This window comes from Cryptomeria japonica, chromosome 9 (assembly GCF_030272615.1).
Source record: "Cryptomeria japonica chromosome 9, Sugi_1.0, whole genome shotgun sequence".
Taxonomy (NCBI): Eukaryota; Viridiplantae; Streptophyta; class Pinopsida; order Cupressales; family Cupressaceae; genus Cryptomeria; species Cryptomeria japonica.
This window is the reverse complement of record NC_081413.1, coordinates 604,015,726-604,087,814: the sequence shown is the minus strand read 5'-3', so window position 1 is coordinate 604,087,814 and position 72,089 is coordinate 604,015,726. Positions and strand designations below refer to the sequence as shown.

General features: G+C 33.9%; 1 protein-coding gene across 1 annotated transcript; it reads right to left on the bottom strand.

Annotated features, from left to right (window-relative positions):
- Positions 1-33,866: 33,866 nt before the first annotated feature.
- Positions 33,867-49,762, bottom strand: LOC131045575 (laccase-3). Its single transcript, XM_057979206.2, is given in 8 exon segments — positions 33,867-33,997; positions 34,109-34,511; positions 40,138-40,350; positions 45,829-46,178; positions 46,399-46,527; positions 49,177-49,421; positions 49,514-49,665; positions 49,742-49,762. Coding segments are annotated over 8 exon segments (1,644 nt in total).
- Between the last annotated feature and the right edge of the window lie 22,327 nt (positions 49,763-72,089).

The following is a 72,089-nucleotide window of genomic DNA, read 5'->3' as shown; positions in this document are numbered from 1 at the left end:
TCATGCATTATAAGGATAATTAAGTAGTTAATCAAATCAACCAGAAAAACATTCACCACATGACACAACTATTTTTTGATGTGGAAACCCAAATTAGGTAAAAATCATGGTGAGATGAGACTCACAAGATAATTATCTGAACTCTTTTAAAGTTCACCCTGTTCGGAGCCAAGCTTGTTAAAGCTTTTACAAAAGTCTTGTTAAGAATCACCCAGTTAAGGGATTGGCTACAAATGCCTTGTTAGAAGAAAGTACCCTGTTAGGAGTAACCTCAGTAGAGGATTTGAGAATCCAAGCTAATGGATCACCTTGTTAAAGGATTTAAGAAGTAACCAAGCTTGTTAGAGCTTACCTGGTTAGGGGATTTCAGTTCTATTGTAATTATTAGAAAACAATAAGGTTTTGCTTGATTTGTCTGCATAGCACTATACTTGCTTGATCAGATCCTTTTTAAGTTTCCATCTGCCTATACTCAAATTGTAGATTCATTCTCTGGTTCAACAACCACACACTCAACTGATTTCTGCCAACACTTTTTACGAAACAACTTCATCGACCTTATAAAAAATCAAATAGGTCAGTAACACAACAAAAACCTAATTCTCTCATAGAGATTACAAACAAATTGGTTCAAGTATGACCATTGGATTTACATAGCAATTTATACACATTAATCATTAAAACTCCATCCGCTCCTTGATCATTGCTTCCTCGGACTCAGTAACTCATCACAGACTTTACATTAGATGCAATACACTTTTCTCATTCCCTAGACAAAAATGCGTCAAAAAAATTTTGAACTTATCTTCATACAATGATCACATGTGTCTTCATCATTACCGCTCATCAACATAACCAATTCAACGATTTTTCATTTGTTAGGGTTCAACAACTGGTAGGGTTTAAACTTCTTATACCCTTTCAACTTTTTAACCAATTACCAATTACTGGTTCAACTCCCAAACTTACATATTAGTTTCAATATCTTCCACAAAGCTCTTCCTATCGGTTACAAGACAATTAAAATAATATCCGCAATATCAATACTAGTTAATTGACATCAATGACAACATAACATATCATTAATGCAATCTTCATGCAAATGCCAACAATCTCCCCCTTTGGCATTGATGGCAATACAAATATCAATGCCTAAGATTATTGTTGTGATTGTGAATAGGAATCCTAGTTTACATTACCAAGTATTCACAATGGTCTCCCTGTCTTTATCTTGTTACTGGTTATCTTCCTCATAATCACATAATACTTCTCCCCCTTTGACAACAATGCCAAATTGAAAGTAAATCATGTAGTTACAAATTTCACTGTACAACAACAATAATCTGCAACATAATACTCCCCCTGTGGAATAGTACATAAATCCTTTTGTAAAATTATGCAAGTGGTTCAGGGACTGATGCAATCAACATCATGCTCAGCTAAGCTCATGAAGGGGTACAAACCCTAGTTGACTTCTAAGATACTCAAATGCAGTCTTAGGTAGGTTTGGTAAAAATATATGAAAGCTTCTCCTTGGTAGAAACATGCTCTATGATAACATCTTTTCTTTGCACTTTTTCTCTGAAGAAATGATACTTCAATTCAATGTGCTTGGTTCGTGTGTACAAAATAGGTTTCTTTGAAATATTATGGCACTTGTATTATCACATAAAATCTTTATGGGTTCTGAAATCTTCATCTTAAAACCTTCCAATATGTGCCTCATCGACAAATATCCTGTACACAATTCCTATAAGCTGCAACATACTCAGCTTTAGCAGTAGATTGTGAAGTGCAACTCTGCTTCTTACTACTTCATGAAACAAGTCCTCCTCCAAGAAAGAATGCTCCACCAGTAGTGCCTTTTCGGTCATCAACATTTCCAGCCTAATCAGCATCTATGTACACCTTCAAATCAAAATTTCCTCCATATGGATACCGTAATCCATAGTCAATAGTACCTTTCAGATATCTAAATATTCTTTTTGTTTCTATTAGGTGTGTTTCCTTAGGATTCTTCTAGAATCTAGAAACTATGCCAACCGCATTGGTAATATCCGGTCTGCTGTGAACAACATAGTGCAATTTGCCAATCATTGACCTGTATTCCTTCTCATCAACAGACTTAGATTCATCTTCCTTAGATAATTTACAACCTGTAACCATTGGTGTCCCAACTGGTTTATAATCACTCATGCCAAATGTCTTCAAAACCCCTTTCACATACTTAGATTGTGTAATAAAAATACCATTCTTCATTTGTTGTATCTACAAGCCTATGAAATTTTTTATTTCCCCTACTAAAGACATTTCAAACTCATTTTTCATTTCATCTGCAAACTTGTTGTTCATGACATCATTACCTCCAAATATGATATCATCAACAAATACTTCATTGAATAGTATTTCATCTCCTTCAGACTTAAGATATATGTTACTATCATCATTGGTTCTCAGAAAACCTATCTTCATCATATGTGTATGAAGTCTTTCATACCATGCTCTGGATGCCTACTTTAATCCATATAAATCCTTATACAATCTGCATACCATGCTCTAGGTGCCTACTTTAATCCATATAAAGCCTTATACAATCTGCATACCATGTCTTTCTCATCAGTCAATTCATAACCATCTGGTTGCTCTATGTATACTTCTTCCAATATCCCATTCAAAAATGCAAAAATAACATCCATCTGGTATACCTTGAACTTCTCATGAGCTGCAAATTTAAGTAAACTTTTGACACCTTCTAATCTTGCTACTGGTGGAAAAGTTTCACATCTTCTCCTTCTTCTTGTGCATAGCTCTTGCAAACCAACCTAGCCTTGTTGCAAACTAAAACACCATCTTCATTCAACTTGTTTCTAAATACCCATTTAGTACCTATAACATTCTTATTTACCAGTTGGGGTACAAGGGTTCAAGTGTTTTCTTTCTTAATTTGATCCAATTCCTCCTCCATAGCTTTAACCTAATGATCATCACCAAATGCCTCCTTAGCAGTTCTTGGTTCAATGGTAGAGATCATGCAAGAGTTCTCTCTTATTCTCCTTCTTGTTAGTACTCCAACATCCTTATCGCCAATAATTTATTCAGGACTATGATTTAGTCTCACATATCTAGGAATAACATGATTATTATCTTCAGGTTTAGCTTCATCATTATTATCATCTTCAAGATTTATCTATTCTGGTTGAACAAGTGCATCATAATTTTCTTTACCGGTTTCAGATTTCATAGTTTCTGGTTCTAAAAACAAAATGCAAGGATCTTCATCATTCTTCTCCAAACTAATTTCCTTTGAAATTTCAGGACATTCATCCACTCAAACATCAACACTCTCAATAATTCTCTATGTCCGGTTGTTAAAATACTTGTAGGCCTTACTCTTGGTGAAATAACCAAGAAATATGCCTTCATCACTCTTAGCTTCAAATTTTCTAATGTATTCACCTCTCTTAATAAAACATTTTCTTCCAAATATCTTAAAATAGCTAACATCAGGTGATCTTCCATACCAATATTCATAAGGGGTCTTGTCCTTACCTCTTTTCACCCGAACTCGGTTCAGAGTGTAGACAGTTGTACTGACAACTTCTCTCCAAAATGTTTTCACTACACCTCCTTATATCAACATTTTCCTAGCAGCTTCAACCATTGACCAGTTGTAACTCTCTACGATACCATTCTATTGTGGTGTCCTTGGTGCAGAAAGTTGTCATTTGATTCTATTCTCATCACAGTACCTAGTGAATTCCTCAGAAGTAAATTCACCGTCTTGATCTGTTCTAAGACATTTTATCTTCTTTCCACTCTCTTTCTTAGCTAAGGCCCTAAATGCCTTGAATTGAACAAAAGTTTCAGTCTTATCCTTGAAGAATGTGACCCACATCATCCTTGACAATCATCAATGAGGATCATGAAATATCCATCTCCTTGAATTCTTTTTGTTCTTATTGGTCCACAAAGATCTGTATGAACCAAATCTAACAAATGTTCCACTGAGAAGGATTTGCTCTTGAAAGTTGAAGAAGTCATCTTTCCTAACTGACATTCTTTGCAAAGAGCATCAACCGGTTTGTCTAACTGAGGCAAATATCTCATTGTCTTGGACTTACTCACCTTAACAATGTTGTCAAAGTTTATATGAAAAAATCTCCTATGCCAAAGCCAACTATCATCTATTTTTGCAATCAAATAGTTGCTAACTTTAGGATTAAGGTGAAACAGGTTACTTTTAGTTTGTTTCCTGGTAGCAACCAATTCACCTTTGTTGTTGAAGGTTTTGCAGATACCATTTTTGAACTCTAGTGGGTATCCTCAGTCATTAAGTTGTGCCACACTCAAAAGATTGTGCTTTAGACCTTCAAGACAGTAGAAATCATCAGCACTGCTCTTCTCATTAAGAGAAATAACTCCCTTACCTTTAACCATGCATGGTGAGTCATTGCCAAATCTTACAACACCACCATCAAATTCCTTCAAGGAAATAAATTTGCTTCGATCAATGGTCATATGACGTGAACATCACTGTCAATGATCCAATCATTAGGATTATCCATCCTGGACACTAATGCCTTCTGGTCTGATATCTCTTCCTTAATAACTACAAACACAATATCTTCACTAGCGTCACCATCTGACTCTTCATCAATGATACCACTATCAATGGCAATAAAACAATCTCTCTTTCCTTTACCCTTATACTTCTTGAATTTCTCTCTCTTGTGTTCATTTTCACCATTAGGACAACTAGCAGCTATGTGGCCAATCTTGTTGCATGTAAAACATTTTAAAGGTAATTTACCTTTGTATTGGTCAGTGCCTCTAGGTAGTCGTTTTGCCAACAACGCTTCAATCTCCACTAAACTGTCTTCATCATAGCATCTCTACTGGATCTAGATTCATTACCATGACTAGTATCTCTACTTTTTCTCACAGATGGGTTAGAGACAAAAGCTCTAAATGCAAACTTTGATTTTTGTACTCTACCATAATAACCGTTTAATTCAAAAGCAATAAGTTTTCCAATGATGGAGTCAAGAGTTACCTTAGTTTTATCTATAGACTTCAGCTACTGAATAGCTGCAACTCAGATAGCGTAGACTGATAGTAGGGCTCTCAGTACCTTACTTATCACTGTGGCATCTTCCACTTTCCCTCCAACACTCTTAATTTCACCGACTATCTCTTTTATCCTTTGACCATACTACTGGATATTCTCACCTTCGGTCATCCATATGTCATCAAACTTTCCTCTCAGACTCTCCTCTTTAGCAATCTTAACATGTTCATCACCGTTATAAATCTCTTCAAGTTTTTTCCATACCTCATGTGCAATTTCTAGACCATGAACATCAACATATTCTGCATCATATAGGGAACTAATAATGGCATCTAATGCTTGATGATTTTCTTGTTGTTCTTTCTTCTGATCATTAGGAAAAATCCCAATGGATGCAACATATTTAGTATTGACTTGTTCCAAATACTAACTTCCTAGACTCTTGATGTAAATTTCATTCTGTCGCTCCATATCCTATAGTTCTCTTTGTTAAACTTTAGACCTTCCTTCTTCATCATGATCTGCAAGATCTTTACCTCAAGCTGTTAGGCTTAGATCTTAGAGGACCTCAGACTGCTCTAATACCAATTGATGGTATGATGAAAGAATAAGTATCTGGTAAATTACTAAGAGGGGGGTGAATCAGTAAATTGAAAAACTGATACAAACTTCCCAATCTCAATCTTAATCACACAAAGTAAACTTATCAATAAAATTTCTCTGCCAAGATATAATCTTCATAAGAAAAATCAATATCAACCAGTTTAACTGTTATACCAACTAAATAGTAAACAACATTAAATTTGTAAACATCCAAATGTTTTATCATATGTCAACTAACTTCATTCCTCAATGTTTTCGGTTATCATGCATTATCAAAATAATTAAGTAGTTAATCAAATCAACCATAAGATCATAACCACAAACTCATTCACCACATGACACAAATATTTTTGACATGGAAACAGAAATTAGGTAAAAATCACGGTGAGATGAGACTCACAAGATAACTATCTGAACTCTTCTGAAGTTTGCCCTGTTAGTAGCCAAGCCTGTTAAAGCTTTTACAAAAGTCATGTTAAGATCTGATCCTATTCAGAATCACCCGGTTAAGGGATTGACTACAAATCCCTTGTTAGAAGCAAGTACCCTATTAGGAGTAACCTCGATAGAGGATTTGAGAATCCAAGCTAATGGATCACCTTGTTAGAGGATTTAAGAAGTAACCAAGCTTGTTAGAGCTTACCTGGTTAGGGGATTTCAGTTCTGCTATAATTGTTAGAAAACAACAAGGTTTTGCTTGTTCTATCTGAATAGCACTATACTTGCTTGATCAAATCCTTTTTAAGTTTCCATCTATCTTTACTCAAACAGTAGAATCATTCTTCGGTTTCGAAACCACAAAGTCAACTAATTTATGCCAACACTTGTTACAAAATAGCTTCATTGACCTTATAACAAATCAATTGGGTTGGTGACACAACATAAACCTAATTCTCTCATAGAGGTTACAAACAAATCAGTTCAAGTATGACCATTGGATTTACATAACAATCTGTACACATTAATCAATAAAACTCCAACCGCTCCTTGACCACCACTTCCTCGGACTCAGTAACTCATCACACACTTTACATTAGATAAAATACACTTTGAACATTCCCTAGACAAAAATGTGTCAAAACAATTTTGAACTTATCTTCATACAATGATCACTCGTGTCTTCAACATTACCGCTCATCAACATAACCAATTCAACAACATTTCATCTATTAGGGTTCATCAACTGGTATGGCTTAAACTTCTTATACCCTTTCAAATTTTTAACCTATTACCAGTTACCGGTTCAACTCACAAACTTACATACTAGTTTCAATATCTTCCACAAAGCTCTTCCTACCAGTTACAAGACAATAGAAATAATATCAGTAATATCAATACTAGTTAATTGACATAAATGACAACATAATATATCATTAATGCAATCTTCATGCAAATGCCAATAGTTACAACCTAGTTTGGCATTTGTTCTTCATCTTGTTGCTTGTGCATCTAAGTTTAAAATTTTGGAGGAGTCATCTTAGGGGTGGGGGCCTAGATAGATCCTCTTTTTCTTGTTCTCCATGCTTCTTTGACTCCATATTTTAAGTTCCTTCTGACTTATATTACATTTCCATGAGTCAAATTATAGTTCTTAATTCAGTTATAGGCTATGTCTTGATTGTAACTCTTAGTTTGATAAGGTTTTGGGTGGATTTTAATCTCTAATTTTGAGGAAAAAGTTTCCCTATAAATTTAATTTCAAAATTCATTTTGAGGGTCTAAGAATTGATTATTTAAGGTCCAATTTTAGTAACACTACTTAGTTTGTTTTCTTTCAAAAGACATTTATCAAGAGGCTGTAGATTGAATAGTTATGCTTTGTTGGTATATTATGAAGAATTAATGGAAATGAAGTTCATAGTTTGCAATGGTATTGGTAGTCTTTTTTGATTTCTTGGTATTCTTCTATTTCTTTCATTTTTTTTAGTCCTGAATTAATATTTACATTTATGAAACATCTTCTTTGTTATAATCAATTTGTTCATCTTTTGTGGTGATTGAGGTTAATAATGAACATGTGAATGAATAGTACTAGTTGTTCTAGAGCTTTCCTTGGTCTCATTTTCATGTTAGAATTGGCAATTTTGGCATGATAAATTATTTACATACAAGGTTATTTCTAGATTTTGTTGATAATGTGGGTTTAGGTAATACTGATGATTCATTTTCTCATATCCTTGTTCTATTTTTTGCAATTTATTTTAACCTTTTGGCTTAGTCAAATTTAGAAATCGACATTTCAACTTGATTAGTGATATTTTCCCCTTGAACAAATTGGCCACATGAACACTTTCTTATCTTGTATCATTGTTACCTTGGGAGCTATTGCTTCCTAGGAAATGATAAAACTTAAAGCTAAGCTAACTTAACTCAAGGGGCTGAGATGGTATCCTCCCATGAAAGATGATAGTTCTAAGCAAAAGACTACCTAGTGATATGAAAGTTGATGCAAGATAGTAAGGACAACAAGGAAATTTATTTTCAAACTTTGACAAGATTGAATGTTTGGGTGGAAGTTTTAATGGATTGATAGAAAAAAGGCATGGTGATATTTCTCCCAACTCACCTATTCAATTAGGTGTCAACCCTTCACTGACTCACAAGACCCCTCACAAGGCCACAAGTTACTCAAAAGGATTCATTACCCCAAAACACACCCATACTCACCAACCCTCACCCAACCATTGAATCACACTCAAATAGGGAAAATAAACATGTCTAAGTCACAATCCAACTCTCCAACATTCAATCACCACCAACACCCTCAACCCTTATTCACACAAATCCTCCTTCAATTGGGTTTTCTAAACCCTTGGTGCTCAACTCACAAAATATATTAGATAGACAAAAAATAATGTACTTTTGGACACTCTTACAAGTACCATTCAACATATACCACCATGGATCTTTACCCTCCCAACCACCCAAAGTTCAAAGGAAGATTCATTGTTGCAACACTCACTTTTGGTGACAGTCTCAAGGACTTAGGACAGTCCCTCCTGTCATGGCCATTCTTCTTCACAAAAATATCTAACATTAATTATGATGATAGTGTACCTCCTTAAACCTTCCACCAAAACCAAACTCAATACTGAACTACTTCCCAAATTCGCTAATGGACTAACTCAACTCATTGTCAAATTGTGATAGTCAATGCAAGGTTTAGGACAGTCATACACGCTCACGGATTGATGGGATTTTTTGGTCACTAAACAATTGGATTATGTTTATAACTCCCTCAAAAATTCCCCAATCCCTTAACAAGACCATTCAAGGACCTTTGAGTCAATTACACCATTCAAACTCCATGCATACACTGTGTTCTCAGATTAAGACACAAAAATCAACACCTTCCACATATTTCCACATACCAAAATGCTCATGAGACCCTAAAATGATTAAGAAAACAAAATACATGATTTTATGGTTCATCCCAAGCCATTACATGGATTTATCAACATGGAAATGACCCCTAATGCATTTTAGTTTTCCTCGGGTTACCCTAGAGTAGGTTTTTGACAATTTTCACCAAGTTGGCTATAACTTTTGCAATACAGAACAAAACAAGATGAAACCAAAGGGATATTGAAGAGGATTGACCCCTATAACACATTAAATAGATTTTTTAATAAAAATAACATGCTAAGGAATTCCAAACTCCATTATAGCAGTTTGCAATGTTAAAGAACTCAGAAATTACAGGATAAAACTGAGATATTCATTAATTGTGCTTAGTTACAATGCTCAACCGATCCTTGGTAGTGGACAGTGACTTATTAAACAAATAAAAATCCTCCCTCAATTTTTAGAACAACCTTTTAAACTTGTCTCAACATACTAACACCTAATTGCTCATAAAATGCACAAAACATTGCTTTAACAATGTTGAAAATATTAGCAACTTTGTCAAAAATTGTTCCTAGACTCAAACCAAGACCACTTTGAATAAAAAATGATATAAATATGTGAAAATATTTCTATAAGACCTTTAAATATCATTAAACATCACATTTGACCCATTCAGACATATTTGCAACATAGTGACAATTTTGACAATATTGATCATCATGACCCCCACTAGGACTCAATACACCATCTAATGGTATTAATGAAATTTATTACATGAAATATGGTCTTCTAAGACCTTATTCATAACCAAACTCAAAAAACTTGACCTATTACTAAATTGTCTTCATGGTGGCCATCTTGTGCTAGGTGCTCTTGCCCAGAAGGAAGATATGATACAGTGGAGAGAAATATGAGTGGGGAGTGGTAGGAAATGTTAAGGGTATCTTCTACATGGAGAAAGAGGAGGGAATGGGATGTGTGGTGAAAGGGGGACATAAGGGATATAAATGATGGAAGAAGGATTTACGTGGTGGAGTAAAGAGGTTTAGGATGTGGGAGATAGAAGGGGTTGTAGTTAGGATATATTGGGGAATAAAGTGGAGTGGGAGGTATAAGGGGGTAATGAAAGGGTAAAGGGGATGTAGGTTATAATGGGAGTTATAAGGGGAAAGGAAAAAGGGTAAGTGGGTAGGGTGGTAGTTTATGATAGGGATAGGATATGGGTAGGCTAGGATGGGGGTAGGTGATAAGACAGAAAGGGTAGGTTAATAGGTGCGTGGTAGAGGTAAGCTTAGGGAAATAAAGGAAGTAAGACTTAGGGGATGTGGGTTAGAATAGGTGATTTTAGGGGAATAAAGGGGTAAAGTGGTAGGTATTATGGAGGGGAGTGTGAGATATAAGGTATGAGGGTAAGGGAGATGCTAGGATAGAATAGGGGTAGGGGTAAGGTGGAAAGGATGTTAGTGGAGGGAGGTGAGGGTGTAAGATGGAAGGGTAGGTTTAAGTTAAGATGTGAAGGAGGTTAAGGCATGAGGTATGAAAGGTGGATAAAGGGTAGAGGATAGGAAGGTACGTGAGTTAGAAGGTATGGTAAATGGAATTGAAGAGTGTTATGGGAGGTGGAAATGGGAGGAAATGGAAATGGGAGTGATTGGGTTTGGGCACCCACTGACAGGATGGACAGAACTGAAAGTTATTATGCCTTGGATGGGCAAAGGGAATGTTAAACCTCACATTATTTCAAAGAGAAATACTTGGCCAGCTCCTGAGCAACTACAAACAAAAGGTTAACAACAAAGACTTGACAACAAACAACTAAGCTAAGACAACTAACCTAGAAAGTGAAAAAGTGGGGGTCCCCATTTGCAATGGGGCGATGTGTGAATACATCACAATAGGATGTCACTCTTTCCACTTACCTTTCTTTTTGTGAATATGCATAACACTATTTTGGAAATATTAATATAGATCCTCATCCATTATAAAATAATTATAATGGTAAAATTAATAGACCTATTGTAGGGTCCTCCAAGCCTAGAGTAAGGAGTTTGGAGTGTAGATACATTGATTTGGCCTTATGGCCATCAATGAGTGTTGACCCAATAGGAGATGTCTTGAGACTGACAACTTTGGAAGTGTGGCATTGTTGTGAGCCAACACTTAGGTGTGAAACCTTTTTTCACAAATTTTGATCAGTTGCCATGAAACCTGACCATATCCTCATGGTGTTAGCTCAATTCATATTAGTTTTCCCAAGCCTAGAAGACAAGTTATGTATCCAACGGTGTCTAGAGGAATGGAGTGTATGATCATTGAATTTGTATGTTGAAACCATTATACATGCCCCTCCATTGAGGGTATTGAGGAAGATTGGGAATAGTGTGCTTTGGTGAAGAAACATGATGTGAGAAGTTTGATGTAGAGGCAAGGGTAGAATTTAGTATTTCATATTAGGATAGAAACCACATTGATTAGGGAAGTCAAATAAGGTCTCTCCAATGTTTAGGATACACAAGGGCAACATTAGTCATCTAAGTACGCATGAGCATGGGAATGGATAGTTACTTTCCTTTTAGACCAACATGGGTCTATGACTCTGTATAACTTGGGTCTATGACTAAATTGGATCTGTGAATCTCAATGGGCATATCACCTACTCTAAATCACCACAAAGCCATTACATATGTTTTGAGATGAAATAGAAAAGTTAAATGGTTTTTGTTCAATTTGCATAATTTATATGTTAAAGTAATTTAATTTGGTATATTATACTGAAACGTGATTTCATAACTAACATTTCAACTTCTATTTAACTAGTTCTATATCTCAATTTTTTTGCCTATGAAGAAAGACCATGTTAGACAATATCAGCGAATAACAAAATAAGGAGACAATTGCTAGATTGTGGTCTAAGTTGAAAAGAAAAGGTGATGGAAAATGTTATTGTCCTTGCCAAATTTGTAAGGGGTTAAAGACTAGAAGACTTCTAATCAAAACATCTAAGAAATATTGTATCCTGCATGGTCACATTGAAGGTGGACATGATTATCATCCATTGGTAATTTTTTCATTATATCATTTTAACAATTTATATACATAAGAAATCACTTGATGATGAGATCATGATTATGGTTTATTTATGTTTATCAATTTTATATAGGTCAAGCCCCCCATAGCACATGATATGGATCAACACAACCCATAGAATATGGTTTTTTAAGTGGAGGAAGATGGAGGTGTGAATATTAGAGCTGAAGATAATGATCAAATGGAAGATGACGATAATGAGACACAAAACATAATTGAAGATGATGGTACAAATACATTGATCCATGACATATTTAGTACTAGTGTAGCTGATCATGATGATGAAGATGACCTTGATGTTGTTCTTGATGTTCCTCTACTTGAGAAGGCATCTTAGGCCCTTTATGAAGGATCCCAGACAACTCTTCTCTCCACTATATTGTTGTTGGTGAAATTGAAGGTTATAAATGGTTTATCCAACATAACAATCTCACGTATGTTAAGGTATGTCATATATGTTATTATAGTTAATAAACAGTGAATCATGTTGTACCATTAATATTCTTTATATTAACAAATTATATTTTTTTGTTACCACCATCAAATATTCTACCTCCCTCATATCGATAATTATCTTCCATTATGAAAGATATTGGAATGGAGTATCAAGCAATAGATGCTTGTCCCAATGATCATATTATATATCACAAATGATATGAATTTCAAATTGAATGCCCTGAATGTCATATCAATAGATATCGAACAGATCAAATAACAAAAAGGGTTCCTCGCAAGGTTCTTCACTATATTCTCATTATTCCACGTATGCAACAATTAGTCAAGTGCACTAGCTTGGCACAATTTATGGATTATCATGCATGCAATAGGAGTCGAGATGATGTTATTCGAATGCTTGCAGATGGTTCAACATTTATGGACATAGAGGAAAAGTTTCCACACTTTAAAGAAGAACCTTGTAATCTCAATCTTTCATTAACAGCGGACGATGTCAACTCATTTGGAGAGTTGAGATCTGTTTACTCAGTGTGGCTGGTTTTTGCTATCAACAATAAAATTCCTCCATGGATGTCAATAAAGAGGGAACAACATAATGTTGGCAATGATTATTCCAGGTATTTTATCATTTAATAGTTGTCTACATTTAATTATAAATATTCCAGTAAAATGGTCGTAATAATTATGTAATGCTTTTGTTCATTCAATTAGGTAAGTACCAAGTTAAAGATATTAATGTATATATGGAGCCTCTTATTGATGAGTTGTTGGAGTTATAGAATGGTGTCACTATGTATGATGTCTTTAGACCAATATGACAAAGACAATTTCAATTCCATGCGATGCTTGTATGGACAATACATGATGTCCTAGGGCTATAACATTTTTGTGGTATGTTATAGTGTTCAAGTTGCACATGATAATTATAATTAAAAAAATTAACATATTTAATCCAATTATACATTATCTTGTAGGTCTTCAAACAAAGGGAAAAATTTCATGTCCAGTTTGTGGTCCAAAGATGAAATCTCATCATTCAAAAAGTTTAGGAAAGCAGGTGTTTGATGAGTATAGGCACTTTCTCCAAAAAAATCATAAGTATCTAAATACTAAAAAACATATTTTCAATGGGAAAGAAGAGAATACGTCAAAGCCATGAAGAATGACACCTCACCCTTGGAAGCTGGAATATAATAGAATTAGTCATCAAGGTAATGTCATTCCATCTAATGGTTTATGTCATAAAACATCTTTTCTATTATCTTTTGTTTACTGATGATGTGATTGATGATCATGAAGGTTGTCAAGGCATTAATGACCACCTTCCTAAGGGACTAAAAAGTTATCCCCGATAATTTAGTAGGTTACCCTACTACGAGCACTTACAAATTGTGCATTTTTTTGATACTATGCATATTGGAGAGAATATAATAGAGACATTATGGAAAATATTGGATGGAAAGCGTGACAAAAAAAAATTCTCAAACTTTGTAGTGACATTCAGGATTCCAATAATGCAATGAAAAACGTCATTCAATCAAATAGCCATGGAGACCAAATTAATATAAGTGACCTTCCTTGGTTATTAATGGACCAACAAAGCAATGCTATAAAAGAAGTCATACAAAAAATTTGATTTCTCATAGGATTTTTTGCGAACATAAACAATCTCATATCAAAGAAAAGTGGATTTGGGCAAGGGATGAAAACGCATGATTGGTAAACCTTCATTAAGGTTATTCATGTTCTTGTATTTTTACTATATATTTGTATATTGCACATAGAAAAAAATGAAAAGATAATTTTATAATTGTTGCAGTACGTTCTACCTCTATCTCTCCCAGACGACTTTGACAATAATGTCAAGCAAGTCATATATGATCTTGTAAAATACATGAGGTAAGTAATGGTATTTGTTCAGTTATTGTACATAAAGGAAAGTGAGAGGTAATTATAAGATGTTATTGTAGTTAATTAATTGTTAATCTTTAAAATAAATCGGTTGTAAGGCATCTATTTATTTTGTGTACAGTTCGTCGAGAGAGGGATGCACTACATTTGTATATTGCAAACAATTTTTGACTGGATGACGATATGGATTGAACATTATCAACATTCTTCTCGCACATTAACATGGGAAGGTGTGGCTTCATTGGTTAAAGAAGGTCATCATAATGGAGATTCCAATGTTTTGCAAAGGGAAATTGATTTAGCATATGGTTTAAGAGATAAATAGGTACGTATAAATTTATTAATCACCCATATGTTTATCAACTCACGATGCAATATTTTTTACATGTTTGACATATCACAGGTCAAACACCACAGTGCTATGTGTTGTAATGGTCATAAATTTCGCATCAAAAAGTTGGATGACACAAAAAAAACTTGTGATTCTGAGATAACTACAGTCTTTGAGGTGACAAATATTTCATTGAGAAACAACATACATCCTCAAGAGTCTCAAAATCAATACTATGGCATTTTAGATGATATACTTGAGTGTGACTTTAATTCCTTCAAATTAGTTTTTGTTCATCATCAAATGGTACAGGCTACGATTGAATAAAAATGATCCTGATAGAACTATTATTGAACATGATAATGGTTTTACAATAGTTAATACAAGGTCAGTTGAACTAGTTGGGGATGAGCCCTATGTTCTTCCAAGCCAATGTGAGCATGCATTTTACTTTGAGGTTCCACATAAACCGAGTTGGTCATTTGTTGTTAGACATGATCCAAGAGGAAGGCTGATAAAGTATAATGTGATGGAAGAAGAAGATACCAAAGATGTAGAAGATGATGTAGATGATCATCACAATTGATAGCTACTTGATGATGATGAAGAAGAAGAATTTGTTGATGATGATGATGATGGTGATGATGATGATGATGATGATGATGATGCTGATGATGATGGTGATGGTGATGGTGATGGTGATGGTGATGGTGATGGTGATGGTGATGGTGATGGTGATGGTGATGGTGATGATGAAGACGATGGTGGTGGTGGTGGTGATGATGATGATGATGATGATGATGATGATGATGATGATGATGATGATGATGATGATGAATGAAATGTATGAGGTATGTGATTAGTATATTATCTATTTAATATTGATTTCTTGATAGAAATTTTTTTGACTTATATGGTTAAACAATTAATTCATTATGTTTTGAATTATAATTCCATTACATAATTAATTCATGATACACCTTTTAATGTTTTTAATTTATGTTCCATGACCTCTAGCAGGTCCTTATAGTATAACTATGCCACCCCATGGAGATGGAGATAGGGAGAGTGACTATTTATGTGACATTTTTAAAACTTTGTTTTTATTTATGGAATTTGGATTGTTTATTAGCTATGTGATGGATGTTGATTTATGATACATATATGATGGATTACATGTTTATGATGACACATGTGACATTTTTTGAACTTTGTATTTATTTATAGAATGTGGATTGTTTATTACCTATGTGATGGATGGTGATTTATGATACATATGTGATGGATTACATGTTTTTGATGACACATATGTGATGCTAATTATGATTCTCAATTACATATATGATGATACATCATGTGATGCTTATGATACATATGTATTTATTGTTTATCAACTTACAAATGTAATACTTATGATGCTCAATTGATGGTGTTGATTTCATGTATAGTCCCTATGTGATGTTGTCACCTTTGGTGGGAATAGGTGATGGAGTACAGACATCGTCAACCCTTTAGTTGAGGATCCTACATAGTCTACATAAAGTAAAGGTAAGGAATTATAAAATTTACAATGATTATGATAACAACATCCTTTTTAATTTAATACTCTTTTTGTCTACAAATTTCATGTTGTTCATGTTGTGTACTATGTAAATTTTAGCTAACATAAGATAATTGAATTACATGTGCAAGAACTTGAACCCCTTTGACGAGGATCCTGCAAAATCTCATGGATCAACAGGTATAAGTCAATACACCCTATAGAAACAGTTTATTTTTTTAAAATTACTTGGAAAGAAAACTTCCTTAGTTTTTCAAACCTCGACATTAGCAGAAAATCTAATACAACTATCAATACTTGAGGCCCCAATTGGACTTATTCAAAATTTAATCTTAACATCAACTTTAGGGTCGACTTCTTCATGAACATTACCCTCATTTGCAAATTATCTCTCTCATTACCAACTAACTCTCTCATTTGATGGATTGGAGGTACCACCAAATAGTTATTTGTCAGATGTGTCTTCCTCAAGTGAGAGAAATGTAGGAATAGAAAATGAAAGTGAGACATGTAGTAGGTCTAGAATAGGGAGATCAACTAGAGGTCAAAATATTATAAAAAATTTCAATGAATGCATGAAATTTTTCCTTGCTCAAGGGGGGTCATGTTATTTTGATGATGAGACCAAAGGAGACATTGAGGTGCCCTTGAGGTACAAACATCTACAGAAACAATGGGTACCCAAGGAACTTCCTACAATAAAAACTAGTTTTTTTGTTAACGATAGGATATATCACATAGCACCTTCACCGTTACATGGTTTCAACCTATTTTCCATGGACAACATAAAGGTCTATTACAACAAAGTTGTTGAATTGATGGAGTTTTTCAGACCTTGTTACAATTATAATAATTGGATGTAGATTGTTCGATATAAAAAAGTATGCATAGGTATGCACTGTCAACAAATTACATACAATAGAAAGATAATGATCAAAGTAAACGAGTGGCTATATACATTTATTGAAGGCCAAAAGCAACAAGAAATATTTCAGGTTTTATAAATAGTACGCGACCTACATCAACTAATAAACAACCCAATTGCATATTTGAGGCACACGAGGGAAATCATGTATTCATATGTGTGATAAAATCAATAAGTGCAGGGGAAGAGCTAGTAATCGATTACAAATTGAATCATATAGATACAAACAAAGTTACTATCATGGGGGTGGTACGTACTATATAACATTTAAATTAACCAACATCCAATTAATGACTCCAATATACCATTTTATTATGAAGTTTTTTTGCTAAGTCTATTAGTTTAATTTCACTAACGTATTTATATTTTTTCTTTGTCACAGGGAGACATGGATCCATCACATAGTGCAAACAAAGATGTAGGTCTTGACACTTCTACCGAGTAGGTAAACCTCTTTGTAACTATACAAACTAGATGGAAGCAAATTGTTACATTATTATGTTCTTCTTTTGAGTGTTTTAGACTAATTTTGTAATTGTTAATGATATTCTTCTCACAGATGGATGTTCGGGGAAAGGGATAGGGAGCTATAGTACCCAAGCACCTCTCTAGGGATGTGGACTCAATAGGATTAAGCGATGATGACCCTGAAAATTCCACAAACCCTATGGAATTGATAAAAAGAGTCTATTAGAAAAATTAGTAGAGAGATTGTTTCTTTGGAATCCGTGGATCCTTAGACTGATGAGATACGAGAGAGGGTGAAAAAATTGATTCGGACATCAGACAACTTGCAAGTAAGTAGTAATAAATCTTTAATTATAACAAAAGTTCAATAATGGTTTATATTTTATACTGTTTTATGTGATTAACTAAAATATGTGTGTGTTGTTTTTACAACAATTTATGGGTCCTCATGAAACTGATGGCCATGATCAGGGTGTTGCAGGTAGTCCAGGTGATGACGATTTTCTTGGCTTATCACTTGTATGGCTTATCACTTTGAGTAACCAAAATACATCATACTTGATACTGTCAATGTTCATAATAAAGGTCATCCTTGTTTACAAATTTTTTTGTTTTCATATATTTAATATTTTATATATTTAATGTATTATTCTTCAAGTGTTGTCAATGTTCCTATGCAAATATCGTCGATGCCTCATCAGAGGTTAGCCCCACCTGTATTGCCAATTGTAATGTCGGCAACACATAGCATGAAGACATCCTCTACTGTATGTCATATTGGCCCACCCACTATTGGTAGATCCCTCTTTTCTCTATCTTTTGTTATGTGTTTATTTCCCTTCAAGCGTTCTTTCTTGGGGGCATTTCATAGTGGATTCATTTTCCACAGTAAGAGATGCACATGAGGATGTGCTAGAGGCGACTACTACTGATAACATGCCATCATTTCTTGGATCTTCTCGTATTGCTAGTATGGGAACGTTGCAGGCCATATTGGTTGTGAGCAATGAAGAATTAATTTCCTTAAAGATATAGAAGGTTCCAGGTACTTTAAAGTTATTATTATATATAGTCTAATTGTAATTTACTTTCTAATCAGTCATTTTGGACTAATGATTCCATGAATTTTTTTATAGGAAATGATATTTTTTATAAAAATCTTAGTGACATTGCATTGCAGATATTTGGGCCCACCATATGTAAAAGGTGGAACATCATATGTGAACTAACCCTAATCCACTATTTTGATTTCATATCATTGCTATAATAGTTTTCCTTTGATCCATTTCTTGAACTATAATAAATGTAGCTTCAGTTCATCTCAAATTCTAACAGTTTTGTTTTTGCTTTAAAAGGTGGAATGACCAAGAAAAAAGGTTAAAAGATGAATTGACAAACCATATGGTTGAGTGGTTTGGAACTGATACCTTTGACAAACCAAGCTCCTTGAAAATGATGGCACATATCTAAAGTATGTGAGGGACCAATACAGGACCCATTTAGAGAAGAAGGTAAAGTACGAGCGTCCCCCAATGATTCGAAAGAGGGAGTGGAAGGACCTGATTTTGGATGCCAAGGAGAGAATTGAAAGGAAAAAAGGAAATACGCCACTAGACGCCAAAAGAAGGTATGACATACTCTTAAGAATGTAATTATGTACTGATTAATTACTCTTTATATTTATATAATCAAACATATTTAAAAATTTTCATAGACCGAGTGACATGTCAAAGGCAACCAAGGAAAGACAAGAAAAGCACAGGAAACACAAACTTGGCTCTGGTGGTTATATGAAACTTGTCGCACGCATTGTAAGTATCTGTAAATGAAATATCGTATAAAAATATTTATAAATTGCAAATGATTTTTTTTTAATCAAATAATGCAAGAAAAATTCACAATACCAAGCAAAAATGCAGGACTCTGAATTCAATTTAATTACAATTGGTGTTCAGCATTAATGTAACCTTTAGTATTTCAACTAAAGAGGATCTAGAGGATGTTCAACATGTTGAGGTTAGACAAAATGATGTGGCCCCATCAGGTAAAGAGCACAATAGTTATGTTCTCTAAATTAATGAAATACTTTTAAAAATAATAAAAAATGTTTTGAATTTAACCCATTTCTTTGTTATTGCAGAGGACCCCCCTTGGCTTCAGTGTCCTCATCCTCAGTATAGGACTAGGCATACATCGAGATCACACGCATAGGGTGGAACAACTGAAGAAAACAATGTTCCACTTAGTCTTTTCATATCTTCAAAGAAGAAACAAAAAAATAAATGATTGTAATATACCTTATTTCATAATGATTGATTTTTATGTGTTAATGAATGTAATTATGTGCTAATGAATGGCTATGAATGATATGTGTTAATTAATATTGATGAATGTTGCATGTTAATTAATGTTAATCAATGTTATGTGTTAATGAACATTATGTGATATTAATGAATGAATGTTTTATTTAATTAATGGTAGAAATAATGAATGAATGAATGGTAGATGTTAATGGGGAATTTATAGTGATGTAAGGGGGCTGGGTGGGGGGGCCAAATGAGCTTCCACCTTCATGTGGTTGGCCCTGTTAAGTAGAGAATATTAAACTATTCTCAAAACCAAGTGAAGCTCAATAAGATAACACACTTTTCAATATTTCATTATGTTGCACAGTTAATCTTATTGAATAATGTATATTGAATCTTAATTGCAGGGTCCAACAAAGCCAACACAAACAACAACACCACAAGTTGTTGGGTATAATGAACTCTGATATTGTCTTGTATGTACACTAATAGTATGAGTTGCTTCTAGTGTTGATATCCATGGAGGGACTGCAAAAGTTATGAATATGCCTCATCCTTGTAAGTTTTTTTATTACTTGACATTTTCTTTAGCATTTTGTTACTTCATGAATGAGATGTTTTTAGATGTCTATTCCATGAATACCTCTCTCTTGTATGCTTCATGATCGATGTGTATTTAGCATGTCCACTCCATTAGAAAAATTCTCATATATGCTTGTACCTTATGTGTATTTATGTATTACTTCATGGCTTAAATGTATGATTCATGCCTTGCATGTATTCATATGTATGGTTTGTGTTTTACATAGCTCCTTCATGCCTTGTAGTCTTCTCAAAATATTACAAAATCATTCTCCAAGAAAAGGAGTAGTAGAGGCTACATACCAAAATAAATTAGATCTCCCTCTTTATTTCCTCACTTTCTTCCCTATTTTATTCCTCCCTTCTTTATCACTTCTCTTTATCTTTATTTTTCCTTGATATAACTAACAATTTATCCTTAATGTTGTTCATGAATCCAAAGACTCTTTTACACTCCCCACTTTACATCCATGGCAACTACCTCCATAATTATAACTTCACTTAGTGTGAAGTAAATATTCTCTTCTACCATGGCCTTCATATATCCTTCATATATCCTTTCAAATATTACCATATATATATATATATATATATATATATATATATCGACCTCATTCTAAGACTTTGAATTTTCTCTACCCAGTTCTTCATCACATTTCTCTTATGTGACAACAAAAATGTGAGGATTTAAGAGAAGCTTCAAATCATAATAGCCCTTAGCATTGGTTCAAAAAGAGTCTCATATTATGCCTCCTATATTGGATGGCTTTGATCCTCATCACACTATAAAGCTTTGTCCTCCTCACTGGATTGTTTGCACTCATGATGACAGAATTGTGAAGATTATATTTCAACAATTTTTTTTTTCTCACTTTTGATTCAACAAGAATCAGTTAAGATATAATTTCGGTGAAATATTTTTTTCTATGTTTGGTCAATGAAAAGAAATGTATTGTCATGTATAAAAGAGAGGATGGATTGGGGGAACATAGTCCCACAAAGAGACATTTAATACAATATATATTAAGATGTAGAGTCTAAAAAAGTCCACAATATATATTAAACTAACATATAAAATTGAAGAGTAGCAAGTCAATCTTTTCTATCCCTAGCATATTGTGCCTTGTTACACAATATGAATAGAACCTTAGCATCATTTATCATACTCACCACTTTTTATTTTAAAATTTAAAATCAACATCCACCTCATTTCTAATGTTGGTAAGGTTCACTATTTTTAAAAGAGTATTAGATAAAATATTTGATGGAACAAAATTGACAAAGGAAAAGAATAACAACATTATATTTTAGATGTTAAATGTTTTTGAATATATATTTTCTATATGATAATTAATATTTTGGGAGTAGTTAAGGATAAAGATATCATTCTTCTATTTTATAGTCTATCACCATCCTTATGTTATATTGTACTTTTGTTATAGGAAACCTTTTGATCTTTTGCAATTAGTGTCAGTTTTTTAAGGTGACTCTTTATATGTCCTAAAATTGTATGAGCCTAATAGCTTCTACTCTTCTTGATAGTTTCGTGGCTCTGAACAATGACTCCTTTGAAGATGCGTGATCCTTGTAATTTTGGCCTTCCAAGATGTGAAAAGAAGTTATGTTATGAATAATGGTCCAAATGATTTAGTTATTTCGTATTATATTGAGTATGAGTAAATTTGGGCTTCCTTGGATATCGTCACTATTTTCTACTAACTATTGTGATTTAGTGTGATTTGAGCATGAACTTCAAGTAATCAAGAGGCTGAAAACAATATTCAAGTGTTAAGAGGTACGCGACCTTGACCAAGGGATGAAAGTATCAGGAAAGTACAAGTGATTCATGTGTAGATCAATGTATCATTCACCTATTAATTCCTAGCAACATTCTCAAATAAACAAGCAAAGAGGTATGTTGAGTGCATATATACATTTTATGTTGCCATGATATAAGTAAGATATCAAACATGTAACTTAGATTAATTTGCAATTTCATTCATAAATATTAGATCTTCCTTGTGGATTTTGGAATGCATAATGTCTCGTTGATTTCAATATCTTTATTGCAAGTACTCTTTTCAACATGAAACTCCACTCATTGAGGTCTCTTACTTAATGCAAGTTAGTTATCCTATCAATGATGATACGTTTTGCATGCATTTTATGGGGAAATAATATTAATAGCTATGGTTGGCTTGTTCATTGTTTTGTGAAAATATATACAAGTAGATTGGGACATTAGAGTTATAATGATATTACATTATCTAGAAATTCAATAAATAGAGTAGCTTAAAGTTAGATAACCATAAACATCTAACTCATGTGGCTAAGTTATGTGATAATCTCTTCTTACTATAAAAGATTTGGCATCAAAACTAGATAGGCTCTATAGCCTATAAGTCCTCACTAGATAATTATTAATTATCTAGGATATTATTAGGAGGGCATGAAAAAATTATGAACAAATTAATAGAATGATCATGTAGTGATCTATCAAGTATAACACGATATATGACCTTGATTGTGCACTCAACTAATTGTTTCAATATTATAATTTATAAATGATTATATAGTATAAGTTCTATTATTCTAACACATATTTTTAGGGATATATAAGATATGACAAAATAAGAATACTATATATATATATATATATATATGAGGTAGAGTAAATATTTAAAGATGATGAAGATATAGAGTTGGTCAAATTTAGTGATGGGGCATAGAGCTATGACTCTTCTCAAGTAAATACTTTACGGATGTGTAAACATTACACCTTATCAGGTACAAGGGTGGAGCACACCAATGTGCCATTACATTTCAACTACTCATGGTCTTAGACAGGCCATAAATTTATTACAGTCCAACACCTACAGAGGTGATGATCTTGTCAAAATAAGTAAAGACTAAATCCTTGCTATGCATAGGTTGTTATGTTGACACACCATGGAGTAGATAAGGTTGAAATGAGGTTAATGTAAGAGCGATGGACAACTAAGAGAGAAGGAAATAATTAGGCATTTAAGGAAATCAATTTCCTCTATTCCACTAGGCAAACATAATGCATTTATGAGGCATGGAGTCCCATGATTGGGATAGGCCGAGTTTCCAGGCCAAGGACTAAGGAGACTGACAATGAGCATGTAGGGGATGGGTGCCCTATAACTCAGTATAGTCTACTTAACTCGAGGGTATATGAATAGAGAAGTGTAGGGGAAGGAGATTATGGCTGCTAGTGAATTGCAGGAGACGAATTTCCTCCAGGGGCATCGGCTTAATAGATCACATTGCCCTGCCTATGCTTCCATGTTTTGCATACATGTCTGCCAGGAAATAGGAATGGTGCTGGAAAGGGCTATTGAATCTGGTTTTATACCTACCAATCACATTTTATTGGAAAATTCTAAAGCCTCTTTAACAAACCCATCCTATGCTTATCTTGCAATCATAACTTTTCATGAGGTGACAACAACTATGAGTTTTAGGGGTGGGTACGTTGTGAGTGTCGTCTAGTGTTGGTGTAGCATTTAGGTCCATATTCAAAGATTTCAAACAAAAGAAAACTTTGGAGTCATCATCAGGTGAACCCTTCAAATTTATGAGGTAGGCTTTGTCTCGAAAACATTATTCTCTATCAATATCACAAGCTACTCATGTATAATTGAAAAAATTAAATTAAAAATAACTAATCTTTTAAGAAAATCAAATTATTAGTACCTATTTGTTAGGGTTTCAAGCAGATTCGAAGAAAATATGAACTAACAATTATATGCAGATTTAAATACAAAAGATAAAATAATAAAATAGGACACAGATAACATAGAAATTTAATGTTGTTCACCCAGAATGGGTTACGTCCACCATACACAGCCATCCAATCTTTCTTATTATCCAGCAAAAATAGTACATCAACATTGCAATGCCTTAAGCATCCCAGTCGCTTATAACATGCATTTTTAGGGCAAAAACAAAGTCGGCCTTTTTAGGGTTTTATTACAATGTTGATTTTCATCAAAAAAATACCCCAAAAAAAATCTCCCAGTACTTTGCTGATCAGTTGCCACATTTCAACAATCTCCCACTTGGAGACTGATCAGGCTCCACACCAAATTCCCACTTAGAGACTGATACTACATGAAACCACTGTACATGCAACATCCACTAGATAAAACACTAGGACTCAACTGGTATAAATTCCACAATTATCAATCAAGAAGACCAACAGAAACTGATGAAGAAATCAGCTTCTCCTATGGAACTGCCTTCGTGAACATATCAGCAGGATTCACACTTGTGTGAATCTTCTCAAGCCATAACTGACCCTCCTCCAAAATAGTTTGGATGAAGTGGTACCTGAGCTAAATGTGATTTGTCCTTGAATGAAAAATAGAGTTCTTCGCAAGATGAATGGCACTTTAGCTATCAGTATACAATGGGCGATCCTCTTGTGTCTGACCCAGTTCCTCTAGAAAACATTGTAACCAAATCATCTCCTTGCTGGCTTCTGTAGCAGCAACATACTCAGCTTTAGTGGTTGAAAGTGCAACAACCTTTTGCAGCCTAGAAATCCAACTGATTGCAGTTCCCCCTATAGTAAAAACATACCCTGTAGTGCTCCTCCGTGAATCAATATCACCTGCCAGATCAGAGTCAACAAATCCACTCAGAGGAGCATTAGATCCTTTAAAACATAATTCCTTCGTAGTAGTTCCTTTCAAATACCGAAGGATCCATTTCACAACATTCCAATGTTCCATACCCGGATTACTCATAAACCTGCTCACAACTTCCACTGCATGTGCAATATCTGGCCTTATGCATACCATTGCATACATCAGACTGCCAATAGCTGATGAATACGAGATGTTAGATATTTTCTTTACTTCTTCCTATGCCTTTGGGAACATCTCCTTAGTCAATTTGAAATGACTAGCCAAAGGTGTACTAACTGCTTTTGCATCCTACATGCTAAATCTTTTCAACACCTTCTTTATATATTCACTTTGAGACAAATTCAAGGTTCTATTTTTTCTGTCCCATGTAATCCTCACACCCAGAATTTGCTTAGCTGCACCCAAATCCTTCATAGAAAATGACCTGGCTAATTTCTGTTTAAGATCATTTATGTGTTCCATGTTAGAACCAGCAACAAGCATGTCATCAACATAAAGCAACAGGATAATATAACTGCCATTATCCAATCTCTTAAAATACACAATGATCAGAATGACATCTATGATAACTGTGTCCTACCATGAAACCATCAAATTTTAAATACCATTGTTGGGGTGCTTGCTTTAGGCCATACAAAATTTTCTTCAACCTGCACACCAAATTCTCCTTACCTTTGACCTCATATCCCTGTGGTTGCAACATGTAAATTTCCTCCTCCAAATCTCCATGGAGAAAAGTTGTTTTCACATCTAATTGTTCAAGATGTAAATCATCTGTAACCACAAGACTAAGTATAGTTCTAATTGAAGTCATTTTTACAACTGGAGAAAATATTTCATCATAATCTATACCCTTTTTATGTGCAAAACCTTTTACCACAAGTCTGGCCTTATATCTTTTCTGACCTCCTTCCTCCTCCTTTAGCTGATAAACCCATTTTTTAGGCAACGCTCTTTTTTCTACAGGTAAAGGGACTAAGTCCCAAGTCTTATTTTTCATCAAGGAGTCCATCTCCTCTTTCATGCCTAGCTCCCACTGTTGTTTGGCATCCACCTGCATTGCTTCTTCATATTCTTTTGGTTCACCAGAATCAGTTAATAATATAGAATACAAAGAAGGAGAAAATATTTCAGGGGGTCTACTTGACCTCATAGAACGTCTAACACTTGCAGGAGTTTGTGGGACATTCTGTTGTTGCTGAGCATCAGGTACCTGTGGCATTTCATTTTCAGGAATCTCATCCAACACCACATATTCTTGCTTGTCCTATTCATGCTTCTTTTGCTGCATCTGTTCTTTATACATAACCTTCTCATTGAATATAACATCTCAACTTCTAGTTATTTTCTTATTTTCAAAATCCCATAACTGATAGCCATATTCATCTATCCCATATCCAATGAAGGTACATTTCTGAGATTTAGCATCAAGCTTGGTTCTATTTTCTTTATCAACATGGACAAAAGCTTCACAACCAAAGGTTTTCAGAAAAGAATAATTTACCTTTTTACTAGTCCATGCCTCCTTTGGAATACCACCATCCAAAGGGGTTGAAGGTCTTCTATTTATCAAATAGATAGTAGTATGTACAACATCTGCCCAAAAATGTAAGGGCAATCCAGCATGCAATCTCATGCTCCTAGCGCGTTCCATGATAGTCCTATTCATTCTCTCTGACACACCATTTTCTTGTGGAGTTCCTAGAACTGTCTTCTTCTTTCTAATCCCATTTAAGGAGTAGTAATCTTCAAATGCTTTGCTGCAATACTCACCTCCATTATTCAATCTAAGACACTTCAACCTTTTTCTTGTCTCATTCTCAACCAAAGCTTTCCATTTCTTAGAAGTTTCAAAAACATCTGATTTTTGTTTTAGGAAATATACCCATGTTTTTATGGTTGAGTCATCAATAAAAATAACATAATAACAAGAGCCACCAAGAGATGATACCTGAGCCGGTCCCCATACATTTGAATGCACAAGCTCTAACTTCTCACTCTTCTTCTCTTTCCCAACCTTGAGAAATCTGACTCTTTTCTGTTTGCCATAAACATAGTTTTCACATAACTCTAAATAAATCTTCTTTAGTCCTAGCAATAGATTTTTGGAGTGAAGGATTTTCATCCTTTTCTCACTTATGTGCCCAAGCCTATGGTGCCACATTATCGAATCTGTTCTTGCAACATCTATTGTTGTTGTCCCTGCAGTAACTTTATTTATAGCAACTAAGGTAGAGTAAGTGTTACCAGTACACAGATATAATGTTCCTACCTTTGCACCTTTAGCTACTACTAATGATCCTTTACTGACCTTCCAGATACTGTCTGAAAAGGTAACTATGCAACCTTTACTACCTAGTTGCCCTACAAAAATTAAATTTCTTCTTAAGTTAGGAACATGTCTTACCTCCTGCAAAAACCAGTCATTTCCATTCTGCAACTTGATCTTTATCTTTCCTTTTCCAACAATTTGATAGGGCTCATCATCACCCAAATATACTTGTCCAAAATCACCTTGAACATAATCTAGAAAATATTTTCTATGGGGTGTAGCATGAAATGAAGCCCCAGGATCTATTACCCAGGAATCATTAACATTATCCAAACATAAGATTAAAGCATCTTGTATAGCATTACTTGCAATATTAGCTTCCTTACTATCATTTTCATTTTTGTCTCCTTCTTTATTTTTCCGAGACCAACAGTCTTTCTTTAGATGACCGGGCTTTCCATAGTACCAGCAATCTTTCTTTCCTCTAGATTGAGAGCGTCCTTTCTTTGACTTCCCTCGTGACTTGTCATTCCAAGGGCCTTTTCCTCTTTCCTTTGATCTTCCTCTGTTCTCCACATTCAAAACACTACTTGATGATGTTGGAGTCTCACCTGTGCTTTTCCTTTGCATTTCCTCACTTAGGATAACACCAACAATATCATCAAATACCAAAGTATTTTTATCAGAGACAGAGTTACTTACAGCCATAACCAAGCTATTCTAGCTTTCTGGCAAAGAACATAAAATCAAGAGAGCCCTAACCTCTTCTACAAAGGTAATTTTTACTGAAGACAATTGCCTGGTAATTGTATTAAATTCATTTAAGTGCTCCGCTACAAATCATCCCTCACTCATTTTCAAATTAAACAAACACTTCATAAGAAATACCTTATTCGAAGCCGAGGGTTTCTCATACAACTTAGCCAATGTTGCCATCAAATCTACAGCCATTTTTGCTTCTATTATATTGAATGCTACAGACGGTGCAAGGCACAATCAAATGGATCCCAGTGCCTTTCTATCTAAAATGTCCCACTCTTCATCTGACATTGTAGTCGCTTTCGTTGCCTTTCCTTCCAATGGCCGCCACAAATCCTTTTGATACAGGTAATCCTCCATCTGCATTTTCCATAACTAATAATTCTGGCCGTTAAACTTTTCAACCTTGAATTTGGAATCCTCCATTGCTCCCACTCAAATCTGAGAGTCCTACCAATTTACATAATACCTCGCTTTCATACCAATTGTTAGGGTTTCAAGCAGTTCCGAAGCAAATATGAACTAACAATTATATGTAGATTTAAATACAAAAGATAAAAGAATAAAATAGGACACAGATAACATAGATATTTAACGTGGTTCACCTAGATTGCGTTATGTCCACCATACACAGCCATCCAATCTTTCTTATTATCCAGCAAAAATAGTACATCAACATTGGAATGCCTTAAGCATCCCAGTCACTTATAACATGTGTTTTTAGGGCAAAAACAAAGTCGGCCTTTTTAGGGTTTTATTACAATGTCAGTTTTCATCAAAAAAGTACCCAAAAAAAAATACTTGCAAGGATAAATGCTAAGTGTACATTACTTTGCTGATCAGTCGCCACATTTCAACACTATTTTGGTTATTAATGGAAAGTGTGTTTATTACAACATTGGATCATATGGGTCCTGGCCCATAATTTATCAACAAAATGAGACTAAAATATTGTGTATTATCAGTTGGACATGAGTGGAAGAATGTTTGAAATGGTCATGGCTGGAAAACAAATTATATAGTGTGGAGTTAGACTAAATGTGTGGGTGAAACTAATTAATTCCCTAGTTGTCTAAAAAATATATAATGGGCTCTAAGAATTGAGAAGCATATCACACTACCATATATCTTGATATTGGTTAGTGCTGCTCGACGAGCATTTCTGGCAACCATTAAATATCAATTTGACCATAGACATGTACTATCTATGATAAGAATAAGGGCAATAGGGTGATCACTATTGTGCCTATGAAAAGAAATACTATGTTCGCTTTGAGGTTTGGTGAACGTAACAACAACCTTGTAAATATAGCTTATGAGGATTCAAGTTCGTTATGGCATCTCAAATATGGGCATTTAAATTTTCATAGTTTAAAGTTTCTAACCTCACATGCATTAGTTTCTGGTTTGCCAAAGGTTGAGGAACACAAACAGGTTTGTGAAGAATGTGCTTAAGGAAAGCATGCAAGGGAAAAATTTCCAAAGGGAAATGCATGGAGGGCCCATCACCCACTTCAACTTGTTCATTCAGACATATGTGGTCCTATGCAAACTAAGAGTTTGGGTAAGTCATCATATTTCATCACTTTTATTGATGATTACTCACGAAAGTGTTGGGTATATTTTTGAAGGCCAAAGATGAAGCCTTGGATACATTGAAGAAGTTCAAAGCCCTCGTAGAAAATCAAAAAGGGTGCAAGATCAAATGTTTAAGGACTGATCGTGGAGGGGAATTTTTCTCAAAGTCTTTCTAGAGTTATTGTGATCTTAATGGCATCAAGAGGCAACTCACAACTGCATACACACCTCAACAGAATGGGGTAGATGAAAGAAAGAACCATACTATGGTAGAAATGGTAAGGTGCATGTTACAAACCAAATGGTTGAGCAATACTTATTAGGGAGATGTAGTTGCTACATCAGTGTACATCCTCAACTGTAGCCCCACTAGTGCACTAGAAAACATGACTCCTTATGAAGCTTGGTATGGGAAAAGGCCTAATGTTAATCATTTCAAAGTTTTTGGTTGTTTGGATTATATGCATGTACTTGATTAGCATAGACAAAAGTTAGAGTCATGTAGTTTTATTGGGTATAGTGAGAAAAGAAAAGCTTATAGATTGTATAATCCCATCACTAATAGGCTTATTGTCAGAAGGGATGTAATTTTTTATGAAGGGAAAGTTTATGGTGACATCAAAAAGGCCATGTTGAGAAGACAAAATCTATTTTCAATGATGATATAATTCTTGATATTGATCATGAGCAACCAATTAATATTTATGTATCCAGTGGTTTAACTCCACCAAGCAGCCCTTCATCAATTTCTTTAGTACCAAGTTCAAGTCCAACTTCTTCTCCAAGTTCTACAAGGAAGCTAAGGAGATTGAGTGATATCTATCATAGGAGTGAAAATCAAGTACACAAAGAAAAACCAATAGGTGAGACATTGAATTTTTCTTTATTAGCCAAGGCTGATTTTGAACAATCATGTTGTGAAGATGCGTGTACTAATGAGGCTTGGGTGAAAGCCATGCAAGAAGAGATGGATTCTATTCACAAGAATGACACTTGGGAGTTAACAGAGCTTCTGCATGATAAGAAAAATATTGGCACGAAATGGGTCTACAAGACCAAGTTTAATAGTGAGGGGAATGTTGAAAGATGCAAGGCAAGATTAGTTGCTAAAGGATTCACACAAAAGTATGGAATTGATTATGAAGAGACATTTGCACCAGTAGAAATACAAGAGACCATTAGAATTCTAATTTCATTAGCAGTTCATAAGAAGTGGAGCATACATCATATGGACGTGAAAAGTGCCTTCTTGAATGGGTACTTAGAAGAGGAAGTATATGTGGAGAAGCCACAAGGTTTTGAAGTGGAAGGAAAAGAGCATCATGTCTACAAGTTGAAGAAGGCTTTGTATGGCCTCAAGAAAGAACAAAGAGTGTGGTGTGCCAGGATTGATGGATACTTTCGGGAGAATGGCTTCCAGAGAAGTAAGAGTGATCCTACCCTTTACTAAAAACAAGAAGGTACTGATATTCTAATCATAAGTTTGTATGCTGATGATCTATTGTATATGGGTAGTATTTCTAAGATGAAAGATGAATTCAAAGTTGCTATGATGAAATAATTTGAGATGAAAGATCTTGGTCTGATGAAATATTTTCTAGGAATGGAGGTTTATCAAAGTAAGGATGAGATTTTCATTTGTCAAACAAAGTATGCATAGGATATGCTGAAGAAATTTGATATGACTGATTGTAAGCCTACCTCCACTCCAAGTGCTCATGGAGTTGTGTTATGTAGAGATGATGGTGCTGATTTAGTTGATGAGATAGTTTACAGAAGTATTGTGGGGAGCTCGATGTTTCTAACCCACACAAGGCCTGATATTACATATTCAGTTTCACTTGTTTCAAGGTATATGACAAATCCATCTGAAATACAGATGAAGGAAGCCAACAGGATTTTGAGGTATGTGAAAGGGACTTTAAATTTTAAAATTCATTAGTACTCTTCTGAAAATTTCAATCTTGTAGGCTTTAGTGATTTAGATTGGGGAGGTAGTATGGATGACCATAAATCCACATCTGGAAATTATTTCTCTTTTGGTTTTGGTTTGATTACATAGAGCTCAAAAAAGAAAATCATTGTTGCCCTCTCATCCACATAAGCAGAGTATGTTGCAATTACCTTAGCAGGTACACAAGCTCTTTGGCTCAGAAATTTTTTGGAAGAAATTGTAGAAAAGCAAATTCAACCTATAGTGATTTATTGTGACAATGTGAGTGCCATCAAGTTAGCAAAGAATCTGGTTCATCATAGTAGAACAAAGCATTTTGATATGAAATATCACTCCATACAAGATTTGGTGTTGAAGAAGGACGTTGAATTGAATCACATCAGCACTCAGGATCAGCTAGCAGATATACTCACTAAGGCGGTTGCCAAAGCTCAGTTTTTAGCTCTATGAGATAAGATTGTGAACCCTCTCAGCATCAAGGAAGAGTATGTGGTGAATTGATGTTTCTCGAGCATGCATCTCCATGCATTACCATTTTCTTCGAATCCACCGATCATGCGGCTGCAAGCTTGACTATTTACCCTCCACTATAATGCACCACTACATGATCCAAGATCAACCACCAAACACCACCATGCAACAAGCTAAATTTAGGAGGGTTGAATATAATTTTAGAATAGTTAATATTTTTTTAGTTTAGCATATAAAGAATTCTATATGCATGCAATTTTTTCCAATTAGCTCGTTCGGTGATAAAGCTTAGTTTAGATTTTAGATTTTAAACAATGCAAATTAAATGGGACATGCAACTCTAGTTCCACCATAATTTTAATCTTTTTTGTAATGCTGATAATTATGCATCAATCTAGTGAACAACAATCTAAACATAGACACATGATATGCAAGATTTTTTACAGTGTAACTATTGTTTTGTTTAAAGTTGTGAACTTATTAAATAGCCAGTCTCTCTTTTTTTTCTACAAGCAGTAATATAGATTGTATGTTCTCACAACAGTAATATAGATTGTATGTTCTTCGTGAGAACAGGGCACTCTTTTTCTAAATTGTGATTTTTTTTTGCAATTCGTCTATTATTATAATTGGCTATTTTCTGCTATTTTATTTGTTAAATCAGATGGCTCTAAGGAGACAAGGCAGCTTCAAAATTCAACATTTTGTTCAGATCCTCGTGCATTACATGGTTCCTATTTTAATCACTTTCATCTTAAGTTTGCTTCATATTCTGCTACTTTAGGTCCTTTATTTTATTTTAAAAGAAAAAGAAATATTGGTTTAGATTTTGCACCTCTTGTTGTTTTTATGGTCTTTGTTATGCTAAATCAAGTCTTAGGTTTTCAATTTGTTGATGGTTTTGGTTTTTATGTCTTTACATTCATTGCTTCTACTCTTGACATTGTTGTACTTTCTGTAAGTGGCTCTTCCAACTCTCACTACTATCATTAACTCTCACTACTATCATTAAATGTTATTTATCTATAAACAAGACCTGTAAACTAATAAATCATATGAGAAAACTATCATATAACCAAAGTTTTCAACAATTAAATTTTTTTTTTTCAATTTTCATAATATTTCTTTCTTAAAACTATAATGTAATTTGATCATTTATATACCAATTTTAATCAAAAGACAAATATTATTAAATGTATATAAACTTGTTGAGAACTCTAAATATTGACTGAAAAAACTAGCAAAGGGATCTATTGTTCGCAAAATACAATATTCAATTACTATTACAAATACAAAGCAACAAATACACTTAATGATACTGGAATACTCTTCCTAAGGTAATATAGTTGAACTAAAAACATAAGGATAAGCTTTATCATTCCTTTTTAATAGCATACATCACTCACTATATCTTATGGATGAATTCATTGAAGCATCGTCTCTAAAATAAAATCCAGAGCATGCTAGGGTGATTAACACGAGAACAAAAATTCTGATGTTATAATCTGCACTAGCATTCTGGGAGATCATTGGGAGGACCCTTCAAACTTTCGAGCTCACTGTGACCGTTCTTCACTAGTAAAACCATGCTTAACCCCCATGTTACATGATCATCAAAGTGACAATGTACGAACCAAACACCTGTACAAATCAAACAATCCTTCAGTATTCCATACATATTTCCAAATTTCAATTTTTAGTACTCCTAAATCATATCTAGAATCATGACAGAATTGTTACGTTGTTCATTACCTGGATTGGTAGCTTTGAATCTGACAGCAGTCCATCCATTCACAGGAGTTCCCACAATATTTCATTGTGGATGATCGACCAGGTTGAAAGAGCTTGGATCTGTATCATTATTATAATTTCCAAAACCCTCTCCTACAACATAAAAGTCATAACCATGAATATGCATTAGATGGTTATCTTCCTGGAAGATACTGGTTCCCTGGAACACAATCTGAACTGTGGCATTATATTCGATCACTTTCACCCTCATTTTAGAAACTGGAGCCCACAGGGTTTTGGGTACATCACCAGTATAATTATACACAACTGGTGGATGTGAAGGAAATTCGGTGCTAAAGACTCCATTAACACCGAAGTGATAAGCTTGCAGATGTAAGGAAGCAAAGGTGTGCGGAAACGCTTCCTACACTAATCTTGAGAGGATGGTTATGCAACTTTCAACTTAAATATTACTAAGATATCAAGAAATGCACAATAAAGCATAAACAAAATAGCAATGAACACATAACACAGTGATTACCATGGGGAAACCCTTCTGGGAGAAAAACCCCACCCTCCAAAACTCGCACCATGTATTATCAAAGCAAGCTGATTACAATACATTTGCAATGCAAGTTCTTATAGGAGCGCATCACCACAACTCAAACTCAGAGAGACTCCTTCTAGCATCCAGTCTTGCAAAAAACTCAATTATCAAACTCCTCCCCAAGCCCTCCTTTTATAGTGATTTTACAACCTGGAAACCACTTGTGGTTTTACAAAACCATGGGCTTAACCACCATGCCACATGGTGCCCATTTTTGACATTTACATTTCCAAAATGGAAAAACAACTAGGTTAAAATAGTAATACCGTCCATAATTTTGTCCCCTAGCTTAGACCCTCTTAAAAGTCACAAAATGAGTCATTAAGGATCTAAAAATGGCCCACCTATATTCTACTATGGACAAGACTCATTTTTTTAACAATTCACTAACCATTTTCCAATGCATAAACATGTGGAAAACTACCTCAAACAAATTCTAGAATTTTCCAGAAAAAGACTGCAAGGTTGAGACACATGTTTCTCAACATTCTCCCACTTGTCGAACACCTTGCAAGAGTCAGGGGATCCAAAATATCATGGACTTAATTGCTAGGGGCCGAGAGGCCCATAGACTCTGAACACCATCTGCATTTCTCTGTGCTCACAGGCTTAGTTAATGCATCAGCAACATTCACCAATGTTTCTACCTTTCCCAGCTTCACCTTGCCATCCTCAATCACATCTCTCACAAAATGATATTGTACATCAATGTGCTTGGTCCTGGCATGAAAAGTAGGGTTCTTCACTAGGCAGATTGCACTCTGACTGTCATTGTAAATTGTCACTGCACCCTGTTTGAACTCTATATCTGAACACAATCTCTTTAGCTAGATGGCTTTCTTACAGGCATGAGTAGCTGCCATATATTTAGCCTCAGTAGTGGACAAAGCGACCATAGCCTATCGCTTTCTCATCCAACTGATTGCACCACCGAATAATGTAAACACATATGCACTAGTGGATCTTCTTCTATCAACATCACCGGCCCAGTCTGAATCCACATAGCCTCGAATATCTAAGGAATGCTCATTTCCTATTCCATGAAAACATATCGAGTACTCTGAAGTACCCCTCAAGTATCTGAAAACTCCTTTTACTGCATCCCAATGTGCTCTTCCTAGATTAGACATATAACGAAAAAGAACTCCCACTGCTTGGGCAATGTCTGGTCTTGTACAGACCATAGCATACATCAAACTTCCAATAGTACTCTGATATGGTACTCGACTCATCTCTTCCATCTCCAATGGGGATGTAGGACACTGTGAACTAGAAAGATTTGTTCCCATTGTAATAGGAACACTCAATGGTCTTGAATCCTGCATACTAAATCTTTTCAAAATAGTACCAACATACTTGCTCTGGCCTAGCCAAAGCTTTCTGTTTTGTCTATCTCTTACAATCTCCATTCCCAGAATGTACCTAGCTGCACCAAGATCTTTCATTTCAAACTTTATCGAGAGCTGAGATTTTAACTCTGCAATCAAATCTTTTCCTTTGCCAATAAACAACATGTCATCGACATACAGGGCAATGACCAAGAAATGATCACCATCAGATTTAAAATATATATAGTGATCAAATTTAGATCACACAAATCCCAAACTCAATACATATGTATCAAACTTCTGGTACCACATCCTAGGACTCTGTTTTAAACCATACAAGGATTTCTTCAACTTACAAACCAAATGACTTTTACCTTTCATCGCATAGTGCTCTGGCTATGTCATGTAAATTTTCTTCTCCAAATCTCCATGAAGGAAAGTTGTTTTCACATCCATTTGCTCGATCTCTAGATCATAGGCTACTGCAATAGAAAGTAAAAATCTAATGGATGTCATTTTGGCTACTGGAGAAAAAATCTCACCATAATCTACTCCCTCAACCTGAGAGTAACCTTTTGCAACCAAATGTGCTTTATAGTTCTCAATGCTTCCATCTGAACCCATCTTCTTCTTGAACACCCATTTACAACCAACAGGCTTTCGTCCTTCAGGCAATGGTACAAGGTCCCATGTTTCATTCCTCTTAAGAGCTGCCATTTCTTCATCCATGGCTATTTTCTAGGACTCTGAATCATTCATACCAAGAGCCTCTTCTACAAATCTCAGTTCATCAATGTTAGCATTCAATGCAAATATGCATCTCCAATCATCAGGAGAATACCCATACCTTTCAGGTGGTTTCCTTTGTCTAGTAGACCTTCAAGCAAGATCTGGTTCAACTTCAGCTTCAGGTACCTCTTCTTCCTCTGATGATTCAGAACTCATAGAGCTCTCCTCGACTTCTTGTCTTTCTAAGGGCCTTGATTCAACTTTCTCCAGTGTAGTAGGTAGTTGAATCGCATCTTTCTTTTGTTCTGTTTGTTTTGGCTGCACTGTAATAGAAGAAAGCTTAGTTTCTCTAAAAATAACACTTCTTGAATAAAATACATTTTGTTCAATAGGATTCCAAAGCTTGTATCCTTTTACACCATAACTGTATCCGATGAAAATACATTTAATAGCTTTGTTGTCGAATTTTGTCTGCTTCTCCTTTGGCACATGAGCATATGCTTCGCAACCGAACACTCTTAGATGTCTAAGTGAAGGCTTGTGGCCCGACCACGCTTCCATTGGCATCTTATCAACAAGAGCTGATGTAGGAGACCTATTTATCAGGTAGCAGGTAGTGGCTACAGCTTCAGGCGAAAACTTTTGTTCTAGTCCAGCTCCACTCAGCATACTCCTAGCCTTCTCCATCAAGGTCTTGTTCATTCTTTATGCAACTCCATTCTGTTGTGGAGAATATAGAGTTGTCTTCTCTCTTTTAATACCACAATCTTTACAAAATGTGTCAAAATCATTGGAGCAAAATTTACCACCATTATCAGTTCTCAAACATTTTTTTTTTTTTCCAGTCTGCAACTCAACCCTTGCTTTAAATACTTTGAAATGACTGAAAACTTCAGTTTTACTCCTAAGAAAATAAACCCATGTTCTTGTACTGAAATCATCAATGAAAGAAACATAATAAACTGATCTACCAATAGAAGAAACATCAACTGGACCAAATACATCTGATGGATTAGATCCAAAATACATGAAGATTTATGAGAACTCGAGTAAAACTGAATGCGGTTTTGTTTACCATAGATACAATGCTCAGAAAAATCAAATTCACGATTGCAATCATTCAACCCATCAACAAGGTTCTTATTTTTCAAGGTCCATAGACCCTTCTCACCTATGTGGCCAAGTCTCTAGTGCCATAACATGGTCTTCTCTGCAGGCAACTTCGATTTAGTAGACAGAGCACCCTTGGGTACCCAAAAACCATGACCATCTGTTGAAAGAGAAACCCTCTCCTTTTCCAACTGAGTAGTCTTTTTCACAATCTTATCAGAAGTACTATTGCACTCAACTGTGCATGCATCAAGCTAGTACAGTGTACCCAATCTGCTTCCTCTTGCTATCACCATAGCACCTCTTACCATTTTCACACCTACTTCAGAAAACTATACATGCACACCCGCATCTATTAGCTTGCTAACAGATAACAAATTCCTTGCTAGTCCCGGGATATGCAAGACACCATCAAATCTTCTAATTCTACCATCAGAAAATTTCACACGAATACTTCCAGGACCAACAATATCATGTACTGAGTTATCACCCAAATACACCTTACCACCATCAAAATTTTCATACTTACTAAACCAGTTTCTATTAGGAGTCATGCGGAAAGATGCACCTGAGTCTATTAACCATGCATTGTCACCTGCACGAGTGGCCAAGGCCGCGATGAAAGCATCTCCATCTTCCTTCTCAGACTCAGAATCAGAATCTTGCTTCTTCTTCTTCTTTTTCTTCTCCTCTTTGCAGTCCTTTCGGAAGTGTCCGGGTTTGCCACAGTTTGAGCAGATTGCCTTGGACTTCGCAAGAGATTTTGATCTCCCCTTATTCTTGGACTTAGAACGGCCATGCTGCTTTTCATTCTTGCCTCTTTCTTTTGGTCTTCCTCGAACACTCAAAGCCTCTTTGGCATTCAGAGAGACCTTCCTTCTCATCTCCTCATAAAGTAGAGAACCAACAACATCCTCCATCTTCAAGACGACTACAGTGCTCCCTATGGCCATCACAAGGCTGTCCCATGAGTCTGGCAACGAACATAGCAGGATTTGGCACCTTTCTTCTTCATCCATTGGCACCCCAATAGAGGTCAATTGAGTTACCAACATATTAAAGCTTTCCAGATGCTCAAAAATTCATCCACCTTCTTCCATTCTCAAAGAATACAATTTCTTCCTTAAGAAGATCTTGTTCACAAGTGATTTCGCTTGGTAGATCTCACTTAGCTTCTTCCAAAACTTCTTTGCAGTAGATTCTTCATGGACATTTATCAGAATAGAGTCTGATAGACACAATCTGATGAGACCTTTAGCTTTTCTATCAGTCACATCATATTGTGTGGCTAAAGTCTGATCTGCGGGCCTATGCTTATTCTCATCAATCGCATCCCATAGATCTTGATCAATCAACAAATCTTCCATCTTCAGCTTCCACATCTCAAAGTTTGTGCCAGAAAACTTATCTACATCAATCCTCCCTGATATACTTGCCATCTTTATGATCCTGTAATATAGAAATGAAAAACTCTGCACAAGCTCCCACTCAAACCTTGATTAGCTCAAAAAATCCTGTACCCATTAAATAGAACCAAAATTGGTCAGGCTCTGATACCACTTGTAAGGAAGCAAAGGTGTGCGGAAACGCTTCCTACGCTAATCTTGAGAGGATGGTTATGCAACTTTCAACTTAAATATTACTAAGATATCAAGAAATGCACAAAAAAGCATAAACAAAATAGCAATGAACACATAACACAGTGATTACCATGGGGAAACCCTTCTGGGAGAAAAACCCCACCCTCCAAAACTCGCACAATGTATTATCAAATGAAGCTGATTACAATACACTTGCAATGCAAGTTCTTACAGGAGCACATCACCACAACTCGAACTCAAAGAGACTCCTTCTAGCATCCAGTCTTTCAAAAAACTCAATTATCAAACTCCTCCCCAAGCCCTCCTTTTATAGTGATTTTACAACCTAGAAACCACTTGTGGTTTTACAAAACCATGGGCTTAACCACCATGCCACATGGTGCCCATTTTTGACATTTACATTTCCAAAATGGAAAAACAACCAGGTTAAAATAGTAATCTCATCCATAATTTTGTCCCCTAGCTTAAACCCTCTTAAAAGTCACAAAATGAGTCACTAAGGCTCTAAAAATGGCCCACCTATATTCTACTATGGACAAGACTCATTTTTTTAACAACTCACTAACCATTTTCCAATGCATAAACATGTAGAAAACTACCTCAAACAAATTTTGGAATTTTCCAGAAAAAGACTGCAAGGTTGAGACACATGTTTCTCAACAGCAGAATGGCAACTTCTGGCAGCACAAAAGATACATTGTTCATACTGGATGTGACTCTGGTATTGTTAGGGCCACTACAGGTACCACCGGTTTCACAAGGATGTAAACCAATTCCTACGGTTATGATACTACTGTCGCTTATGCTTTGGGGAATGCCCACCGGATGCTCCTCTGAAGCCAGGCTTTGTAAGGATTGGGTAAATGTGGTCACAATTTCAGTGTCATTTGTTGAAGTTAATCACCAACTACCAAAACTAATGCTGCCGTATTTCCTTTCTTCCTCTCGTGGTATTATGTCTTGTCATCTGTAGTCTTCTGATCAAACAAAGGACAAATGCCAACTTGTTTTGGATGGCAAAATCTTCCTCTTAGATCTTTCCACGGTGATCTAGAAACTTCAATTTTAATATGTTTTTTTTTTGTTTATTGTGTGACATATGATTAGAAAGAAAATATATGTAGTTTTGAAATATATATATAAAAAGTGTGTGCCCAGAAAAAGAGTTGCAGAAGCAATCAATGAAAGAGAAGAACAGGGGTTTTGTATAGTAGCAAAAAAACATTTTGTATAGCAGCAGAAGAACAGGGGAGTCATGATATTTGAATTTTTCTGAGTCTACAAAATGAGCAGACCTCAATAATATGAGACATTTTGTAATCAGTTCTGTGATAGAATGAAAAGAATGGATTGTTGATTTAAAATCTGTTTTCTTTTATCTGCCCTATTTTTTTTGTTCTGTTTTTTGCTCCCCTGTTTCTTTCCAGCAGTGGTATTAGAGCTGAAGGTTAAAGGTTATTGGGTGAAGTGATTGAGGAATTTTTTCAAAAAGATAGAAGGGTTTTTCATAGTCTATAATAGCAGCTCCAAGCACAAGTTTGACAAATCCACAGCTCCCACAGTTTAATGGGAAAAATTATGATTATTGGGCAATCACAATGAAGACATTATTTTGTGCACAAGATTTATGGGAGTTTGTTGAAAATGGCTACCAAGAACTAGTAGATGCAACAACATATAATGCATTAACTCAAGTAGAGAAAGACTTATTGAAGGAAAATAAAAAGAAAGACTCAAAAGCCCTCTTCCTCATCTTTCAAGGAGTGAATGAAAGCATTTTTCCAAGGATTCAAACAGCAACAAAGTCCAAGCAAGCATGGGACATTCTTCAAACAGCCTATCAAGGAATGGAAAAGGTAAAAATAGCTAAGTTGCAAATGTTAAGAAGGGATTTTGAGACCATCTACATGAAAGAATCATATACAATAGAATCATTTTTCACTCAAATCATTGGATTGGTAAACCAAATCAGAACTCATGGTGAAAACCTTGAAGAAAGAAGAGTGGTTGAAAAGGTTTTGAGAAGTTTGCCTACAAGATTTGAATCTATTATGGTGGCCATAGAAGAGACAAAGAATCTCTCACAATTTTCAGTGGATGAGCTTCATGCTTCACTCATTTCTCATGAGCATAGACTAAGCAGGTCAACAAATTCAAATTTGGAGCATGCATTCAGGACACAAGTTTCAATCAGCCATGGTAGAGGCAGGGGAAGAACAAATTTCAGAGGTAGAAGAAGAAATTCATATAGAGGTGGAAGAGGCAGCCCATCAAACTCAAGTGGAAGAGGTAGCAGCCCATCAAGCTCAAGTGGAAGAGGCAACTATCAAACATCAACTCAAAATCAACCCCAAAGCCAAAGGTATGACAAATCCTCAGTCCAATGTCATTATTGCAAGAAATTTGGGCATTACATAAATGAATGTAGAAAGAAGCAATATGATTCTAGACAACAAAGTGCAAATTTTACCAAGGAAAATCAAACTCAGGACAACATGTTCATAGCTTGTAATGTTGCACAAGAAAGTGAGAAAGATATATGGTTTTTAGACTCGGGTTGTAGCAATCATATGACTGGAAATTTGGAAATGTTTTCTAGTTTGGATGAGAGTGTAAAATCAGATGTAACATTGGGAAATGACAACAAAGTTTCAGTTATGGGTAAAGGTAGTATCAACATTCTAACCAAAATGGGGGAGAAAAAGTATATTTCAGATGTCTATTTTGTTCCTGGACTGAAACATAACTTAATGAGTATAGGGCAGCTCATTCAAAAAGGGTATAGAGTCTATTTCAAGAACAAAGAATGCACAATTTTAGACAAATTTCCAAGCAATCAACTCATAGCAAAAGTCCAAATGACAAGCAATAGAATGTTTCCCCTAAGGATAAAACCAGATTTGAAAGTAGAGTTTTCTCAAGAACATAACACAATGAATCCATGAGTGCATGAAGGAAAAGTTGCAACAGTCCCCCAAGTAGTTTATCAAGCTGAAATTAAAGATGAAAATTGGTTATGGCACCTAGGATTTGGGCATCTAAACTTTGGAAACTTAAACTTATTGCATAAGAATAAAATGGTGATGGGGTTGCCACTAATAGAAAAACCGGATAGAATATGTGAAGGATGTATTTTGGGTAAACAACATAGAGAATCATTTCCAGCCGGAAAGTCAATTCATGCAAACAAACCATTAGAGATTATTCATTCAGATTTGTGTGGACCAATGCAAACACCTTCCATTGGTGGGAGCTACTACTTCTTGACATTCATTGATGACTTCACAAGAAAAATTTGGGTCTACTTTCTAAAACATAAGCATGAGGTGTTTCATTATTTCTGTCAATTCAAGGTTCTTGTTGAGAAACAAAGTGGGCACTACATCAAAGCATTGAGAACAAATAGAGGAGGTGAATATATCTCAAATGACTTCATAAGATTTTGCAAAGACCATGGAATCCACAAACAATTTACTGCAAGGTATACCCCACAACAAAATGGTGTCAGTAAAAGAAAAAATAGAACAATAATGGAAATGGCAAGAAGCATGTTGAAGGCAAAGCATTTGTCAAATGAGTATTGGGTTGAAGCAGGAGCATGTGCAGCATATATAATTAATAGATCTCCTACTAAAAGTGTTATCAATATGATTCCGGAAGAAGCATGGAGTGGAAGAAAACATAATGTTTCTCATATGAGAGTATTTGGATGTGTGACATACGCACATGTGCTAGATGAGTTGAGAAGAAAGTTGGACAACAAAGGAGAAAAATGTATATTTGTGAGATATAGTGATGAGTCAAAGGCATACAAGTTATACAATCCAATCAGCAAAAAGGTTATAATCAGCAGAGATGTGCAGTTCATAGAAGATGAAGCATGGGATGGAACTTTGGACAAAACAATCAATATTGCAGCCAACATACCACAAGAAGAAAATGAAGATTTTATATCAGCAAGTATTGCTTCAAATGCGACTCCTCCTATAGCTGTTCAAGGTCAACAAAGTGGACAACAAATGACACCATCAAGTGTAAGGACAGCCCCACACACTAAAGCAAATACTCCATCAAATGTGCAAGTAACACCATCTTCAATTGGCAGTCTTGGTGCTGGACCATCAAGCCCACATTCAACAAATGCAAGTGACATGTCCAATCCTACATTAGCAAGCTTGAGGAGACAAAAAATCAGAAGTTTAAGGGAGATTTATGAACAAAATGAAGGTGAAAATAATGCAGGTCAGACTTCTCTTTTTGCTTTATACTCGCATGTAGATGATCCAATTCATTTTGAAGAAGCTATTAAGGAAGAAAAATGGGTGCAAGCAATGGATGAAGAAATTGATGCAATTGAAAAGAATGAAACATGGGAGTTAGTTAGTTTTCCACAAGGAAAAGAGGTGATAGGAGTGAAGTGGGTTTACAAAACAAAATTGAATGCAAATGGAGATGTGCAAAAACACAAGGCAAGGTTGGTGGCAAAAGGTTATTCACAACAACCTGGGGTAGACTACAATGAGACATTTGCACCGGTTGCCCGCTTAGACACCGTGAGAACAATACTAGCCATAGAAGCTCGAAACAAGTGGGCAGTATATCAAGTGGATGTGAAATCAGCTTTCTTAAATGGTATTTTAGAAGAAGAAGTCTATGTGGACCAGCCACCCGGATATGAGATTTTGGGTCATGAAAACAAGGTTTACAAGCTCAAGAAGGCACTTTATGGACTCAAACAAGCCCCAAGAGCATTGTATAGCAGAATTGATAGTTATCTTTTACAAAATGGATTCAATAGGTGCAGTAGTGAGCCTACATTGTATACCAAGATGAATGAGCAAGGTGAGATCATAATTGTTTGTTTATATGTTGATGACTTGATATTCATTGGTGATCTTTCAACTGGCATGTTCAAATCAGCTATGAAGAAAGAATTTGAGATGACTGATTTGGGTTTAATGAGATATTTTCTTGGCATTGAAGTAAGTCAAAATGATAAAGGTATTTTCATTTCACAATCTAAGTATGCAAATGATATTTTGAAGAGGTTTAATATGATGAATTGCAAATCAGCACCAACACCAATAGTGACAGGTTTGAAGTTGAGTAAAAATGACAAAGGAGCTAATGTAAATCCAACTTTGTATAAAAAACTTGTTGGTAGTCTCATGTATCTAACAGCCACAAGGCCAGATATAATGTTTGGAGTTAGTCTCATTTCAAGGTTCATGGAGTCTCCAAAAGTTACACATTGGAATGCTGGAAAAAGAATTTTGAAATATGTTAGTGGAACAAAGAATTATGGAATATTTTACTCAAGGTCAAATGATTTCAAGCTTATAGGATACACGGATAGTGATTGTGCTGCCAGCATAGATGATAGGAAGAGCACTTCTGGTTATGCTTTTCATTTTGGATCAGGCGTAGTATCATGGGCTTCAAAGAAACAACCAATTGTTACTCTTTCATCAGCTGAAGCAGAGTATGTAGCAGCTACAGGGGCAGCGTGTCAAGCCGTTTGGATGAGAAGAATGTTGAAAGAATTGAGGTATGAACAAGAAAGTGCAACAAAGATATATTGTGACAACAACTCAGCTATAGCATTGTCAAAAAATCCAATATTTCACAAAAGGAGCAAGCATATAGACACAAGGTATCACTTCATCAGGGAGCTGATCAACAATGGAGAAATAATTTTGGAACATTGTAAGTCAGAAGACCAACTTGCTGATATCTTCACCAAATCATTGGGAAAAGAAAGTTTTGTGCATCAACGAAACAACTTGGGTATTGTAGATGGCAGTTGTGATTAAGGAGGAGTGTTGGAGTTAATCACCAACTACCAAAACTAATGCTGCCATATTTCCTTTCTTCCTCTCGTGGTATTCTGTCTTGTCATCTGCAGTCTTCTGATCAAACAAAGGACAAATGCCAACTTGTTTTTTATGGCAAAATCTTCCTCTTAGATCTTTCCACGGTGATCTAGAAACTTCAATTTTAATATGTTTTTTTTTTGTTTATTGTGTGACATATGATTAGAAAGAAAATATATGTAGTTTTGAAATATATATGTAAAAAGTGTGTGCCCAAAAAAAGAGCTGCAGAACCAGTCAATGAAAGAGAAGAACAGGGGTTTTGTATAGCAGCAAAAGAACATTTTGTATAGCAGCAGAAGAATAGGGGAGTCATGATATTTGAATTTTTCTGAGTCTACAAAATGAGCAGACCTCAATAATATGAGGCATTTTGTAATCAGTTCTGTGATAGAATGAAAAGAATGGATTGTTGATTTAAAATCTGTTTTCTTTTATCTGCCCTGTTTTTTTTGTTCTGTTTTTTGCTCCCCTGTTTCTTTCCAGCATCATTGTATATTGGAAGCTCTGGAATGATTGGAGTGGCAGTTGCATTAGAACCCACGTAGCTCATAATGGCGGTTGTTGTGGTGTTATCAATATTTGCTTCAGCTTGAGTAGTGTATACTTTGGCCCCAATATAGTATTTGGCTGTCACTTGATTGGCTGTGAGAAGAACGTCTGTAGTCTGACCAGATGTTAACATGAGAATGTCAGTTGTGTACGGCTTTGTGTAGGAGGCATCCACGGATACCACTGTAAGATTGTGTGATGCAACCTTGAAAAAGAGGTGATTATTGACTGCAGCATTGACAATACGAAGAAGATAGGTTTTTCCCTGTTGTACAGCGAACTTTGTTGTTCCTGCACATATAAAATTTCACTGCTGAATATGTTTTCAGTGTTGATTTTGTTTTGTTAGAAATGAAATTGGGTGTGCCTTAGTTGTATTCACAGTGGTCGTTTCTGGATTAAAATGTGTAGAATTAATTACTAATGGGTTACCCATCGACTCAAAATCGAATAATTTTACCGAATCGAATCTAAATCTAAAGCCTTTTTCAAGAAAACAGAAAATTGATACCTGATGTTGAGCAGGAATAGAGGTCTCCTGGCTGTCCATTTATGGTGAAAGCATCTGAGATATTCGGCGCACCTCCAGTCAGATTTGCTTGAGCTTCCACTTCGATGGGATCACTGTTCCACCACTCCCCTGTTCAATATTATTATTTAGGTCAAGTAATTAGAGTCGCAGGGACAATCCAGTGTGAACGCACAAGGGAAAAGTCTAAAAGATGGAAAACTATGAATCACAAACACATTCCCTATTCAAAATCACTAACACTTCACAGATACAGCATAAGTTTTAAGATCCCAGTATATAATTCTTATTTCAATTTGGAATTTATAGTTGACATGATATATGAAAGGATTCCACTCGACACAATATCAAACGTAATCTTGTAAGAATAAAAAATGAAAACTTTCTTAAAGCAGTGATACACTGTAACCACAACACTCGGAAATGAAATGCGTATGATTCGCTATAACTTTACCCTAAGTTTAATTTTTCCATGACCTATGGAACTGATAATATTATATTATTAAATATTGTAAAGGAATAAAGTAAGTTTTGGGAATGACGGAGATGAATAATGCATATATTTAAATTGTTTTGGTATAGAAAAAATAGAAAGAGTGGGTGCTCTCATTATTTAGAATTTTGTAATAAATTGTTGTTATTATTGAATTGAATTTAAGAATTGGGTCAATATGACAAGTGCAGATCTATTTTTTAATTCATAGATCTAATTTTGTTAATTGCAAACTGTCACTCTCTAGTTTATTGGAATCTCTACTTTTTACAAGCTATCAAGGATTGGAATCTCTACTTTTTACAAGCTATCAAGGATTGACAATATTTAAAAATTCCATAAAGAAGTCGGATCGACATGCTGGCATGTTTCCATAATGAAGTTATATCACAATGAAAAAGTTCTCCCATGTCAACCACATAGAGATATATTTTTTTCTTATTGGAAAAATCACATCTAGAGATATTGACTTTACCATTGTGCTAAAGTGACAAATAGCAAACGAGCATGCAAATGTCTTAGATGATGATTTTAAAGTAATGTGGTTCTCTAACAAATTAATGTGTGGCTCTCTAACAAATTTTACATGTATGCAAATCATTGGTTAATCAATACTTTATATAACTAGGACTTGAACTACACTATAAATGATTTTTTCCAAAATACCATCACATAGTAATAATTATGCAAAATATGTACTAAGTTAGCTCATGTTAAAAATCAATGGGTAGGAGTTAGGTAAATTTAGCTAAATTTCAATTCAAATTTTTAAAACTCAAGGGATAGTTCTATAGGTGCTGGATCAATCTAATGGATTTTGGATCAAGGAAGGCAAATTTTGGTGTAGAAGACACTTTTCTTTAAATACAATAAATGTCACGTGCATTGTTATATGCATGGAAATGTATTAGATGAGGCCAAATTCAAGATAATGTGTAAGAGGTGGTGTGAAGAATTAGGAAATAAGGTAGCTCTACACAATCTCATGTCTTGATATGCACTTGAGTAGATTTTGTCAAAACAAGTATAAAACTAAAGGGGAACTAATATGAAAATACTTATTAATCATTATAACTAGAAAAAAAGAAATATAGTCATTAACTTTAAGAAAAATGCATAGATTTTTTAAATTTATTGAGTACCTGAAGAGGAAAAAGTTAGCATAATTCATCATTAAAATATATTTTTTCACGATTCAAAAAAGAAAATATCAGTTACATGATCATATTTGATAATCATACAATTCCTAATTAATTTAAATTTAATATTTTAATAAATACACAAAGTAAAAGTACATATTTTGTAAATATTTTAACATCTCAAATTCTATTTTCCTAAATATTCAACAAATTCATGTTTAGTTTAAGACAATAAATTTAATTAAAACAATGATACAATATAAATTACAAACATTTGCAGTAAAAAAATTTAAATATACTTAACAAGTTCTAAAAGATTAGACTGGTTAGTAAAACATAAAAGATGGGATTAGCTCATAAATGAGTTAAATTATACTAATTTTCTAATAAGATGTTTGCTATTCAAAACTTGATTGTTTATCTTCCTCAAATTTTAAATTTAGGGAAACATAGATAAATTGTAAAGATAACCTTTTAAAATGGTTCTCAATGAGTCCAGGAAGAATCAAGTCTTGCTAAGTGCGTAAGGCTCTGACATCATAAAGAATAAGAAGGAGATCATAACCTTAAAGATTTTGACAGAATAGATAATCCTCCATTGAAAAAATCCAATTTTACCAATTTTCCTATGAAAAGGGCAAATAAATAAATAAATAAATGATAGCTACATTATGGCTAGATTATCCTTTAAAACTATTTTTTCAAAAAGATAGCTATAAAGAAATATCCAAACGCTAGTTAAAGCTTTGCTTCGTTGTTGTGCTTCCAATGTGTACTGCTAATTCTTCTCTGTAACTGATCTGACAGCTTCATGAATCTTAATACTGAAGATTGATCAAGAGAGTCGGTTAAGTAAATTTGATCAATAAATATCATATCCTGATTTTTTTTTTTTTTGTGGGGTTTACTTTCCTGCAAAGGCTGTTTGCTTTAGAGAATAGTCCAAATTGTAATTCTAGTCTAGAGCCAAATGAGCAGAATACGGAATGTAGGAGAGAAAAAAAGTTGTCTGATGATTTTCTATAACTAGTTTTACAGCTTCATGGGTCTTAGTATTAAGAAAGATTAAGAGAGTCATCTAAGAAAACTATAAGAGATCTAGTTGTGCACGTTTATACTTTCCCTTACCGAGTACTAGAGGATTCTCGGCATGTGGGTGGGTAAACGGGTATGAGCTACCCTTCTTTGGAAGGATGACCATTGCTCCATGAACTGTTGCACGGAGCCATGACACATGGGCATGCCACCACAACGTTCCTTCCTGATCAATAATGGTGAATGTGTACGTAAATTTCCCCCCTGGTTGGATAGGGCATTGTGTAATGTACCCAGGTCCATCAGACCATGCTGTACGAATCTGTCTGATTCCATGCCTGAAAAATCAAATTATTGTTAATGGATCTTGAATCATCAATGGAATTGACTGTCTACAATCACATTCCTAACATAAAAGAGTTATATTTACCAGTGGATTGTAGCATTGTGCTGAGCTCTATTAATAACTGTAATATTAAGTGTGTCGCCATTTCGAGCATACAGAGTTGGACCGGGAAGCTGTCCATTCACTGTGACTATGGTATAATTCTCACACAGCCGAGTAATATTTGTCGGTCGAATCTGTGCAAATCAATCAAAAGAAATTTGTTTACTGTGTTAGAACTCTTATATATAAATATGGCTTGGATTGTGTTACTGCATCCAGCTCTGAAACCATGTTCTCCCTTCATGTCTTATCTTACAGACATTTAAACTTGTACAAATCACATGGGTGAAGGACATAAGGCAATAATTTAGACTATTTTAAGTGTGATGGCGATTACATCACCACTTATATGTGGACCAGAGACATTAGGTAAGGATCATTATACTATTTTTTAATCCACGTGAAATCAGCAGCCATTTGTATTTTTTCAATTGTCGGCAACAGAATTTATAAGTGTTTTCTTCCGGAGATTCAATCCTGAACTCAACTGCTCATGTTTATCCACCAATAGCAAATGGGGGTAGTGCTTTCTTAGCTGTGGATTAACTGCTCAAATGGTGATAGTGCTTTTCTAGCTGTGTAGTTGATTCACAATATTTAAAAATTACTGGATTCACAAAGTTGTCTCTTGCTTAAAATTTAATGTTTGACAAACATTATTTGCATTTTATTCAGATATAATTACCTCACATATTTTTAATTCCATGAAGTTTGAAATGCAGATACTCTCTTTGACATTTTCCTACAAGGGAGGAAGAAATTAAAGCCAATATCTTGTTTGAAAAGCATGTTAATAGTTTATTATAAAGTTTTATTCTTTTGAAAGTGAATGTGAAAGTAAAAGACCAATAAATAATACGAAAAATCAAACACTCAACAGCCTTGCGGTGGGTTGGCAGAATAAATTTAATTGAAACGCACGAATTCGGTGCAGTGAGGACTCATTCAAAATGTTTTTCGCTTCTTTGTAGAAGTTTTGAATATAATTGGCCATATGCATTGTAATGTGGAACCTAATGGTTGACATAATAGAATTTAAAGAAAGTTACATTTCAAATCTAGTTCAATAATTTTCTTTGGGCAGCCCAACCATGTTAAATTTTGTTTAATAGATTGTAAATTATTTTAGGCATTATATTTTTAATTTGCATGTATTTTATGTATTATAAGAAGAAATATAAATATCTTGGATTTTATTATAATTAGTATTTGCATAGTATAGAGTTTGAAATCCATAAACTATTCATCAAATCTTTTTAGAATTACAATAGATAATTATAGACAAAGTGACTGGTAGAATAAGTTAAGAAAGAATATGTTTCAGGGAGAATTTTATTTGAGAGTAGTTGGAAATGGAAGTAGAAGAAATCCAACAAATTTTTTTTGTGTATGTGCAATTTTTACTCTAAAGATATTGATGATGAAACTAGAAACATGACAACTACCAACATTTGAATTAGTAAATTGAAAGGGTGGGAAGAGGAATTGAAAGGGTTCTATGAAAAGATAGACCAATAGGTTGATAGAAGGGACATGATGAGGCAATTGAGGTTCTGCAGGACAACTAGGTGGCCCTCAAAAGGAATATGGAAGATATGATAGCATAGAATAACGAAATATCAAAGAACTTTGTGGTTCTCCAGGCCATTCAGGATGAAATTAATAAAAGGAAGACTAAAAAGAAACACCACTTTGATTCATCCCTTACTACTGAAATGGAGCGGCCAATGTCAAGCGCCAAAGCTACACCAGTTTCCCTTTTTATTTCTTTAGGTAAAGGTTAAAACAAGAGGTTCTTCTTTGACAAAGTGAAAGTAATTAGTCAAGATTGGGAAATTGAGAAGGCCGCCACTACGTGGGCCATTGGTTTGTGCCTTCGATGAGGGTGTCATTGTTTTTTTTTTGTTCTTTTGTCTAGTCTAGACTTCTAGTTTTGTGGTGCTTGGTTCTAGGTGTGAGCTAGGGTTTGTTCTTTTTCTCAGTTGGCTTCCTTGTTTGGGGCTCTCACTCCTCATGAGACCCCTAGTTTCTTCACTTTAGTGGTCATGTAATGGTTTGGGTCTCTCCCTATTTAACCTAATAAGAATATTTGAATTATTAAAAGGTATACATTTATAAAAAGCATTAGTCAAGCTATCGTTCAAAGGATTCATGATATTTAGTGAGATGCAATGAAGTTCTTAAATAATGCTAAACAAAAGTCACAAAGAAGTGCTTATCATGCTTATTAATTATCATACATACTTATAAGCCTTCACTCACTATAGAAATTGATTGTATTATTTGGTCCACATCAAACAAGAAAGACATTAATTAGAAATTATGTAGAGACAAGTAGGTGTAAAATGACAATTTTAACGTATTTAGTTCATCCATTGACAACATGGGGCATGATGACTCAAGGAACTTTTTGAAGTAAATTTTGATGAAATCAATACCGTAATTAGGCAACACAAAGAAGGAAAATGTTAAAAGGAATATAAATGTCAAAAGTCCATTATTATTATTAGGGAAGAGTTCTATATACATTACCAAGTCATATTTTCTCCGACATCTAAAGTCTATAAAATTTTATTCACCATTTGGTTCCATCCTTTGAAGCACTATATTTTGAGCCTTCAAGATTAATTTTACTTGTAGAAATTTCCATAGTCGGTGAGGCATGGGTACTGTAAAGAATGGGTACAATGTGAAATGTAACTTTTGAAATGTAAAAATTTATGGGAGGGGTACATGAAAGCTATGAATTTTTTATGATTTTTGTGGCATATTATATGTAAGTGTTATTAATAATTGAGATGATGTTCAATAATTAGGTATTGGGTAGTATGGATGATCTTCTCAGAATTTACAATATTTTTTTGATCCCTCTACCCAAAGAATTTGAAAAATAGAATGAAGAAATTCCAAAACTCCCTATAATATTATTGGATGACGAGGATGAATATGAGGATAATAAAGAGGTGGTAATAAGGAGTCTGAATTTCTTACTGAATTGGACAAACACAATGGAGAACATATCCCCTAACTAGATTTCAACCTACATTCGCTAGGAAGGCCTGGAGCACCAGATTCATGAAGATGAGGTGGATAGAGAGAGCTTTGTAGACTAGTACAAGATGGACCTTGAAGATGAAGGTTAGATGAATGAGAGAATTTTTGGTTTCTCTTTCACTAAGTAATATATTAACATATGCTCAAATACGTTAGAACCGTATATTTGCTAGTATAGTAGGTATTATCTAACGACAAAGAAAAGGATTTTTTGTTTTATTAAATGTATAAACTTATAATCATAAAGTTGTTAAAGCCTTTAGATAAGAATAAGTATGCTTGATAATTGGTATAAAAACTCTATTTCCCTTTCAGTTTTATACTTACTGTAATTTGAATATTTCCTATAATGAATGGGGAATGGCACTTACCAGTAGTTTATCTATAAAAATAATAATAATAATTGACATAATAAGAGAATTTACTACATTATTAGGCCCTTATTATTTGTTTCAATTTATATATATAAATATTTTAATATATGGGATACAAAGGATTAATTTAAAAGTATGTCAAATATCTAAATCCAAAATATTCTATTTATAGGTAGAGGTGAGTGCGAAGGTTTCATATATGAAATTTGGGATATTGTCACAGGCAGGGAAAGAAATACTTGAAGATATGTTGTAGAAAGATTAAGAATTATAGAGTTGTGAGAATTATGAAGTTATTTTTCTAATGAGTTAAAGGGAATGTTAAGCGTTTTTAGGTTTACAAATATATTATAGCTACTCAAAAGCTAGTGCAAGAAATTATTTCATAAATGAAGCAAAATAAAAAGAGTATAATTGAATTAGTTCCCACAAGAGTAACACAAGTGCATATGAAAATAAAATAGAATTATGAGATCTCATAATAGAATAAATGAATAAAAAGATTTAGGAGTAGATATACATAGGAGAGAAGGGAAGGAAGACTAACCAATGATAAAAGTATCTCCAACTACAAAACATGGGTAGCAATTAAACTCATTAAAGCATGTCATCTAGCCTTATTATTTCAATTGTTATAAATTAGAAAGATAAATTAAATATGTGAGAAAATAAATAATATCAAAGTAAAGAAAGAAAAAACCCTATACTTACACCCCTTTTATGCACAAATTAGGTGGGTGAAAAGATAGGTCTCCAAAAATGAGGCTTGCTGATTTACCCATGTAAAAATAAATCCCCCTAAAGAAAGCAACCGCCAAAAGAAGAGAGATAGAATCCCACCAAAAAAGAGAGGTAAAATAACCCCTATATTAGAATGAGAAATGAAAGAATAAGTAGCCCCCACAAAAGGAGTAGACTCCCATAGCCCTTAAAATGCTCATAAATAGATAAAATTATTTTTTGTGATGGGTTTGGTAAACATAACAATAATATAATCATAATATTCATAATATTAAAGATTAATGACCTATCTATAAATAAGCTAATGAATGTACTATATGTGAACCTTTATATACATGGTCCATTAACAATAAACTAGATTTTATAAAATCTATATGGAACTTTGGTTGCAACAAAATATGAATTGTTGTCATATGAGATAGATACCAAAATTTTGTTAGAGTTTTCGGAAGCTAAATGGCTTTAATGGTGGCATTAATAACCCCTAATAATCAAGAATAATAGAAAATAGAATAATAAAAAGCCACTTCTTGCATGATAAATAAAGAGAACCTAAAGAAATTCAAATAATAACTTGAGATTCTAAGAATCACTTGCCAAATTTAAACCTATACACCCCACCAAGTCAATACCAATTCTTGTTGTGTAATCAATTAAACTATGAGTACCCTAAATATAGTTATTCTCATTACAACAAAGGATGAGTAATAACTTATTATGAGAAATTTATCAACAACATATAAAATAAAAAATAAGATAGAGTCATCTTTCAGTATAATTAAATGCTTTTAGATGCAAATTGCAATGAGAAAACTTGACTGCAAGAAGGAATGAATCCATCCAAGGATAGTAAACCTAAGTGGTTTTTTTTCTATAGATAAATATTTTGAGTCTAAAATATGAAAAAACCTATAGAAAAACATATGGCTTATACACCCTTTTAGAATCCCAAAAAGGTTCCTAGTTAGGCTTGAGCGGATTCAAAGGAATTTTCTATGGTCAAGAACATAAGTAAGAAGAGGTTGAATCTGGTCTCGTGGGACCAATTTTGTTTACTTAAGAATATGGGAGGTATGAATATTCAAAAGATGAAGGAGTTTAATTTATCTCTTCTAATGAAACAACTTTGGAGGAGTTAGAAAGAAGATAATGATTGGACCAGAGTCATACATGGTAAATATTTAAATGGGTACCCGCATACTCGAGATATGTTAGTTGATGAGAGACCTATGACCACTTTCTCTATCCTTTGGAAGTTCATCTCAGGTACCAAGTGTTTTCTCTCTCAAGGTCTTCATTGGTCTTTGGGAAATGGAAGGAAATTTTTTTGGGGGGATGATTGGTAGTATGGTGATGCTCTTCTAGTAGATGATCCTATGATCAGTCATTTTTGAGAGGCTTATACCAGACAATTTAGCAGATGGGTGGAGGATTACATTCACAACCATAAGTGGGTAGACTTGATTGTGGTGGATCCTTCTGTATGGATTCTTTAAGATTGGTCGAGGTTTGTGCATATTCCTCTATCTAGGTTAGAGGATCACTTAACTTGGTCTTAGTCTTCAAATGGTAATTTATTTGTTTCTTCAGTGTTTAGGTTGCAAACCAGAGCTCTTTTATCCAAACCTTTATGGGGGCCAGTTTGGAATCACAAGATCATTCCAAAAATCAACATCTTCTTTTGGCTGCTAATTCAAAAGTCCAGACCATTGATAATCTTTGTAAAAGAGGTATGGCTATTCCTAACCATTATTATCTGTGCTTGAATGATGTAGAGGATGCTTTTCATATCTTGTTTAGTTGTGCCTTTTCTCGGGAGGTTTGGGCCTTCTTTTGGAATTTGTGGTCTTTAGATTCAATTTTCCCCAGTTATTTTATGGAGTGTCGGACTCAATGAGATTCTCCCTCTGCTAATAAATCTCTTGCCTACGTTTGGAACCTCATGATGCATCATATTATGTGGGGCCTTTAGAAAGAAGAGAATAATTGGATCTTCAGGGATAAAGCCTATTGTGTTACTGTTGTTTCTAATAAAATTCATCTAGCCATCAAAGAAAAATTTGAGGTTATCTGTGATGATGTTAAAGCTGATGGTTCCTTCTCTCCCTCAAAGGTTGATCTAGAAATTGCTTATAGATGGAAACTTAATTGGGTTATCTCCAATACATTTGTTAATTTGAAAATCCCCAAAGAGGGTATTAAGTGGTGTCATCCTCCCCTTGGGATGGGTTAAAATCAATACGAATGTGGTGGTGAAGGGGAATCTTGGACTTACAAGATGTGGGGAAGTGTTACGCAATAACAATGGCAGGTTGGCCTTAGCGGTGGCCCTCCATTTGGGTACCTAGACATACCACTTTTTTTAGGCTTTTGTAGCCTATGTCAGGATCAAATTGGCTAAAGAGAAAGGATTGAGAAGGGTTTGGTTGGAATGTGACTCCATAAAAATTATTAATTGTTTAAAGGGTTCCTCGCCCCCTAACTGGTCGATCAAACATATTATCGAAGATTATGTTATGCTCCTTAGGGACTTTAATGAATTTTAAATTTCACATGTGTACCATAAAGGTAATAAGGTAGTAGATAATTTAGCCAACATCAGGGTTGGTTTACCAAGTATAAAAGCCTAGAACAATTATGACCAGATCCCAGTAGATCTCCACATACTTATCAGAAATGATTCTAATATGTGCGAAGTGTAAGGGGTTCTTGGAAATGATGGAGAATAACAAGCTTCTAGGTGTCTTGGGTAGGGCATCATCTATGAGGGGAAAGATGAACTTTCTGGGAGCTGTTTTAATCCTTATCATTTTGTTTAGCTTGAACTTGGTTATGTTGTAGCCTACTATGATTGGGGGTTTTTGTAGGATGGGGGGAGATAGTAACCATCTGGAACCCAAGGTTTATGAAAAACGGTGAAGTAAGGCTATTGTTTGGGATGAGCTCTCAATGAGAGGCTCGACTGGCTATATCGAGACTCTACATGGTACAAATGCCCTTCTCACTGAGGCCTTTGTTAAAGGTTGGATGGATGGTGTGATTAGTGTCTATGGAATCGATCTTAAGGTTAACAAGGAGCTTGTGGCTAAGGTTTCCAATACCTTGATTGAGAGAACCAAATTCTATAGAGATAAGAATGTGCTACTGACGATATGGATACTTTTCTTCCTTTCAAAAAAGAGTGAGAAAGTGAGGAAGAATACTGATGGGAGTTGGGATATAACTACTCTCCCTAAGCCATGACAAGTGATTGCGGAGGTCATCATGTAATTCCTCACCCTTGACGGTAAATTCTATAACTTATTCAGCTATCATTTTTTCATTCTGAATCATTTCCATCATAACATGTGCATTTATTTACCCTTTTATTTGTCCTCATCTTTAAATCATAGCATTAGATCTCATGAAAAAAGGGCTTCCTCCCCTGTTCTCCATGAGTGCTTAATCTTGTTGATTATCGAGCATGCAAAAGCCCTGCATGTTGAGAGGAACCCTAGGGCTAAAACTAGTTTCGAATTTTAGAAGAAAATTCATCTTCATTATGGGGACACCTCTTCTTATGAGGAAGTGGATTTTGATGGGGATGAGATCTTCCATATTTTTGAGAAACGGGGCCCATTGTCATCTATTCCTAAAAACCCTAGAAAAGGTATTATTTTATCTAATGATGATGACAACCCTGAATATCTTCCTCATTCGGTGGACACCAGTATTGATGTGAAGGGAAAAAGGGTGACCAAGGTTTTTATGTCAAGTGCTAAGGGTAAATCCAAAATATTTGGGCCCCCAGTGGTCATTATCACTAAGCGAATGAAGGCCTCATAGATTGACTTGGATAGACCTATGGAGGTTTCAAGTGTTAATTCTTTTGTGCCTACTAAGGCTGGTGGGCCTACCCCTAAGGAGATGGGTTCCTTGGTCCTTGAGAACTCAATTTCTAATATCAATCTGAGGAATTTATAGGATTAAAAAAATGTCATTTTCTCTTGGATCTTTTAGGAGATCAATATTCTTAAGGAGAAGGCTAATCCACCTAGCAGGGACTTGAACAATATTCTTGCTAATACAAGGTCCTTGGCTAATGGTTTAAAGGACCTCAAGAAGGATCATGAATAGCACATTAAGGCCCTAGAAGATTATTATCAAAAACTTATGTAGAGTCTGAGTGTTGTGGTGGTAGTGAGTAAGGCAGCCATGGATAATACCAATGAGGGTCTCCGTAGACTTAATGAGCAGGCCAGAGTTCTTCATGCTATCGCTCAGAGAAATTCTCTATCTGGCAGCATGAAGTTGGTCAAGAAGCCTAAGGTAGTATATGTATATGTATATGTATATACATACATACATACATACATACATACACACATATATATGTATATTTATATGTATATATGTGTGTGTATGTATATACATATATACACATATATACACATATATACATATATATACACACATATATGTATATGTATATGTATATATGTAGAGAGAGAGGAGATAAGACATTAACAGTCTATTCTAACCCTACATTAGATGAATTTGTTTAAATATTAGGCTTTCTGATCTCTTTGCAGTAGAATGTGGTAGGTTCTCAACTTATTCTGCACTATTCAACTTTCCTACCAACAATGGTCATAAGAAAATGACAAGGTATAGTAGATAAGTGTAACCCACTTGTGGGATGGTCATAGTAGTGAAAAACTAGATTAATCCTAGTGGTAGAGGTGATTAAGGAGTAGTGTAATATACTTATTAGATATTAGATAGAACAATCTTGGTTGGTCTAGAAACAGCTATTGTTTAGGTTGGTTAGAGCTACTTGGGCTAAAAATTAGATTATGGATGGCCTTTAAAAGGACAATTACCCTCAAAATGGGTCACAATCCCTATTCCAAATGGAATGTAATTGTTATTAATATATAATTTTATTAATGATATCATTATGATTATGTAGGATGTCACATTACCTTCTTGCAATTTTTTCTTGTTGGATGCTCATGACACCAAAAGTTTTTAAAAATATATGAAAATATGGCCCATTTCATAAAAAACTACCTCATAAATTAGATCATCTAAGGCCATATTCAAACACTCTATTGTAAACTGACTTATTGAACTCTTCTTTTCATGAAATGAAAGATAAACCTAATTTTATCAAGCTTTTCAAACATAATATGATAAAAAAATTCTATTAAATTTCAAAAAATATGTAAACACACATAATCTAAAAAGAGGTGTAAAACTTAGAGGTATTTATTTTTCCTTTTAAACATTTAATATTTTTTAATCATTTGAAGATATAAGAGAAGAGAATACCGTGTTTTGAAAAAATATGTACTTGAAAATCTACTGGCCCAATTGAATAACTCAAAAATGGAAATTAAATGATCTAAACTAGGAGAAAAAACTATTTAATAATATTATATTTGGAACTAAACTAAAGTGACACAAAACCCAATTTAAGAAACGTTGAACACACAAAAGTATTCCAAAAATTATGTGAAATAAAAGTATTCTTTATTTTTTAATAGTAAAATTGATTTATCATTGCTATTTCTAGCTTCATTTAAATTTTAATATTAATATCATTTAAAAGTGGGTTTGAAGAAATAATTGGATTTCTTTTTATAATCATATTTTTCATATCATTGAACTCTTTCACATACACCATTTCCAAATTTACATAATATACATTCATCATATTCCTGTTGTTCTTCTGAATAAAGTCTCTTCTTCAATATTCATCAAATTGAATTCTTTACTATTCTTCATTTCTCAAATATTTTCTCCTCTCTCTTCGTCATTTTTCACCCTTTCTACGTCCTCCAATTCCTTTATGTTTAATGATTTTTTTTGTTGACATTATTTTATCCCATAATTACTAAACCTTCTTGATAGAAAAATATATTTAATCTAGTTTTATAATGATATCTTCTTGAAAGTTTTAAAAAATAAATAAATATATTTTGTTTAATATATTTTGAATTACAAGTAGATATGAATTATCTATCAAAACCATTTTACTTGATTCCTCTCTTGCAATTGATTCCACTTGAAAATCCTTCCTATGGTTGGATTCTCTAAAAAACTTAATATAATATTGCTTGTTAATGTTAGAATATTGTCATTTATCTCTTTTGTGACTGGGCAACATGAGTATGGTATATTCCACTTTGATCCCCTCAAGTTCTGGTACACACTTGGGTCCAAAATATTCCTTTTTGGGGTCTACATTGCTCCGCAATACCAGATATCTTCATAATATTTTGGGAACTTGTTCTGTATTTGATCTAATGCCTATATTCAAGATTTCAAGTATTAATGTTTTGTTGTGACACCATTGTGGGTCTGATAATAGCATACCCTTCTTACTAGCATTGTTTTGTTTGAAGGTTTATGATCATGTCCCGTCCGAAATCATTGGTGGTTTATTAGATTTAGCAATCACGTCTATTTCTTGATGAATGGAGAAGCTTTTTTATGCATTGGCCAACTTCTTTGGTATGGTTAGATCCGTTGAGGTATAGCATGAGTTTTTTAGGCTAACCTATACTCTGGTCAAGCCAACTCCATGAAGACTTAGTTTGATATATATTCAATTGCTTTGCTAAGGATAAAGATATGATCTGTTTTATCATTGTATGCGGTCTATAATGAATGTAAAAGTGATTATGTATAGTGAGCACGAAAGTGAGTATGCACAACAAATGTGAAAGTGATTATGTGCCTCAATGGAACTTTATTTAGCATGCATATGTTAGATGCAATATTAACAGATCAAATTTTAAAATATTTATTGTAAGCCATCTTCCAATGGTGAGTCCTTGTATTTTGGATAGTGAGTCCATCTGGTAGTGGTCCACCCTATATTACTATAATTGGCTAGAAAATATTGAGAGCTAATCCTCTCCATGGTTTTTCCCATCTTGGTTTTTCCACATATAAGTCCTTGTATTATGTGGTGTATTGTATCTTTCTTATTGATCATTTTATTTATGCAACTATGTTATGTGGATAGTTGTTTAAAAGTTTTAATAGATTCAAGGGAATATTGATTCACCCCTCCCCTCTTAGTATTTCAAATGTTCAATAATTAAGAGATTGTAAAAGACACTTATGCATAAATTATTATTTCCATGCCATACCATAGATTAGAAATTTGTAGAGATGAACTGATTGTATGTTTTCTAAATATAGATAAATAATAGATATAATATAAATTGGTGCTCATTATATTCTTATAATGGGTACCTAATTTATTTTCAAAATGCATGCTCTTATTTTGGAACAACTATCCATTTTAATTTGGATACACGTTTCAATAAAAATTTAAATTCATTACCTTTTTAAGCTTTGTCTTTAAGATTTAGAAAGGCATGGAAACCCAACTCTTAGTTTTGGACCTATAAGTAACAAACAACAAACTAAATAAAAAATTACTTTATAAATATGTTCGATAACATCATTTTAAAAAATAATTAATGAAATTTAAATCCATTATAATATAATGTCTAGTTTTCAAATATGTAATTATTTTTATTATTGACATGTTTTTATATTTATTAATTAATTTGTAATTAAATTCCTTCACAAACTTGATATGTTTGATGTTACTAATTTTTAAATATAAATAAATTATGTGTCACCAATTTACACATCATTCTATACACAATGAAATAAATTATTATATGGTTAGTTAAGCTAAAATTATGTTGAGCATACAAGAGGGGTTTTAAAAAAAAAAATTAAGGAAGATAAAAAGTTTAATTAAAAAATATTTAGAAATAAATAATTAAAAAAATATCCTAACCATACTTTACTACATTATACATATTTTCCTAAAAGTAATTAGAAAATTAATTTTACTTATGTCAAATTATGTTGGTTGTACACGGGCTTATTTTGTCTTGAAACATATTACTTAAAATAGGTGATATTTGTATATCATATACAAAATTAAATTTTACCATCTTTGCACTCGAAATAAATTATGTATTTCAAAATTAGACAGAAAATGACACAAAATCTTAAATTTCATATTACTAGCCTTTGTTAATATTCTATTTGTAAGTGCTTCAAATTTTTACTCTAAGTATGATTTTTTTTTTTAGTTTAGAAAGAAAAAAAAGAAAAAAACCATTTACACTCTTGAACAAAAATTGGACCCATTATCGAACATTTATCCCAATAAGGTTATAATTCATCAAATATGTATAAAATATAATTCTATGATGATTATAAATTCCTTGTAGAATAGATTAACTACAAATTGAAGAAGCATTTTCTTTGCTTAAATTGGACATTCTTCTTGACAATCCAATCAAGAAGGTGATGCTCTAAAAATTATATAATAATTTTTCATATGATTTTTTGAGGACACTTCTATTCATGCTAGGAAATTATAAATTTTAGATGAAACAATTAAAAATAAATGAAAAAAATCTAAATGAGATAGAACACCAAATGGTGTCTTATAACTCAATAGGTTTCAACGACCCACAATAAACATTTGCATATTATTATTTTTTATTGGTGAAATCAAGCCTCTATCATACATTTTGTACTATTAGTCATGTTCATCCAACTCGTAGATTGATTGTGTTAATTAAGTATGACCTCTAGAATACTTTTAACTATGAATTGAATATTTTCATGTGTTGAAGCATGGAAATTATGATATTAGAAGCCTATTAAAATGATAATTTAATTATTAAGTTAATATTTTAAGGAGGAATTCTAAAATATTATATAAAACAAATTTATCATTTCGTCAATATAGGAGGATACTATTAGATGGTGCAACTCAAAGATGGGGGAGTATATAGTGAAATTATGTAATAGGATTATAAAAGTATCAATGGAAAAATAAAAATAACCAATTCATATACTTTGGAATGGTCATTGCCTCCCTTAGGGTGGCTTTTTTGCATGAATTGCTATTTACAAAAATATTTGACATCAAATAGGTTTAAAAAGCTCACAATTCAAGGTTCGGATGATGTGTGCTATGTATGGAAAGTGAAGACAATGTTGATCACTTACTCCTTTCATGACCATATTCAAAATATTATTAGAAATACTTCATTGAAAATGTAAATTGTCAATACCCACTTACTCAAGATATTATAGAACTAGTGAATGTTGGAGTGAGAAACTAGAATGTAGACCAAAACACGTTCACAAATTGGGATGATGAGATGATCAAATCCTTCCCAGGGCATAAGACATCGCCTATTAATGGGTTCTAACAATATGACCATGAGACCATGTTGTATTGAAGGAATTTGAGATTAGATGGTTGAAGGTCAAATTTGGTGGGTTTTGAAGGGCTAATATTATTCCAAGTGGGGTTGGACATGTGGTGTGAAAGAATAGTGGTATAATACTCATCTACAAGTCAAAATATTTAGGAGAAATGATAAAGAACATCACCAAATTGGAGTATCTCCATTAGGCTTAAAATATGGTGTAGATTTGAAAGCATAACACTTGCACTTGGAAGGTGGTTCCTTAATCATAGTTAATACCATTGAGAAAAACTTGAATCCAAATGTGAAGATTTAAATATGAAAAAAAAAAATTTGGGATCTCATAAATATATTTGCTAAGTTTAAAATAATTCATGGTTATCGTGACGACCATATATTATTATACAATCTTTTTAAAAGAGAAGTTAGATAAAAATTCTATGCTAAGTCAAATATCGTCTCATCAGGCTAGCACAATTATCTTATGTGAGTTGGTGGGTGATGATGGGACCAAGACGCAAAGTGAATTAACTATTTTTTACATAATTCATAATACATTGCTCCATTCAAATTTGAACTGACAACTCGGAAAACTTATGCATTGGTCCACAACTTAAGGTAAGGGATATGTGTTGGTTGATCCTATGGCCAACATATCAAGATATAATTACAAGGATACCTTAGAAGTCTATGAACTTATACGTGGAGCTCAAATTAGTTTAACACATCACCTCTAGTAGATTCATAATGATTTGATGTGACAAAGATAGACTAGAATTAATGGCAAGAAAATGAAATATTAGGAGTGAAGAATGTGTAAGGACATTGCTAGATAGGTATAACTTATTTTTTCTCACTAGTGTTTGTTAAAGACTCACCTATCTTGTAGATTAAGGTCTAGTAGGTGATGAGTATGGACACCCCATTATGCCTCATTTCTAAGAAGGGGTAGATGTCCTTATTAGGAAAGGTGTCAGAGAAATGTCTAAAGAAGACATTATTTCACATCATATTTTTCTTATTCATAGTTTACAATTTATTCTAGGCGGTGAATTTATGAGGGAAAGTCGTAGACAGGATCAATATTGATGTGTCTTCTACATTTATAGCAACACTTTTGGAGATTCGGGAGCCTAAAGAATTGGAAAAGTTTTTGCATTCAGAACTAATCAAAAAATATTTTCTTGGTGAGCTTGAAGATATATTGGAGAGTATTAGCTCATAGAAGTGATTACCACTTCTTAAAGACTACTGTGTGGTTTAATGTAAGAGAAAAGAGGTGGGGAAGGTACCACTAATCACCTCAATTGAGCCCTCTCTCGTCTTGGGGAGGAAGGAAGCTATCTCTCAAAACATCATGTTCCTAAAAAAGTTGATGGGATTGGCAAAAAATGAGTGGGAGGGTTTGAAGGATTTGTGAGTGATAAGGAGGACTTTCTAGCCGACATCAAGTAAAAAAGTGGTAATACTAGAATGCATATTTTGAAAGAAGCAAAAGTTGTAGCACATGCTGATTGTGGCTCAATATGCCCTATGAAGTCTAGGGAAATGTATCAAGTGGGGTTACAGGGTTAGTTGTATTGTAAGGTGTGTGCCTTTGGTCTTTGTACAACAAAAGAAGTGTGTTTGTGACATGTCTTAACCGCCTCCCATGGATTCTATAAGTCTAGTGGTTGTATCGGGCATTGAAAGGTCAATCTTTTGGTGCAACAACAACCACTCCCAACAAATGGTATCAGAGTTGGGTCATGGGTTCAAACCCCACTTGTGTTGAGGGGGGATTGTTGCAAGGTATCCACCCTTGGTCTTTGTGCAGCAAAAGCAGTGTGTTTACAACATGGCTTAACCGCCTCTAGTGGATGCTATAAGTCTAGTGGTTGTATCGGGCATTGACAAGTAAATCTTTTGGTGCAACGGCAACCATTCCCAACAAATTGGCTCCTTTTGTTCAATCCTGTTATATGATGTGATGTAATGGTATTTGTTTATTTTCAATCAATATAAAAATGTTGGATATAGTTTGTATAGCTAAGTCTCCATTTTTTACACAAAGACCTTTTTTTTTAAGGGGGGGGGGGGTGTGTTAGCTTTGTCAGTTAGGGTGATTTTAGATGAGCCCTTTTGGCCAAATAATATCGAATAGTATTTTTAGTTGGGTAATATAATGGTATACTAGTTTCTAGTTATCAAAAAAGAAATGTACTATTTTTTTAATTTAATACAAGGATGCAACCCCTATATACTATTAATCAATCAAAAACTAATAATTGATGCAATTTAAGATCCTACAAAGTATTTTTAAGCATCAAACATCCATGAGAAATTGTTACCAAATTTTTTTTTTCCTCATATATTTGTGAGCTTATTTATTTCTCTTATTTTCTCTAATATTGGCTTTGTAATATGGGATGAAAATTCAATCTTAGGATATACCCCATACCAAAAAAATTAGGTACAACATGATTAGGTAGACCTATTAATGGAATTTTTATAGCATGACATTGGTATAATGTTATTACATCAAATTTTCTATCCAATATAGTAGATTTATTATGTAGTAAAGAGATATTTAGGAATATTGGTGACACTTGCATCCAATAGGTTATCATATTCAAAGATAACTTTTTTGAAGTGTTGGAAGGTTATAATCCTGATTTTGATTCAACAAATATTAGAGAATATTTTCCACTAAATCTTTGTTGAACACTACTAGAATCTCATAGGGGGGTGAATCAACATTCACAAAAACTAGAATATATTAAGCCATTTTAACAGTTGCAATTATCCCAATACACATGCATGAAAGAAAATGACACAAACATCCAAACAATCTCAAAAAAATATGAATATTTTGATGAGGAAAATCCAAATTGGGAAAAACCATGGTGAGATTGAACTCACAATATATAATAACTATTTCACAATGGACAAGGATTCTTGCCAAAAAGAGCTTATTGTTCTAGACTTGTAGAGTGATGTGTAGAACCTTAGGAAAGATACAAAAGAGGACTTGCTCAACCGTAGATGAATTCTTCACAGAAAGATACAAAACTGATCCCATAATACAAAGAAATAGTAGATTGAACTATGTACAAATAGCATCTAATAGATTGCAGATAATAGTTCACAATGAATACTCATCTTTCTACTCAATATCTCTCTAAATATTTGCACAAATTTCATATCCACCATATCATATTGCATCCATACTTGTCTTATATAGCACACACTCATATCTCCATCCATATCTTTAAAATAACCAATTCACTCAATATATATATATATCTATCAGATCAAAAAAAAACTTTACTAGGTTGGCCAAAATAATATGAATCGTGTACATAGAATCAACCCAAAAATACATCATCTGGAAGGTATAATAAATTTGTGTGGGTTCACGTCAAGTTAGCACACCTTCCAATTAACATTAAAAACGTTTATGCGCAACCGATTGGACCAATATGCACAAACTAGTACAATACTTGATCTAATAAACACATATTATCCTATTCTGAACCTAAAAGAAAATAGTTCACCCCAAGAGAACTACAACATCTTGATATGTGACATAGTCATGATAAGAAAAGAAATCAAAACGGATAACATGATCACCAAAGACATGTTTGGTACAAACATTCATTTACGACCACAATAAGTTCTACCAGAGAAGACACAAAAGAGAATAGAAATATTTTTGGACCACTAAAGGAACACCTAACTTTTGGAAACACATAAAAGCATTATCATACTTCCTTTGAATAGTATGACATGAACCCATAATCAATTCTATAATGTAAAAACATAAAAACAAACATCCATACCAATAACTAGATACACCTTGCAATAGTTGAACATGTATACATTCATCAGGATCAATAGCAAAAAAGTTTGACATCAATGATAACAATGACATCCATATGTGAAACAATCTCATAATTTTTCTAATTTATCCAATTCTATACTAAAGGAAAAATATTCTTGGCTAAGGCTATATGACCTTCAACAAACCTCCAAATATTTATGGAGGTATACAATCTTACTCTTGGTAAAGCCAAGGACATCACTTTTTCTAGTTCCTTAATTAAAAAAAATGTCAATGTACAACAAATAGATAGAGTCAAAATTATCAATAACAATGTTACTCAATAAACGAATTGAATCAAGAATTCTTGTGCATCAAGTGATAATTCTTAGATTTTCATAGCTTCTTGTCCAGAGGGTTTCTTCTACCATTTGTTTGCTACATGAAAGTGGTGACTAAATGCCTATCTTTTGTACAATATTTAGTTTGTTTCTTAAGCTACTAATATTTCAACTCATGAAAAATCCTTGATCCAACCCCTTCTCTTTACCTTCAAAACTTTTCTATGGTCATCCCAATTTTCATCTACTATTAATAAAATAATACAAAAAATATAACCCCACATAAATCACTTTAATTAAATTGAAAAGAAAAATCAAATCATTGTAAGAAAAGTTATCTATCAACAGACAAAAAGCTATGTTATAAATAAATAATTATTTATTAATTTTTAAATATAACTTATCAAGAATATTGAATGAATTCTTACTTAATTTAACTTGATGAAAAAATAAACTGAAATCCTTTTTCCTAAAATCTATAGCTAACAAAGTGATGTGTGACCCAACTTTACAATTTAAAAAATAAATTATGAATGTTCTTCTAAATATATTTTAAACATTTTATTACTATGTAGCCATAAAAAATAAATTACATAACATGTTGTACATAAGAAAAATCATGTAAACAAAAATTATAGTACGTATAATCTAGATAGACTTGTTTTACTCCCCTTCCTCCTTTTGTAATTTGAGAAACAAAATAGGAATGTTTTTCTAAATTATGTATCTTAAATTTTTTATTGCTACATAATCATAAAAGTAAATTACATAATATGATCAATTATTGTATTATTGTACCTATTCCCCTTCCTCCTTTTGTTTTACCCTTTCTAATCAGATCATCACATGACTTCTTCCTCCTATGTCCTTTGAAAAGCTCATTCTACTATTATCAAACAAACAATTATTGTACCTATTCTAGACAAAGTTGTTTTACTCCCCCTTCCTCCTTTTGTTTTACTCCCCTTCTTCCTTTAATTTTACTCTTCACTTTCAAATCATCACATGGCTTCTTCCTCCTATTTCCTTTTAAAGGCCCATTCTACTATCCAAAAAAACAATTATTATACCAACAAAATTGACTTACTCCCCTTCATTTTATCTTACCCTTCACTTTGGGATCATCACATGATCATCATAGGACTTATTCTCCCTATTTCTTTCTAAACACTCTTCCTACTACCGTACCCATTACACTCCTCTTTCTAGTAGTGAATATGATCCAAAATATTTATTAATAGATATACACAATTACAACTTAAACTGCCATAGATCTATTTAACCTAAAATTTACAGTCACAATCATCTATCATCACACCTTTACGTGGAATGACAAGGACATACCTCAGTTTGGCGCGCAGAGTTTGATGCCAATTTTTTGCCCTAATTTCTCACCTGCTCTCCTTCGTGATTTGCGATATGCCGAGTCAATCTCAATCACTGTCTCTTTTCTTACACCATTCATATGTCTGAATGATATGTTGTCAAATTCTGATGTTGTCAGAATTCATTGTTTTTTCTTTATGGCAGCCTTTGATAAGATCGTAAGACAATTTAATTTGTTGCGTGTCCCAGCAATTTTCACTCATTTCACGCTTTGCGATTCGGCTAATAGAATATATCTGTCAATAACATTTAAGATTCAATTCCTGTAAGCCGCCCAGTTCACTATGATCTATAATAATATTAACTTTCCTTTCCGGACAATTATTATATCATATGTTTAGAACTGTTGTAGGCAACTTTTCTTTCAGTGAAATCCACGCCATTGTCTACTTGAGTCACTCGAATAATAGGGCATAGACATGATACTTTGACAGTCCATGATAGTTACTTCCACTTCTATACAATTAATTTAAAATTTGTTGATGTTTTTTTTTATTTGATGTAGAAAAGAATAAATACAATCAAATACAGAAGTAATTAAATGATACGTTTATGGATTGTGGAACTCTGATCTTCAATTTAACTTTTTATCTATAATAATTGATTGATATTTATTGAATGTAAACGCTTTTAATTTTAATAGTCATGTGTATATCTATGTTTCTTTTTTATATATTTTATTTTGGATCTATTTAAATTAAAGTGTGTTTTTATTTGAACAAGTTGAGATTTAAAAAAAATATATGAACAATGAAAATATTAATATAAGATAAAATAAATGTTAATCTTTATAAAATTATTGTAAAGATAGTAAAGATTAATGCGGATAGCAATTTGTTTACAATTATATATTCTTGTGCAAACACATGGTTATATATTTCACCATGTTGTTGTGGTGTACAAAACTTTTGTATTTCTAATGTCATGATTTACATAGAATTTGTTCATTTGTGATTTAATTTGCTCTAGTTAATACCAAATGTTTTTCTTTAATTTTGACATTATGTGTTATTGAGAAGACAATGACATAATATAGAAGAATGTTTTAGAGTAAAGCATCGAAATTGTAGTTCCTAGACGAGTCTAAGAATTAGGAAACATGTTTGAACATTTAGTTTTCCATAAATGCAAATGGATAACATGTTTAATTGGAACAAATATAACATTATTTTTCAAGACCATTCCAAATAGAACTTTTTTTACCAAAAAAATGACCAAATTAGTCAAATCTATAAAATATGGTTGAATTGAACTTTTAGTGTAGTTTTGTTAGATGCCTCATCTTGACTATTACTCTAAGGATAATATCATGTGGCGAAATGGTGTTGGATGTGAAAATTGTCACAAAGCTCACATACATCCTAATTTTTAAGGGACGATCATTGTCAGTGGCAATGGAGAGGAGAATATCATACTAGCATATGAGGTAATTAAGGATAAACTTTTAAATTGATTTTTGATAACATAGATATGAGGGATGGCTTTGATACACTTCATGCAATACTTAGTGGCATTAGGGACGTACCCATGGCCATTAGTAGAGGTGGGTTGAATCTTACCTATGCAGTCAAGTGCCCATTGAGAGAAGCGTCAAGGAGATGTGAGGCTTTAAAGTTCCTACATTGGTGCATGAACAATATCTCCATGAATTTTTCATTGGTGATATTTCTTAACAAATCTATAGACGTCACGTTCAATTTTAAGTCAATAGTATCTAGTTATCATGAGATTTATAGCCAAGGTAGGACCACTAGAATAGGCTCCACATATACCATCATGGACCTCTCACAAAGCCCTTTCTTCTTCGTCGAGATTAAGACATCTTAGAAGAGATCCACACTCCTTTGGTATAGGGTATCACTAATGATAATGTCGCAAGAGGTATGTTGTATAAAATATTTTCATTGGTGATTTGATAGTTTTTGGGGAAATGTTTTGATCATGTAGATAGGTATATATGTCATTGTACAAGGATGAGTTGGGATAAATAAATTAATACATGAGTTAATGAGTTAAAAAAAAAATTCACACATGAGTTCAGATTGGGGAACATCAAAAGTAAACATCATCAACTATTCCACCAAGAACTCTTACTATGGCTCATTGTTAGGAATGTCAACTAAGGATCTGATTATAGCCATGGAATCTAGTGCTCTATTATGTACTCTTGAAATTTTCTCAAAGATAATGTCATCAAAATAATTTTTAAATTCATCCACTTTCTTTTTGAAGGGAAAAGTTTTTTCATCCTTTGTCATATAATCATCGTTGACTTGGCAGATGACTAGTTGATAATTTCCATATACATGAATTTTTTTTTTTTTTTTAATTGATAAAAGGCCAAGGCCAAAGAATTTTATTAATTTTAAAAATAGATAGATTTACATTTATACCTCCATTCGGTGTGGGAACCAGTAGGAAAGAATGGAGGGAAGAAAACCTTTGGTCTAGCCCAGATCCCTCGAGGATCAGAAAAATTAAGAATGCGATACAAAATGGAGATACAAGATCACAAAGGGAACTTGTCCAAAATAATGAAGATTGTATGTAGAAATCCTCTATGTAAAGTTGAGCAGCAAATTGCCTATCTCTAGGGGTGATGCTGTCATTTGTGGGCGACAGTTCTTGCTATTCCTGAAACACAGGGTTAAGCATGCTCTACTCCTTATACTGCACAAAATCTTGAGAGAATCTCTCACCAAAATGTTAGGAAAAGGAAAAACGAATAGGTCTACTTATACAATATATCATACATGTCTGGATGGTCACCCTATTAGGATACACAAGTTAAATTATTAGTCTCGAAAAATATCTAGAAAGATAATGCGAGAGTGATTACCCATCGAAGAGCATAAACTCAATAAATATTAACGAGGCAAATTCCATAAATATTCCTACAAAGAGATCGCGGGGAGCTACCATCTTAAAGAATATGGTTCGAGAGCCTTCCAGGCCCTAATTGAGTGTCATGGGAAAGCTGTAAGTGAGATAAAATTTTATCAGGTTTACCCTTAATCTAATAATATGATGCTCGAGATTACTGGGAAGAAAGAGGAAAATTGACATATGCATCTGAAATTGATTTAACTTAAAACTGAGAGAACAGGTAGGAAAATAGGAAACTATATATATTAATCTGATTATATAGATGTGAGTCTCAACAAAATCCTAATATATAATGTGAATGATGATAAATATATATAAAAATATCAATACAAATATATATATATATATAAATATCAATACAAATACACACACACACACACACACACACACACACACACACACACACACAAGGAAGGCCTAGAAAGCCTGAAGGTGGCTGGGGCCAATTATCATTAAGCCGGTTGTGAAATGCAGTGACAAAAGGATTCCTATCAAAAATAGGGTTTTGATGAACTGATGGAGGATTACATTGACACATAAGGTAAAGATTTCAATGAAAATGAGGAGATCGATGAAACCACAAGGCTCATTGATGATAAGGATGGTTTCATTGAAACAAAGTAACATCGATGAAACATGACATTTCGAAGGAAGATAAAGTGATGCCACCGAAGTGTATGATTCCATCAAAACAAAAGTGCGCTACGGAAGTTTTCTATAAAAAAAGAA